The sequence below is a fragment of the Pezoporus wallicus genome, unplaced genomic scaffold (genome assembly GCF_028554395.1).
Source record: "Pezoporus wallicus isolate ANWC-B61680 ecotype Strahan unplaced genomic scaffold, APGP_CSIRO_Pwel_v1 contig_8797, whole genome shotgun sequence".
In the NCBI taxonomy this organism is placed as follows: Eukaryota; Metazoa; Chordata; class Aves; order Psittaciformes; family Psittacidae; genus Pezoporus; species Pezoporus wallicus.
The window spans coordinates 1-65,939 of NW_026641918.1; the positions used below are offsets into that span (position 1 = coordinate 1).

General features: G+C 44.2%; 1 protein-coding gene and 1 long non-coding RNA gene across 2 annotated transcripts; both read right to left on the reverse strand.

The window, feature by feature from the left end:
• Positions 1-3,063: 3,063 nt before the first annotated feature.
• LOC130608181 (uncharacterized) lies at positions 3,064-5,507 on the reverse strand. Its single transcript, XR_008974471.1, has 2 exons — positions 5,038-5,507; positions 3,064-3,550 (listed from the first exon to the last, which is right to left on the reverse strand). It is a non-coding gene; the product is annotated as an uncharacterized LOC130608181 (long non-coding RNA).
• Positions 5,508-5,620: 113 nt separating this feature from the next.
• CLMP (CXADR like membrane protein) lies at positions 5,621-40,112 on the reverse strand. Its single transcript, XM_057425945.1, has 7 exons — positions 39,703-40,112; positions 11,686-11,843; positions 10,785-10,986; positions 9,838-10,002; positions 9,380-9,502; positions 7,680-7,821; positions 5,621-6,316 (listed from the first exon to the last, which is right to left on the reverse strand). Exons 1-7 carry the CDS (start codon positions 39,728-39,730, stop codon positions 6,022-6,024), a joined length of 1,113 nt encoding a protein of 370 aa, XP_057281928.1. The 5' UTR covers positions 39,731-40,112; the 3' UTR covers positions 5,621-6,021.
• Positions 40,113-65,939: the final 25,827 nt, after the last annotated feature.

A 65,939-nucleotide genomic window follows, 5' to 3' on the forward strand; every position in this document is an offset into this window, starting at 1 on the left:
GCAAAAAATGGTGGCGGTATCGCCGTTCCCATCGTTATCCTCATCCCCATCCCTCTTCCTATTGCACCGAGCGGGTGGGCTCAGTGCCCCCGGACGCTCCGAGCTGCTGTCGGCAGCGTTGTTCCGGTGCAGCGCCGCGCAACCATGTCCGGTTGAGCGCAATTAGGGACAGGCAGCTCGAATCCAGGCGGAAAAGAGCCGGAGCAAAGCTGGAGGTGCAAAGGGCTTATCCGGGGGCACAGCACTGGGGATCGCCCTCTGCCCCCAGAGGGGTGACGGCGTTTCTCATTCCCATGCTAGCAACTGATTGCTTGTCGCTTCCCATAGGCTTCCTCCAGCCGCTGCTTCAGTAATCCCTGAATAATCCATAGCGGCAGCATGGATCTTCCTTGTTCTCTTTAAAAAGGCAAAAGGCACCGTTCTGTCGTTTCTCCCCCAGCCTTGTTCTCTAATAGGCACAGAAAACCACGTTTGTGGGTTTAGGGCAGCATCAGTTTCCCCACAAAGCAGAATCCATCCTCCAAGCCCTACTTTTTAATCCATCCTAAAGTCTCCTTATCCATAATCGGCGCTAAGGCACTGAACCAAGCTAAGGGACAAGGTGACACATGGTCAGTGCATGCTCTCTCACCATGTGTGACTCCCATCAGAATGGAAACGGAGGCTCTGCACGGTGGAAAACTCTCCCTTGTCCTGGGGGGATCAAGTGAGCAGGTGGACACTGCAGACATTGCGCTGGTCTCAGCACCTTAGGCTGAAAGCTGATCAGAGGTCATAAATCCCATAAGGTCAGGCTCCAAGAGGAGTGCTGTTGCTTGCATTAAGTGTTTACACAGTGTAAAACGCTGGGTGGAAAAGTCAAAGGGAGTCGCTGGGAGGAGGTCTATATAAAACCATGCCCTGGGCAGCCTATGGGAGAGTAGGCAGTGGGAAAAAGGGCAAAGGAACTTCTATAACCAGGGGTAAGAACTGCATAGAAAAGCAATTCCGATGCACTCAGGGCTGGCCTTAGACAAAAGCACTCGTGGTAACCGCTCCGAGTCCAATACTGGGGGTACACACACTAACGACTGCTTCAAGTCTAATATTAGAGGCAAGGGGGACACCACACCAACGAATCTCTCCTTTCAGCTTATCCCAAACAAGTGACTGTCCGTGCTCTGTGATACCTTGCTGTGTGCAAGCCTTCACTCAGATACAGATAGGCATCAATATCTCCTTCATAACAACACTGAGTGACCTCTAATAGTGAACATGATGCAGTTACCCAAGCTGGAAGCCTGTTACCAGACCAGTAATGTGCAGATTCTCACTGGGAAGTGCCACCAGGCTCCTGTTGGTGCTCTGACCCATGGGGAGTCACTCCTCTTCTTGCTCTGCCATGCACAGGAACCTGAATCAGGACCTTTGGATGGCAACAGAAAGTATCATTTGGAGTTGGAACGTGGGGGGACAAGGTTAAAGACAGCAGGAGAAGGAAAAGCTCTGTATCACAGAACACTAACTGTCGCTCTCTTTTGCCTTGATAGATAAGGGCAGTCAATAGGAGCCCTGAACCCATATCTGACCAGGTACAGCGTGCAGAGCACGCTCCACCCCGTCCAGAGTAAAGGCTCCCATGCTGCATGGGAGATGCTTCAGGGATGCAGTGCTAACTTGCACTTAATACATCAATACATCACACACCAGGTCCCACGGGAGCCACACTGTTAGCAAGGGATTGCTTTTTGGTTCTGTTATTTGAAGTCATGGGCAGGGTCTCAGCAGGATCTAAAAACAGCACTACCTGCATCTTGAAATGAAATAGTGAATTTACATGTGCAGCCATCCTTCACCCGGCAGACTGATAGCAAGTGAAGGCAGCCTGAAACAACTGTGAGTCAGTGCAGGGAGGAGGGCACTTTGGCAAGTGACTCATTACATTAGAAACTAAAGGCTGTTAACTGAGAGAAAAGTAGTTCATTTCATCAGAAGAATGAAAGTGCTGGACAGTGTCAAGTATTCTATGGGGAGGCTTTTCCATAGTGATCCTATGATGATTGTGTTTTGAAGCTGGTTTAATCTATCAGAGATGAAGCACTGCTTCTCCTTTAAGTGTTTAAAGCAGAATTGGGAAGAGTGGAGATTACCAAAGACATGCTTCCTATTCATTTGTTATTTATACCACACTTGAATCTGCACTTCCCGGTCGGAGTTTGAAAATCGCACATATCCAAGGAGATCCCTTCCCTTTCCCACCATGTTCTCCCCCTCCAGTGTCTCAGTACAGACTGATCCAAGTTTAAAATAACCCAAGATTGCCGATGCTGTACAGCAGCATGCAATTGCACAACTCCTCTCAAAACGTTCATTGCCTCAACAGGGTTTTGGGTGCCATCAAGAGCAAGTAAGAGTGTTTCCTCATGAATCAGGGATAGAGAGGAGGACACACCTATGAGACCACTGCGGTTTGTTCTACCTGCTGTGTAATTATGTTGTCATTCTTCCTCCCAGGTTTCAATAAAGAGGATTGCTGATGTTGGGAGACCTCTGTGTAAAACACCCCCGGGGGAAAGGAGGCTGAACCACGGTGAGAGAAACCAACCACAATCATATTTAGTTCCCCTGCACCTCCCTGACCGGAGATTCCTGTTGGCTTGTTCAAAATGGTTATCTTCAAAATGCTTGGAGAAGGTCTGAACTGCCTGAACACAGCTCTGAGCTGTTCAGGGCTCCATTGTGGTTCAGAGTAAGGCTGCAGTGTGTGGGAATGGGAGGGCAGTATCACCACTTGTATGTGTGCTGTGTCTGAGCTGGCACTATTTGTCCTATTAGCTTGAAGCATCCTCGTCCTCAGCCAAAATACCTCGTGTGAAATAGAACTCAAACCACCATTTATTTCAATACACCCAAGGTTTTACATATTTCTTACCATGTCATATAATTTAGAATGAAAAAATACCCAGGAAGAGACCAGCTTCCCACACTTTACCCTTAGAAACTGTATTTTTGACCCCATTCTTTTCATCCTTGGGTCCAGCTTGACAGCATGTACCACACACCACAGAAGATGGAGCATTAGTACAGGTTTAGTTGAGCTGTAGCACTTAAGCTGCAGCACCTTTATTTATAAAACAACCAACGGAACAAAAAGAAAATAAAAGAAATAATTGATTCAAAGGAATCAATAATAAATATTTGCTTTCCTCCGAGTTGTTCGGACACAGTACAAGTACACCAATCATAGCAGGTAGAAGAGATGTAAGCTTAGTCTAGCTGCTGAGAAACAAAAGCAAGCTACATAGCATCGTATGCATTTAATCACACTAGTAATAACTGGTATATGGCAATAAATGCTTTAAGTACACTATTTTACAAAATGGAGTTTGGCTTACAGTTCATTTGCTTCCCTTGTGCAGCTCCTGATCCTATCATCCGGAGCTCAGAAAGTGTCCCTTTGATAATAAAACACCTTTGAAATGCTCTTGTTCTTGTATTCCCGTTGAGTGATGAACATTTCCTCTTGGGCTTCATGCTAGCTCCTGAAGTGCAGAATTGACTCTGTGTTCACCTGTGAGATCAATGATGCGTGGTCTCGAAAGCACCGCAGTGATTTTCTAACCATGTTTTCTAACCAGGGGCACACACCTTTGTTCTGTAGCAGGAGAAGGCCACGGTACTTTCCCAACGTGGTTTGTATACAGGGCAGTCTGTCCGTGCCTGGATAGTGGGTACATGTATTGCCCGCTTCCCAGCAGGGCTAGGAACAGCTGGGAATGATCCCACACACCAGGGGTTGCTTCCAACTACCTTTTCACTGTGGTCCATACACATTCCATCTCATGCAATCCGACAGATAGCTCATGTAACAAAGAGTGACTTCCCTGCTCCAGGAGAGATGGTGACCAGGAGAGGGCTGCCACTGCTGATCTGTCCTGCAGCCTGTTCCCATAGGAAAGAGACTGCCAGGAGCAGGCTGGGCAAATCCTAGCCGGCAGCAAGTGGCCTTCAGGCTGCAGTCACTAATTGCAAGTGACTCAAAGCTAACCTACAGCATTTTGGTATTCAAACTGTAACCAGCTCAAGTGTTACCCTTATTTTGGGCTAATAAGCTTCTGGTTGCTCTGGCATGTTACTGAGGAAAGCACTCCTGGTTTTATATGCATAGAATAAGTATCCTCAGATGCAACTCAGGTAACATTAAGCACCATAAAGCAACTGTACAAGAAGCCACAAACTACTTCAGCAGTCCTGCTCGTTGTCTTTGGGATTTTCCCAGCTTTGGAGTACCTTATAAGCACTTGGGGTTCTTAAAACCTTCAAGGTCCAGGAAGAGAGCAACTGCAGAGATTGGTTCTGGTTGACTCTGGGGTAGAAGAACAAGTGGAATTCTTGTACATGTGATGGAAATGAGTGGCTGCTCTCAGGAAAAGAAGTTCTCAGATAGTATAGAGCAGGTTTGAAAACTGTTTCCCATACAGAAATAGCCAAAGCAGGGCCTGGCTTTGATCACATTGTCTAAAGAGCTCAAGCAAAGATAGAATTCTGGCTCTCTGTCTGGAAAGGAGGTTAATTATACTTCCTGGAGTGAAAGAATTACACATGTGTGGTTCTTCTGTGCTGAGCCATCTCTGGGAGACTCATTCCACGTACTAGAGAAAACCTTCCCCCCCCCCCCCCCCCCTTAAATTAAGATTAAACGACCCCAAACCTTTTCTTAATAGCAAATCATCAGCCCAGGAATACAAGAATCTAGAACCTACAAGCTCAGTGGCTGGTGTGTAGCAGTGGCCAGAGCCAAGTCCTTCAGAGGAAAATATATATGACAGAAGTATGCATCTGCCTCCAGGGGAAGCCTGTGCCTATCTCCCATCATTACCTATTGGCCTCCAACTGGACTTGTAAGACTTTGTATTCCTTGGTATGTAAATGGCGTTTGGTGTGTAAATGGGACAATGCACATAAATATGTTCTAATGGAAGCAGCATTGTGCTCGTTTACTTGTCCCTGGTGTGTTTTCCTCACGATGTGCTCTGTCACTCCATCCTTCAGTCTTACCTGGATGCCTGAAGGTCAGCTCAAGTATGTTGTTTGTTCAGTCCTGGGAAGAGCTCTCTGTAAGGCTTCTACAGCGTGGCTCAACCCCAAACTGGTGAATTCACAGCCTGGCAATAGCAAAGATAGCTTCCAAATGCTTCATCCAGGCTTTTCGGTAGATTAGTGGCCCTCACTTGGAGGTACCACCTTCATTCTGGATTCAGTGCCTGATTCTCATCACGCTAAGGCTCATTTGTCACAGGTACCACTCCAGTGGCAGTGGAGTTAACTGTGGCTTTGCAGTGCTGACCATACAAGCAGAGTCAGGCTCTTGGCCGTATCTCTCTGGGTGCATTGTACGTTTATTTGGCAATTATAGCACCTCTGTTGCTTTGACATAAAGGGTCCTTTCACTGTAGTGCAGAAGTTAGTTCAGACACATGCCTTAACGCTGCATCTCTTGATTGTTTTGAGTGATCCTTTTATTTCCACTCCAGAAGTGCTTCAGTAGAAGACTGAGTACAGAAGACGTGGAGTGCCTGTCAGTCTGCTTTGAGGTTGAGAGGGTGCCCCAAAATCTTCAGGTGAGAAAGTTCTCCACAAGAGACTTCCCCACAAAAACCTCTCTGGAATATTTTGCATCTTTATGTCTCTGTTGATCCCTTTTATAGAGCCCTGAGGTTTGGCTTCACTTCCTTTGTACAGTGCTTCGCTGTTGTAGTTTTTAAATGCTCGGTGGTGTATTTCCAACAGAGGTAACTTAAAAAGAAGGCTCCTTTTCCCCTCAAATGTATCTTTCTTCAGAAAATAATTCTGTATCAGAGCCTCAGTGGTGGAAGATGTAAGAAAGAGCGGAGTGTGAGGGCTCCCTGTGGTGTGAATGATCACAAGTGATTAAAGTTAAGCTGACCAGGAGGATAACTAGCTAACCTAACAATTCCTATGTGGCTGGTGGTATGTGAAGTGTTTCTGGACAGCAGGAGTCTCCAGACAGCTGGCGGGCGGTCACACTGTCTGGAACGCTCGGCTTTGGGCTGGCACCATGACCAGCGTGGCTCCCATCTTCATCAGGTTGGTGTAGTCGACTTTCTTGGGCTCAGTTTCTTTCCCTTCCGCCTCCCTCTGGCTGTACTGGGGAGGAGTTAGATGGGGAGTAGCTTCCGTCGACAAAGTCCGTTGGCTGCGGGAGGCACTGTTGGCTGTCGACCTGGTTGAGGAGGAGCCTGAGCGTGAGCTCCTGGAACCAGAGGAGGAGGAGCTGGGCTTGACCAGATGGGCCTTGGGTGCCTCTGCATCTTCTCTGCAATCAAACAGACAACAGGGCTCAGATACCAGGAGAACACTGAAGACATTGTACCAGACTGAACTGCTGCTGCAATAAGTTGCTTATTGAAGCTGCCCATCACCAGGACATGCTTGTCCAGCAGTTTAAGCACGGTACAGGGGGTTCCAAGTTCTGTGCTATGCAACTTTTTGGACTAAATTCCTTATTGCTCTGTGGAACTATTGATCATATGGATTTAGAATAGATGCTGCACACACCTGGCTCTTTGTGTGCAGCTTTGAGGACTGTGGAACGAATGCCAGGTGTCAGTGCAAACAGTTCAGATGGAGCTGTCCGCTCCGTAATCCTTACTCATAATGACAAATGACTGAGGTGGGAATGAGACCGGTTCTTCTAGTTAAACAAAAAGAAACGTGGGTAGTAAGAGAAGTGCAAGAGCTGGGCCCAGAGAGACAGAGAAGGTAACAGCCGTGCACAGAAAGGGGACATAAAAGGGTGAAGCTCAGAGATTTGAAAGCAAAGAGAACAGGAAGAAGGGAAGGGAAGAAACCAGCAGACACTACTTCCTTGCTAGCAGTCTGACACCTGGCTGAGTAATCAGCTACTCAGTGATTACAGATGCCTAACGGTACGTAGATGTTGTATGACAGCGTGCACTTTTACAGATAGAAGGATGGAACAAGGCAAAGGGGTTCTTCCAGGGCACGAACAGCTAAAACTCATTCCTGGAAGTGTCTTTATCCGGGGCTTGCTTTCCTGAGGAGTTCAGGCTCAATTGGCTGGTGACCAGTCTCTGCTCAGGGGAGGTGAGCAGCAGACCTCACACACATGCACCAGATGAATTCAAAGAACATGCGTCAGCATTCTTGGTGCACCCACTCTGGGTGAGGCTTCTCAGCTCTGCACACAGGGGAGCTAAATCCAGAAGCACAGTTGTTCAGAAGACTCAAGGAGGACCTCCCCGCTCATAGCATTCCCTACAGGAATTGCCATTGAAAAGGCAAAAGCAAGCAAACAAACCAACCACCTCTCAAAACCACATTCCAGTTGGTTGAATTTAAGTACTGGAGAGGATTATGCAAATGCATTCAGACTGATGAAATGGCAAGTGTGAGACAGAATATTTTGTTGAGTTTTATGCTAATGTGTCCTGGGAAGAAGGGAAAAAAAGAGATTTCCATCTACCTAATTTTCTGGAATTTCTTCCCAAAGTTTCTCACAGTCAAGAAATGTGTCACTAATGTTTTAGGGAGGCTTTAAAAGCTTTTTAGACCAACCTTTTAATGCACTTAACACCCAGGTTACTTAAAACTGTAGTGGAAAGATGTGTGAAACCGAAAGAAGAGAGGGTGGGAGATGGGGGATTAAATCAAATTACCTGATTTCATTTGGTGCCTCCTCTTCCTCATATCTCTTCTTTTCTTTCCTCCTTATCGTCAGCCTCACGGCCAGGAGGAGGAGGGAAAGACCCACCACCACACCACAAACTGCTCCTGCGATCATGCCGATGTTTTGTGCATCTGCGGTCCAGAAACAAGTGTGTTAGCTGGTAAACTCTCACTAGGGTCATACGGTCAGGTTCTAGTCCATAACGCAGCTGGGTATAAATCAGAGCAGAACGTATTAGTCTATTTATTTAGGTGTGTCTCCACACTGAGGTTGAACCAGTTCATCTTCAGGCATTGTTTCTAAAGCAGAGCTAACACTGGTAAAGGTATTCACCTCTGGAAGGGTGGGATCACAAGTGCTTTGCCTTTAGCTATGAGTGAGAATGGAAGGAAAGAAAAAGAGAGTTCTCCAAGGAATAATTCCCTCATGAGAGCACAGAACCACAAGCAGCACAACTCTTATGTGAAACAAGGCACCGAGCAGTTCCCAAGAGAAAGAGTGTTTGAACTGCAAATGTTTCCCCATGGAGATTTTGCTTTTCCTCCAACTCACCCTGAAGTTATTACAATCCACTGGAAGAATGAATTATTGAGTCGGGGGAAAAAGTGAACTGAGGGTGTAGAGAGGAAGGAGGAAAGGAGAACCACACTGTGCAAGGTGTTTTTCATTCATCATAACAGAGTTAAGGAGGGAATGCTTCCTAGCGTATATGGGCCCTTAGCTGATGCTTTATGACAACTTCTTTTGATAAGAGCAGTTAGGTTGGGTTGGTTTAAAGTTGTTTCCTTAAGGCTTGTCCCTATGGAGGGTTTAGCAAACCAAAGCAAGGTTTTAAGCCAATTCAGTTCAATTGGCATAAAAGCTGCCTGGATGCTTTTACTTCAGATGCCTGAGGCAGATGGGCTTTCTCTTTGCTACATGACCATATTCCAATTATTTCAGGCCTGGCTGGGCAGCAAGATTCCAAAGCTATGGAATCTCCAAGAGCCTTCTCTATTAGCAGGCTTTTGTTACAGCAGTTCCAGCTCTTGCTGATCTCCCCTGAGGGCTGCACATGAAAACCTGCTGAACTATTGTTTGGATGTGTCCTCAGTGTGGTGCTAAACTCCACCCTTTCCTTACCTAGACATGGGCACATCCTCGATGGGGTTAACCAGGTAAAACAGTGATTTTAATCTCTGTTGTTCAGGACAGAGTTTATTAAATCTGGATTGAAACCAGATTATGTCCAAAGTTGCTTTTTATTCTGCATGTTACTTCACGTCAGCCTTTCGACACTTTACTGTCCCAAGTGCAACAGATACGTCGTTTGGAATTGGAACAATGGACTACTCACACAGAGGCTGGATACTGGAGAGTAATCTCATGCAATCACTCCAGCCAGAAGTACCTTAAAATCTAGGGGCTCTGGAACCTCTCACTCACTGGTTTTCCCTTCATATTTCCTTAGTCATTCAGAAACCCTAAATTTCTAACAGACCAAACTATGTGAGCCCAAATGATGTATTTACCACTTTAGGTTATACAGAGGACTGTCTGCAAACTAAAAATGCAATGAATGAGAACAGCTTCATGTGGTTGAACTATGAAAGGGCAAAGGTGTGGCAAGTTCACCAGGCAAGATGGGACAGATGTGAAGCAGCACTGCTCATACAGTGATGCAAATACTAGTTATGTGCCAACACTTACGCTGCACTGTCACCTGAACAACACAGGTTTCTTGTCCAGCCTCATTGGTGGCAATGCATTGGTATAACCCTGTGCTCATCTGTGTAAGATTCTTCAGTAGGACTTGCCCAGGATTAGAAATGTCTGAAACAGGAAAAACAACACTGGGATTAATAAAGAAAACGACTAGGAAAGCTTAACAGAAGCACAGATTGAGCTTCCAGTTCAAATCAGTTTAAGAACAATCAGTGATGCCTCACAAATGATCATTTGTCAGCCTTCAGCAGAACACTAAAACTCCTACATGCACTTCCTTGTCCAGCTGCAGTAGCGAGATCCCTGCCATATCATTGCTCTCACTGCCACCAAGGGATCCCCATTTAAAAAGCAGGCATGTGACTGTACGTGAGCACGTACATGTGGGTGGTTAGGTGGCTTTGAATGTACCGAGAGCCCTAAGAGGAAGTGATCTGACTTACTGACTCTCGATGTAGGTGGCAGATGCTCAGCTCTGTCTTCCTCATTTATGCGCTGCCATCGGTAGGAGATGGGTGCAGTGCCAGAGGCAGAGCGGCACTGCAAGGACAGTTCCTTGCCTTCCAACAGCTCCCCTTCTAGCCAGCACTTGGGCTTGGAAGGCTTTTCTAGAAGGGACAGAAGACAAGGCATGCAAACGCGTCACGCTGTTTCCTTAGTGGAAAGCCTTTCTTTGGCAAAGTACGTCACTTAAGCAGCTTCTCTGGAATGCATTAAGGAATTACATCGCTGCTGTTTGTTAGGGGACTTCAGCTGCAACTGTGTGCAACTTCATAGTCTAAGAAGTAAAGCTGGCTGGCTCAGATATAGAAGTGACATACATATTCCATGTATTCCTTATAATACTCTGGGGTAGTTTGCCTCATGGATACTTGCCTCAGTGGAGCTGTATCATTGTGCTCCTATTCTAGGTACTATTTAGAGAATATCCTTTCCCTCCCCCTACTTCTCCATTTCTTCCTTCTCCCCACAGCGTTTGGCAGGCCACAGCACTTCTTCCACAGGAAACGCTAACCCCAGCAGCTTATTTGTCACCTCCACTGGCTTGGATCAGTTTGGGGTCCTGGGACATGAACCCAGAGTCTTCAGCAGGAGATCTGTATCACCAGCTAAGCTAGAATATCAGCTTGATCATAGATGGTCAGCAGATGAGGTCATGGAGATAATTCGGTAAGAACAGTTCATATGATTTTGAAGGCAATTACACTTGCCTCAAAACAGTTCTTTAGGCTCTTCCCGTGCCAAAAAATGCAAAGGCAGACATGGAGCTGGACCGTGGAACCTGATCATGACACATCTTTGTGTATTTATACCCTGCTGAAAAAAATCTCTGCCCAGGAAATGAGGCTAGCAATTTTTCTTCCTTGGCAGAGCAATGAAATATGCTTACCTACAACCTTCAGGGTGATGCGAGCCCATTCGTACTGCCCAGCATTCTTAACCTTACAAATGTACTTCCCCGCATCGCTGGACTGCAGGGATATGATTTGCAAGGATGCATCTCCAGCGAGGAAGTTGGATGTGAAGGAAACGCGCCCTTTCTGTTCCTCATTCAGGTCATCATAAACGCGGCCCCCAGAGTAAGTGATCACCTGAGGAACAGAGACAGTCACTGCTGTGTCTGTGTGTCACATATACAACCAGTTGTAATCTTACATTCACACAGACGACAAATCAGTGCGTGTCCATGAGCTGCAGACTAAGGTTCTGCATGGTGAAGAACCATTGCTAAGGGTCATGTAGGAAGCCTGTGACAGGCTGGAAAAGCAAAGCTGCATTTCAAGTCTGAGACTGATGTATAAACTGCATTTATGCTAGAGATTTATGTTGGAGCATTTATACTGGTGTCAAAATAGATATCAGCACGTGTCACAACTATGAAAACAGGCTTTAGTCTTGGCTGGTTTTGGCTAGCTAATTTTAGTTACTGCAGACCTGATTTTTGTAGGTATTAAACTCTTATGTTTTTTTTCCTGGAAGCAGGGTTTCAAAAAACTGAGCCTTAAATTCCAAGGTCATATATGAAAACCTGAAGGGCGATCCTGAAGTTTATCCAACGATAAGTGATTATAAAGCAGTGTTAAAACAAACTTGATTGTGACACGATGCAGCGTATGTGAATATCAAACAACTTTTACACGCTATAAATCTCTCTCAAACCTGCTGTGTTTTCTAATGCTACTTCATCAGAGCAACCTGCAAAGATCATCACAGAAATCACTTTAAATCGATGGCTGCTATTGATGTCAATGCAGAAAGAAGATGGTTTTCCCAGCGGATGCTGAACCTACCGCTTTCTGTACTGTTTCGGAGATGTGCAGCAGCCACTCAATATCCAGGCTGCCTTGCTCCAGGAGCCCCAGGCGGTGGTGACAGGGCAAAGTCACGTTCTCTTCAGCCACTCTCTTGAATTCAGTCTGAGCCTTGGACAGCCAAACAGAGCAGGAAGCTGAAAGACAGTGGTCAGAGGCCGGGATTAACCATGCAGCTCTGCACTGACAAGCGTTGCTAGCGTAGGTTTAGCTGGATCCTTCCTCATTTGCTTCGTAGAAAACCCAACAGCCTAGCTTCCTGGACAGATTGCAGCTGATTAAAGGGGACATCTATAGATACACAGGCAGGCAGTTTCACACTAATATTTAAGCATGAAGAACAGATGGCTTCACACTCCAGAGCTGTCAATGCAAAAGTCGCACCCACCTCCTCCATGCACTCAAAATTTCACATAACTTCCTTGGTTTTGCCTTCACCTTTTATTACCTTAATTCATAAGCAGTATTTCCACCCAGAAGACCTTCAGAGCCCATGGTTTTATTCCCATGGTCAATCTGATAAGGCTCGGAGCCCCTTTCGCTTCCCTAGGATGCTGCTCATTGCATGCATTTCAGCACTGGAAATAAGAGCCCAGGCTGGGAACAAGAGTGGTGAGATTAAGAAAAGCACGATACAAGTAGGCCAGTGAAGTGTCTTTGAATAGCATCACCAAAAAAAAAAACCAAAAAACAAAAAACCAACCCGGAACTTGTCAAAAACGGTTTGTCAGGGTTTAAAATTGCGAGGAAAAAAGGGAGAAATTGCCAATCTGAAACACTAGAGGGAAGCAAAGCCTTTGAAATGTTCGCCGCGAACACCCAAAAAGCACGTTTCCTCCCTAAATGCTGAACCAGAAGATAGGGCGCACGCTGGTTAACCAGCGCTGCTTTAGTCATTGTGAAACTCGGTTTCTTTCTGTACTGCATCCCTGCTAAAACTGACCAAAATCAGGGACTGACCCTTCGCTTTGCCCATCTCCAATTTGAGAACACACTTACACTCAGTTAAAACTGACCCAAAGGACGAGAGGTATGGGAAATTAAAGGCATTTAGGACAGGGATCCCCCAGGTCTGCTATAACACCAAATACATTTTCCAACCGGGTTTCCAGAGGGATTTCTGGGGCACAAACGCCACGTGTCTGCTGTGTATGAATCTTCAGAGCGCAGCTGGGTTGTTCTTAAGTTTCGCTGTGCAAAAAGGAAGCCTAAAACCACTTCCCCCTCCATGGGATGAAGTGAGATGAACTATCTTGCTCTTGGACTATGAACCTGATGAACACTGGGAGAGCTGGCAGCACTAGGGAGTCACATGTGTGACTGAACACACAATGCTGTGATTACATAGCAAGATTACCAGCAGGAGCATAAGCAGCTCTGCTTACATAGGCTGATTTGCTCCTACACTTGTATTTAAACAGTGAAGGTCCATGGGGGGATAAACAATTACATTTAACACAACAGTTCCTCAGCTTTTTCTGCTTCTTCAGGACTAGCTTTGTTATAGAAGGTACACTCTGCTCCTGCTCCCAATCAGATCTGAGTTAACATGACCACCCTTCAGCTCCTAAGCTTCTAATATGTAATCAATACTTGTAAGCACTTCTATGGAAGTTATCACTGCTATGTGCACACACGCATATAAAACACTTAGGTGGAGTTCTGCAAAGGATTTAGTTGTCCTCTACTCCAACTGCGCAAGTTGGTGAGAGTGAAAGCTTTGCAGCCACATTAGCTGCTTTCTTTAAAGGGAAAACTAATGCAGTTTAGGCCTGGATTCACTAGTCTCAAAGCTCCATCTGCCAAATACAATTATACATTCTGCCTAGGATGAGCGCCTGCTTTCTTCTACAGCCCACTTTGCTGCAGGCTGCCTTCATTAACATGCTGACACTCGCTACATGGCTGATCAATAAGTTTAATTTAAGCACCTCAGACGTGAGCATTCCCAGCCCATTTGCAGCGCTTTCGAAGCCCTGTGCCCGCAGAGCACTGAGGTTTTGTGGTGTTCTACATTTTAAAGTGTAATTTTACATTAAAAGCTTTGATCATGATTAGGAATCACCTTGTGGGAGTATAACAAGCATCATTTTCTTTCCTGCCTGGCTTGGATAGACTGGGTTTATGGACAGACTGTTTTTAGGAGAGCTCTCGCCTTGGTCTGGTTCTTGTTACCCCCAGCAAATAAGCTCTGGGTTTGAGAAAGAGCCCTCTGCCTATAAAATAACCTTCTCAATGGAAGTAAGATGAGGGAGACATCTAAGGATTGGTTTTCCAAAGGTAGATACAATCAGAGATAATTAGGAGCTGGCTCCCCTTTGAACCAGTAACCAGATTGTCACACGCATTGCATAGTTTCCCAAGACATGTCTGACTATAAAAACCCATACATGCCCGTTTTGTCCTTATTAGACCTTTAATAAAGGCCACATAATCAGAAAGAAGTCAAAGTTCTGCAGGGTTCTAAACAGGACCTTCTGTCTACTTTAGCTTTAGGGATGTGCTGGAATTTACAATATATGCCTCAGAAAAGAGAAAGAATCAGAAAGCACATCCAAGTCCCCCCTAGGTTAATTTAAATGCTTTATTATTCACTGAAGAATAAAAGCCCTTTGAAGTTCTCTTGTGTTTGTGTAGATGAGAAATAAGATTTTTCTCAGAGTGTTTTTACCGTTTATTACCCCCTTCAGTTTCAGTTTCATTCATATGAGTACTAAAGGAGTTCGGCTGCTTATGGACAGCCGCTGACAGCAGCAACCACCTCCATGTGTGGGCCGGGTCCGGCAAAGCTTGCTCCTGGGTGCACAACCGGCTCCATCTCTTTCCACACGAGGGCAGATCCTACCCAGACGAATGCCTGCGGACCGGCTCCAGCAGACAATAGATGGTTTTCCCACAAGTGGGATCCAAGAGCCTCGCTCACTAATGCCACATGCATGCAGGCTCCACAGTTCTTTACCCCAAAACGCCTCTTTCCCTTCCACATCCTGTGCACAGCAGTTGATGCTGCAAAGAGCAGCACTTGAACTGCTTCGCTCAGCTTTACTCGGGCCATCCTCAGCCTGCAGCTCCTGGCTTCGGGAGCCTGCTTTGTTTTCCCAGCGGAGCAGGCACACTAAGCTTATTGCAACTGCAGCATTTTGAAAGCACTGGCCCTGGGTCTGAGAGGAATAAACGTGCACAGCAGCAGGCTCGCTGACACACCACAGCCAACCCCGCTCTGTACTTGGGGCGAAGAGACCATTGTAACATGTTCAAGTGTTCGCTCTATTGTTCAGAGGACAATAACTCACCCAACACCCTGCAGAGAAGGGACAGAGATTATTGTTTTCCATCCCTCACTGGTGTTTTAAGTATCCAAGAAACAGCAAAACAAGCATTTCAAACAATACCAACAGCTAGTACACCAAAACAGACAGTACCCGAACAGCATGAGCACAGATATACTAGAGGAAGGGCACGGATTGAGCCAGGGCACACAAAGGGATTTTTTGCCCCTCTCAAGAACAGGCCATACAGATTTTAGACGATAGAATGTGGAATACTCTGCCTCTTTCTCATGCAAAGGTGTCACTCAAGGTACTTCCTAGAACCATTTCAACATTAACAGCCTCCTGATTTCAGATGTGTATAGCAAGAGTCAGCCTTTTGAAATGGATGTAGAAGGAAGGAGCCCTGCCTGTGCAATGCAGCAAGTGCTGAGCAGATTGGGACTGTGGATCTGGCCTTACCACATATTATCATCCATTCAAAGTAGTATGAATGAATGTCTGAATCCTTAACGTGATCACCCATGCTTTCGCATCCAGATTGGGAAGCTCAGTTTATTGTCATGCCCATCCAATAAGTATATGTATACGCACAAATGTACATATATACCAGCATGAAATATACATAGGCATACAAGCAGAATCAAAGTGAAAATAAATGCTTTGCTGACATCTTTATTTGTAGGCAAATTCATGTGCTAAAAGCTAAAGAGCTGCCAGATTTAAATCTTTCCTTAGGTTCAGAACAAGGTTTGAATTAGGGAGCAATGCTAAATATAGATTATACTGTTTAAAAAGTTATAAGTGGTGCTCTATCACTTAACTGCTGGAATTAGGAACAGCCTAGAAAAGATTCAGAAAATCAAAGATACAAGATACTATACTAACTTCATTTAAAGATGTGACTATCCAAAATGGGTCTTGAGACACTTCAGTTTCAAGAACATCTGTGAAGTGAAATCTTTAGCTACACTTTTTGTAGCTTATTTTGGCTTTTTAATCAAAGATGACAATTGCAACAGGCTATTCCGAGCACTGATGGCCAATGAAGAGGCATTACACAAATGCAACCTGTAATTTTCCTGCAGCTTGAGACATCCTGTACTAGCACCAAAGGGAAACAACTCGGGAAAGAAATCAGCTGCCGAGGAAAACCTTCTTCCATACAACAGCAAAAGCAGGAATTTCAGTGATATCCACCCACATACAGTTCATGGCACTGTCTGGATGATTTCCATGTCACCTGGGATAGGTGCCCTATCTGCTTTTGTTCATTAATATCAAAGTGTTCCCTGGGTGCAGGTGTGATGGGAACAGTGAATGGCCGCTGTTGTCAAGACACATCATATCTTGTCTGAAAGGAGAACAGTCCCCTACAGACAAGTTCTCAAGTGTAACCATCATTGTGGTCTCATTTTGAGTCCTTCTTGGAATACTTTTAACACATTACTTTCACATCAGTGCGATTCCACTATGTGAAAATGGGGTCCTTCTGAGAAGGGCTTAAACAGTTTAAATGAGCCCGAAGAGAGTAAATACTCAGAGAATTATTCAGGCTTGGAGTGTTCCTTTAACTGCACATTTGACTTGCTTCATCTTGTGCTAAAAAGCATTCATTCCCCTCAAGTATTTGAAAACAGCATGTCTATATTAGATAGAGACAAGAATAATCTGTTGGAGAGTTAAGAACCAAGCAGCCCAGGACACTCTGTGGTGTCGCAACTTAGAACCACTCCTTCCTCCCAGGAATTTGAGACATTTCACATCTGTTGGGGTTTGATTGCGCTCCAGCCTTGAGGGAAGTTTACTGAGCTTCCTTATGGAAGACCAAAAGCCTGCCCCAAGCACACTGTCCAGTGGTTATTACAGTGATACTAAGCAAAATATAAGCATTTTTAATGAGGAAATATGCAATTCAACATGCTGAAATAGGAGGTTGACATACTTTTGTGGACAGAGAATTACACTGAGTGAAACTTCGGGATGCTTCAATGACTCGGAAGCTCAAGTCAGCTAAAGACACTAAAGGCACTAGTTCTACAGTTAAATATTTAAAGCTCAGTAGGCCTCAAAATTAAGCTATTAAGAAACCAAACATTCCCTCCATCATTACTGTTCAGTAATGATGACAGACACATGCACATTAAGGCTTTTATCTCCCCTTTCACTCTGTTCCCCAGTCTCCAATGCGGATAAACAAAGACAGCGGCTAGCTATGTTGGTTTATTCCAGAACTGTAAGGAGAACCCAAGAGGTCGCCACCCCCAGACCACACTAGCCTGAAGAGCCCCAGCTAGCCCTTATGCTGACAGCATTTTAAGCCAAAACAAACATGAAATGGTGTCTCCTTACAGACAGCTCTTCTGCGTTCTTTGCACAAGGGAGGAGGAATGGGGGTGGCTCGAGTCTCCTAAGGATAATTAACTCAGCCAGGCCTGCCCTCTGGGACATCTGCTTTCTGTGTTCCTTGGCTGGCAGAGACAGAAAGGCCAAATGTCACCTTCTCCCGAGAGCTTGAGTGCTCCAAGTGACCAAGACCTGGCCCCCAGCGCACGCTGCCTGCAGCCCGCTCCCCTCCGCCTCCCTTTGATTTGAGGAATGTGGTTGTGAAGCAAAAGCATCTCAAATAAGAAACATGTGAGCTAGCAGTCAGCTCCCACAGGAACAGGCTGGCTGTGCTCAAATCAAGAGGGCAGCCTATCCCCATCCGTGCGCACATAGCGTTGCAGAGGTTCTCTAATGGGAACCACATGTGCGTGGGGCTGAGGTTTGAGGAGGCTGGTGAAACAGAAAGCAAAGGGGAAGAGTCCTGCATGCTTCTGGGTTTCCAAGTGGTGACGTGAGGCGTTTGGAATTGCAGCTGTAGATGAGTTAGGAAGGCCCAAGGAGAGCAGAAAACTCATTTCACAAAGCAAAGCATCCGAGTTTTAGATTTGCAGCAAGCAAGCAAGAGTGCAGGAGAGGGCTAGAATTTGGCTGGTGATACACAGGCTTCTACCAACAAAAACATCAACAGCTGCAGAAGCATGGGCACCAATCCTTCCCCAGGCAGGCCAGGATGAAGCAGGGAAGCGATCTCTGGGATAGCTGTTACCAGCACAGCAGCAGTGCACACGAGTGTTTAAATGCACAATGTCTTCACACTGCACATAGGCACACATGCCATCCAGTGCAGATCCGTGTCTCACAAGCAGCCCCAGCAGCAATGATGTAGTATTCCCTGGGCAAAACTCAGTGTTTCTCTATTAGAGATAGATGAAAGACTGATCCTGCAGTACCCAGCAGCCACATGCAACCTAAGGGTCTTACCTCTACATTCCTAGAATCAAGCAGCCAAATTCTGCCACTGAAAACACCATTAGGAACTTTGCCTATGTACTGTTGCTCTCCTTTTTCTCAGTGCGTTTTCAAATCAGGTGCAAGTAGGAGATTCTGGGTTTACATCCCTGGAGACCAGCGAACGGAAGACAAGGCATCAGAACTGCATCTTCCTATTTAATGGTTCACAGAGTGTGTGTACAGAGGGATGTGTGAAATTCCTTAGCCTTTAATCCAGGCATTTGTATCAGTAAAATGGTCCAGGTGCCTTCTGTTTACAGCAACAGCTCAACCAAGCCTCTCAGTAATGAGCTGGTGATTTCAAGCTGTGTGGATTAGATCTGCACAGAGACCTTGTCAGTACATATCAGATTCCTTGGGGGCTGAAGCACCTATGGCTGTCAGATGCTCCCTTTCTCTGCAAGCATCCCTGTGCTGCTTTGTGTACCTTACACAGCTTTGAACCGAGAAAAGCAAGAGAACAAGACATTCCACCCCTAAACGTCAGCAATTTCACTCCTTTGCCTGGTTTCAGGTGAGGATTGAAAGCATGAGAAGATGGTTTCAGTAAGAATTTCCAGGGCATCCTCTGTCTGAGGAGCATGCTTCGGCCTCAGCCTTCCAGTGAGCCTATTGTTGCTGTCAGTTCACGGACACAGAAATGAAAGCACGCAGAAATGAAGTTATGTGCCCAAGGCAGACACCAAGCAGAATCCAGAACACAAACCAGAAGAGACAGCAACAAAACTGTTATCAAAACAGTGTTTTCCATTAGATCTTTCCTCACCAATTTCAAAATCCAAGGAGCAGATTGCATCAGCTGTGAAAATTGGGGAGACAAGAGATTTAAGCTGATTAAAATGCTTAATAAAGCCATTCTTGTACTGAGGACTCCCTGATTTTTCCCCCTTAGCATCAAAGTATAAGAGGTTAACCAGAAAGCACTGCACTGATTGTGCTTTTCTGCTACTCTTTGTTATAGAAAGTCAGTTTGGTTTAAGCTTGCTGAAAGAGGTACCAGGAAGCTCAGAAGATACAGGTAAACTTCATGCCTTTCTCCATCTTCCTTTAATTTTCAGCCCAGTTTGATATAGTTTTAAGGTACAGACTTCAGTCCCTGTTCAGCACATCCATGTTACCTCGATGAGATGCTCAATTGTGTACTCGTAATTGCACATAACACGGTATGACATCTCACTTATCCACTACAAGCACTACTAATATGGTACAAAATGAATGTCTAATGTATTAGCACTCTGTCACTTCTCATGTTCACTCAATCTCAAAGCCTCAGCTAGAGCCTTCCCTAGGGCAGGAAAAGAACAGCAGCAGCAGCTCCTCCCCGTCACCCCTTTAAGTCTTGTGAAAGACTTTGCGAAGACATTCAAGTCTGCAGCGCTTCTGGGATGAGTACAAGGTGCATCCCTTGGTGTGAGCACAAGACCAGGAACAACAGCAGCTTAACTCTGGAGGAGCTGTGGTTACAGATGCTGCCTGCAGCCTGTTTCTCACCAATGCTATAGTAGTTACAATCAATTACTTCATGTTTACTGAACCCAGAGGTTAGAGAATTGAAGAAACCTTTGCACTGCCTTCAGTATGAGCCAGAAGGAATAAAAAGGAGGAGGGCCAGGTTCCTATCACTAGGATTCAAATCCCTCCCTGCATCTTTCCTCGAGTTTTGGCACAACAGCGTACCAGCTGCAAGAAAACGGAGAAAAGATCCATCATCTTCTGTTTGCTTCCCTACTGTTACTAGGAGTTGTGGCATCTGGACATGGACACTAAGGTCTCGGATGAGTAGAGGCGGAGCTCTGTAAATCCCACTTTCTGAATCAGAGCTACAAACGGAGCAAGTGGGGATTACTGAGGAATGCAAACCCCACTGTAAATGCTGCAAGAGACACCCAGCTGCATTTTAGGAAGCTGGCATCACACTGACAATCCACCAAATCTCTAGACATCGCATTTTAGTTCACATTGTACTCAAGAAGGTCTGATCTTGCATTTGGTGCTCGAAACGATCCTGAGCTTCTCAGTAACATTTGCAAGCCAAAGACTAGACTCTCACTATACGCCTGAGAACTTGTATTGACTGTGAGACAAGCAGGCTTTGGAAAGCACTCTCCCTGCAGAGGCACAGCTTCCCAAAGTGGAGCACAACAGCTATTCCAACTGACAGCAACACTGCCCAGCTGCTTCGAGCGAGTCTGACGTTAAGGAAGGGACTGCAAAGTCAGACACAGGAAATAAGGAAGTGGTGTTTAACACAATATAAGGCATTACAGATTCCTGCATTTATGTTTCTTCAGCACAGCTGAACCTAAGGCATTCTCATGCACTGATAGTAGCCAGAGATGGTAAAGTCCGAGGAGGATTCTGCTACCCGCAGGATTGCAGTGTGTGAGCAATTCCAACTTCTGGATCCATTCCACTCGACAACAGCCTCCAATCCTAAAAAGGCCAAGGCTATACAATAAAGTTAACCAACTTAGCTTAAATCGAGTGTAGCAACCCAAGAAACAACATAGGAAAATGAGGAATTACTCAAATATTTGCTTCTGTCAATGTTCTAAAACATTTAAAACCCCACAGAAAAAAAATGTTTATTAGTTTTCCAACTGTCTACTTATAAAACTGGTTTGTTTCTTTTTCTATCTTAGTGTAGATATATCCAAACCCTAGTTTTAAAGGCTCAAAGCATCAATTAAGTTACCATCTAGGGTGCTTGGAAGAGGCATAAGGACTAAAATGGAAAGCAGACCCATTTCACTTCCCTCAGAAATAGAAGCACACTCAAAACACTGGCTTTGCAAACATACAGGTGGAAAGACTAAAACAAAGCTTCAGTATTACTTGAGCTAAATCAAACCTGCAGGTTGCTGGGGGGACAACATGGAGGGATAATACAGCAGAGTGAAACAGCTCAGAACTGATCAGGGGTCAACCACTCCATTTCTAATGGTCACAAACTGTCTCTGCAATAGGAATGAGCTCAGCAGGGAGGCAGCTCCTTCCCTGTTTACCACAGGGCTGCAATGCTCCTTACATATATTTTGCATGTTTGCAAATATCAAGGGCTCTGCAAAAGCAACAAAGTCTGCAAAAGCCTAGGGCCATTGCCAGGAGAAACCCTGAATGGGAACACGCAAGCATCATGCCTGCCAAAGATGCCTGTGACCTTTGCTCAAAAGAGCAATCTAGTTCTCCTCTGGCACTCGTCCCTTTCCTAAAGTAAGGATGCCCGGAGTAAGACGAGAGAGGCCAAGCCCTTTGTAAAAACAGGCACTGGGTACCAGCATTCCGACAGCAAGGAGCCCTGTCTGAGAGCTACAGTCCATCACCGAGCTCTGGTGAGCAAGCACAGTGTTTCCAAGATGCTGAACTGGAAGAGGGGTTTGGAGCAGGGTGAAGATGGGATTCAGGCAACAGTTGAACCAATCTGCTAATGAGATGTGAAAAGGTCAGGCATCTTCTCAAGAAACATACCATAAAGGTCAGGTGAAGTATACAGAAGTAAGCCTAGGAGGAATGGGGAGCCCACATGACCAGCTCCAGGACTCAGGACTTCCACCCTCATTTTCAGTTTATCCCAGAGGTCCAACCAACTTATTCTGATCTTGTGAAAAGCTGTATCTTGGACTTTATTGGGATCACAATGTGTGTGCATCGTCTTTCAGAGCCACTCCTGAAACTGCTGTTGAGGACAGCAAGCAACATCTGTAGCACCAACCGTTAATTCTCGATACCTCAGTTATCAGAACTGCTTCAGCCTTCCTTGCTACAAAGGCACATTGCTAGTTCACACTCGCCTTTTTGTCCTGCAGAACCTCATGCATTTTTAATGCAAAGGGGAAAGGATATAAGGAACAGGATACAAGGACTCCAGAACTAGTGCAGGGATACAGGCATTGCGTGGAAACAAGCATCGCAGTGGGTCTGTACAGTCTGACAAGTGATGGAGGACAGATTTCTACTGAATTATTTGGGAGACCTGGGCAGTGAGGAGTTGTCGGGGAATTCATCTGAAATTCCCAATAGGAAAGCTCAAGGAGAAAAGGACCTCAAGCCCTGATGCAGAGCTAAGGTTTCCTGGACAAGCTGCAGCTTCTCCGCACCTCGTTTCTGTCCTTTCCAATCTATGTAAGAAAGCCTGCATGCCTCGGGGATGCATATGTAAAACTTACATAGGGAACAAGAAGACTGTAGAGAAGCCAGATTTCTCAGAGGTACACAACGAGTGGATGAGACAAAGGACAAGTCCTAAAAAGGGGAAAATAATGGGATAGTAGGGAAAAAACACACTATGAGAACAGTCATCCACTGGAACAGAGGCTCATAGACTGTTGAATCAGCGTCCTTAGAGCTATTCAGAACTGGACTGGCTAAAATCCTGAGCAGCCTGATGCAAGCTGACGCTGCTTTTGAGCCACAAACCTCCAGAAATGCCTTCTGCTTTGTGCTGTTCCGTGACAAGCTTGAAGTCTTAGAGCAGGAAGGACCCATGGGACTCAAGTCCCACTCCCTAAAGCCTTCCTGCTTCACTGCAGCATTAGGCCGTGCAGAAAGAAGCATACAATGCTCCTCTCGCACTGCCTTGGGAACAGAGATGCTCCTAAACACCAGCTTGGTTTCAGCCACCATAACACAAACTGTGTACACAGCTGCTGGATCAGGGTGGTGGGGTCTTCAGTGATTAAGCCCATTGTAACGTCTGGCAGCCATCTGGCAGCCACATTTACATTAAAGCCCAGCATGTGTGGTCTGGGGGGATAACCAAGCACAGCATTTATTTGATGGATTCAACCTCTTTTCTTGCTGACAGTATCTGTGAGCAGGTCACAGCTGTCTCCAGTACCAGCTTTTATTTCTCTTCATATAATGGAGGAAAACATCACCCGATACTGTTTTTTGATTGCCTGAACTTACAAGGAAGGATCTGTTTAACGTTGGGGTTTTCCCCCCTATTTACTCAGACAACACTGACATTTATTTCTAAGTGCCAGACAATAACTAAGTCATTACCTGACCACATAAAGTGGCACAAAAAGGGGCAAAGGCAATATTTGCACTGTCCATTAGCCAGCAAGGCTCAGATATGGGGAACTGAAGCCAAACCCTGGAGGCTCAACCCCCCTAGCTGGCTTCCTTAGTCCCCATACCCTATTCATGATCCTGGAGATGCATATAAACCCAGGTTTGCAGGGAGGTGCCATCCCTTCAAAAGCCACAAAGCATGCTTTCCTGCAAGTTGAAATCCACTTCTATTCCTGTAATTCAGTGTTCCAATGGGTTAATTTTGTCTTCAAAAATTCCCCATGTTCTTAAGCCAGAAACACCACAAAAAGCTGCCAAATATTTGGCTCTTCCCTACAGTACTCGTGGGTTTGGCTTCTCTAGGAAAACCCATTTGCTTTAATAGGAGCTGACACAGCTTCTTACCCATGCTTTAAGAAGGCATTTTCAGTCAGACGGAAGGCTACATAAACCCCACTGTATACACAGGGCATCTCTGGTCTTCCTTTGCCTCCCCAGGCTGCTCTTCACCCTCATACCCTTCACTGAGGGCATGCACAGCTACATGTCTTCAGCACCTCTGCAAACCTGCCACCAAAGCATCTCAACTGTAACTTGTTAGTACTTTATCTTGCATATCCAAACACTGCGGATGCTCAAGCTTATCTGTGGCTCCCCAGGGACTCGGATATAGCCAAAGAAAAATAGAAGAGTGCAAAGAAAAGGAAATAGTATATTCAATCAAGTCTGTCTCTTATGGACTTCATCCAGTGACAGTCTATTAACTAGTTTCATATTGCATTAGCAAAAACATCCTTAACATCACCTTCCTGTCCTTGGTGCCCAACAGTGTGACTTGTGCGCATTGTACAGTGAAAAGGACAAGATTCATCGACCCTCCTATACCAAGATCTCAGTGTTCTCCTCACAGGCACATAGTGAAGCACCCAAGTATCATTGTTTCCAGTTTGCTAAGGAAAAAGCCGATGCTGAAAGCCCATGGATAACTAGGGACACAACAAGACTGACTGGAGTCACAAGGAATGAGCAGAGCTGGGGATAAGATCTACAGTTCACAGGGTCAATCCAAATCAAACTACACACTGGGAACATCTCTTGACAAGCTGTTTGCAGATGGCAGTTCTTAGTGCCCCCCTAACCATCACGCCAAGCTTTAACTCCAGCTAAAGTACCTTACAACGTGGGTTTTTTTGCTTTTAAAAGTGAAGTTACATTGGATCTCATGCAAGTTATCGCTCGGTACTAAGAGGCCATGCAAAAAAAAGGCTGTATGCTCACTGTGCTGGCTTTCAAAGGCTGACACCCTATACAGACCACAGTGGGAAAGGAAAAACAAGATCAGCTCACATTAGCTTATTACTTCTAGTTTCCAAATAGGACAGAAAGCGGAGCCAGCACAGAGCTCGAGCTGCAAGGAGGTAACTGGCTTCTCGCCCAATACATGGGTTCATTTTTGAGGCCCCTCCAGCTTCACATGGCTAAAAAAGGAAGTTGGAAAATGCTATCCTGGAACCAAGATTTCATCCTTTCAACCAAGCTGCATCTCACTTGCTGCCTGGAAGGAACGTTTCTAGGTAGGTTTTGGGCACCAAAAGGAAGAGAAGGCTGCTGTGATTTCACCTGATTCTTCCCAGAGTAAGCATGCACATGGAGACCAGTCGTCCATTCCTGATGCTCATCTCATTCCTGGCTGCTGCTAAAGGACTTGGCTGTAAACTACAGGTATCAGGTTATAGCACATCCCCTCCAGGTCTTTGAGAAACTCCAGGTCCTGAAGGAAAACACTGTCAGTTTCTTCTTCGTTGAGTGCTGGTGCCACAGCAGCAGAAGTGGGAACTGACCAGGTCTGAACCACGCAGTTGTGACAAGAACAGAAATATTTGCCCATTATCGCAACAAATGGCAACAAAACCACAAATATCCCTATTTACACTACAAGAACCAGGTTTCCTTGCAAGACTTCTGCCTGAATTCCTATAGTAGAGGGAATAAATGCTCCACAACTCCATCAGCTCTGCTGCAAACACCCAGTGGCCTCTTTCATCTCCAGCCTTTAGATTAGGAAGCCAGTGTCACCAGTACCGCGTTGATTTAGCGACTGATTAGTTCACCGGGTGGAGGCTGAAACAGCCATCACACCCAAAGCTATGAAGCAGTGGATTCCAAGAAAACCCCTTCTTCCTGAAGCACATTCCCTCCCCGCACGTGGTTTCGGGACCAGCGGGTGCAGAAGGCAGTTACATAATGCTGCAGGAACCGAAGGGGGAGAATGAATGTCAGAACTTGCTAAAACGTGCACCCGGGAGCCTTGCGGCTTCCGTCTCCAGCATCCATCAAACATGATTAATTTTAATGTCACCACTTCTTAATGTCAATTACTTTTAATGTCACAGCCTCTCGTTCAGCAGCACGGCCGCGTTTTGGAGCCGATAAGAGATTCCCCCCAAAGAACTTTTAGGAGCAAGTAAATAAACCATCAAGACTAAACGCCACAAACACAAGCAGTAGCCTGGTGCCTCCCTGCTATTGTGAGGCTCTTGATGTGGTGAATCTGACTGTTTCAAACACTAAGGCAGTGGAGAAATAGAGCGTCTGAAGCATTTATGGTTAGACACAGATTACTACTTAGTAAAAATCTGCTTCTACTCCTATTGTTCTGACTACAGTTTAGCTGATTGAAGGTGTTCGACATGTGGCTTGATATTCTTTACATTAGGTTAAGCACTGAGACAAGAATAGGTCTTGTTTAGATGCTGCATACAGAATAACAAATACACTGGTGATATATGGGTGTCTAAAAGAAGAGACAACAGGCAAGTTGAGACTGATGAGAGAACTCATAGGACCTGAGACCTAGAATCTTTAGGCTATCAAGTGGCTCAAGCAAAACTGAGCATACAAAGGTTTCTAGAAAAGCAGCAAGGATGTTGACTCCTCACCATTTCAAACCCATTCAGATGGTGCAAATTTAGATTCAAATTCCTTTGGTTTTATATGCTCTTTGGCAGAGACTGGGAAGCAGCAGAGATGGGAAAAGAACCAGCACAGAACATACAAGGAACAAACATCCTCTTATCTACATCATCATTTGTTGTCTGTTAGTCTGGAAAGCAATTAAAGCACCTTCCTCTTGATGCAAGGTTCAAATGGAAGCCGTATATACATAAAGTCAGTTGTTTTTGAAGACTTGATGCAGGCTGAAAACAACTTGTGGGTATAAGCAGGAAAAATAGATAGGAACTTGTGTTAGCTGGAGAGACTGACAAAGCCTCAAACCCCACGGGGTCTCTCAAACCAACAAAAGCAGCTTTGTACTTATCTTTAGAATGAATTAGAAGGCTGAGGACAAGGCAGCTTCTATCCCAGTACGAAACTCAGATGGAAAAGAAAATATTTAAACAGACAAAGAAAACGAATGGGAGAGGAAGTCAGACACCTCCATGATCTAAAAAGGAGTCTAAGAACTGACTTGGTCCACTCTTTGATACACACTTGTCCACCCACGTTTGCACTCACCACTTCACTTAATGGTAATGCGCTCCACAGCTCTGTGGAACTACTGCAGAAAGCATATTTTAAGCCCATAACAAGACAATGGAACATCCAAAGCATAATTCCAGAGAAACCAAATTAAGCCTCAATCCAAAATACAATCGTAAGAATGAAATGCAACATTTACCAATAGATTTTCAAAGCCAGAATGTATGAGTTTTGATCATCCAAGTGTGCAGTACAGAGACCGTAGATCACCATGATGTTTGTACAGTTTAACAGCCTGCAGTTCTATTAGCATCTCCTCCCACTGATAGACTAGTTCAGTGGTACATTAAGCTTCCCAATAATTCCTTGCATCTTAGCTTCTATCCTGCATTTGTCAAGGTTCAACTTCCAGCTATCAGCTCTTAAACCCCCCTGCATTCTAGATTACAGGGCCCTCTGAGAACAGTTATCTAAAAGACAACAGGGGCTGTCCTGATCTTGGGCTTCATCCAGGAAGGGGGAGGTTTAGCATCAACCAGCCCTAGCTGTCAGTTGATGTTAGAATCCAGGGCTCATTTAGAGCTGAGTGGGATTTACAGAACTTGACTAGTTCTATTCTCTCCTTCTTTTAGGGAATCAATCACAGCACCCTGCCTCTTGATCTGGGCAAAGTGTCTGTCATGTCATCCTTGTGTCTGTTTGCTTGGACGTATTGCTGCTCATCAAAACATTTACTATAAAAGGTAAGCAGGTAAAACATGAGAGGTGCCAAGAGATGCCAGACAGCACATTCTGACAGAGCTTTGTGTATATCTGACAGCAAGCATAGCCCAGCATCATCTCTCAGTCTTAAACAGTTCACATTCCTTCCCTCAGCTGCATTGTTTCAACAAGCTAAAAAGCAGCCTTGGGCCAAGGGTTTACTGCAAAGACCTTTACCCTGGCCCAGACTAAGCCAGCTCTCCAGGCACAAGCTTCTGCAAGCACCACAGTTACTTACATGCCTTCTGTCCTGAAGCAGCCAAGGGAAAAGGGTGGCTGCAAGGCTGCAGGGAGAGCTGAAAGTCCAGCTCTTCATGAACACACCTGGGGCTACCTGAAACCACACAAAGCCAAAGCTGAAAGGCCTCAGCAGGGTCCCCACAGCCTATTTTTGTTTGAACTCCTCCATCAATCCGAGAAGTGATTCAGCTCATCCTCACAGTAAGAAATGGGGCATCCGGCTACTAGAAAAGAGATCCCAAGTGCTCAGTTTCTATTCAGGAAGATATTAGATATTTATAAGGCTTAAGCACAAGTCACACTAGATTTATTTCTTCAAGTATATACATGCATAATTTTCCTTATCTACCTTATATTCAGCAGTAACTTTCCCATGCAAGTACGGGATTTCATGCACTGTCACTTGTGGGTTTTCTTCCACCTCCATCTGCTACTAGACCATTTTGAAGTGAAACACTGTAGATTAACTGTTAGCCTCATCCAGTATTTCCTAACTCCTTATTTCCATGTTTGCTCTCAGGCAGGAGTCTGACTCACTGGCTAAATCTATGTAAGAAAAGTGAAATACTTATTGGGGTTATTGTAGGGTTTCCTAGGCATCTGTCAGATGCTGTTGTGACAGCTCACAACTGAATAAAGGGTATGAGTAACTGTGGCAAACCCATGGGCCACAGGAGGAAGTATGGCTAAGTGAATACATTAGCCATTTACTGACTATAAATATCAGGAATAATCCATTTTTTACTCTGCTCCTGTATTCCTTCCCTCAAACCAGCTCCTATTAATAACTAGAAACAAGATAACAGGCTAAGTGGGTATCCTAACCCTTATTGCACCTCTTACTCCGTAACACATGCTTATTAGATGCTGGCATTCTGTCCTGGACACAGTTCTAATGTGCAAATCTTGCACTGACAATTGATATGCCTATTTGCTCTTCGTGTTGCTGTATCTGGAGTGACAGGATATATACACCCCTACTTCAAGCTTCCACCTCTTGTGATCCCTCAGCCCAGCAAATGGCAAAGTTGCAACAGCTTCATAATGCTGAAAATAGTTTGTTTGCCTTGTAAAGAAAAGAAATCAAACGGCTCCGTGCTGTAGATAACAGCAGTTCAACAGCCCCAGACCACACAAGTCTCAGCATCTGGCCCTCATTAGTATCTACAAACAAGCCCAAAGGGTCTATCTGCCAGGCAATGGGTCTTAGTTAGCATATATGCAGAATAAGCCAAGTAAAAAGTGCCCACTTGATCCTCAATGATTATTGGTACCAGCATGATGGGAGCAGTCTTAACAGGGTATCCTGAGTGAGATTTACAGTGAGGCCAATTCCCTTGATCAGCCAAGCTGCTTCTGGCATCATTCAGGATAGAAACTGCTGTTTAGGGGGGGGACATTGCCATGGGTTTGCTCAGAAATGTTTTATTCAGGCTGTTTATCCTCAAAAGAGCATTTCCCTTTTAGATTAAATTATCTGGATTCTGTTTAGTCTAAACACAGGAGACAGGACTCGAGCATTTCCTCTTTTAGGAAGTATGGCTGAGTGTATTTCCTACAAAATTTATAAAGAACTGAAGTAAGGACTTATGTGGCTCTTGAAGAGTCCCAACTCTTCCCCCCTAAATGCTGAAAGAGCCAGCTCTGTCAGAACACAGTTACATCCCAGTGGCATGAAATACAAATGCAAGCAGACAGCAGCTATAAGCTCTTTGGAAAGGGCAGGCTGATAAAAATCAAGCTATTTACCAATACTCCTCATTGTTTTGTCTGAGGACCATAAACCGTGTTATGTGATGAGACCTTTGCCTTTTTGTGGATGGGGACACCAAGGCTCCAAAAGGACTTGTAAACCCACCTATTGGAATTACACTGGAGATGAGACAAGTTAATGAACAACAGACCTGAACCTTACCAGTGAAAGGTTCTCATTCTGATAGAGTCACCCCTGGAGCTGGAAGCAAAAGCACAGATTCTGGTCTTCCCATCTCTTCTTACAAACTATTCTGACCCTCTTGCTAGAATGATACTACCAAGTTTCATATGCCATTTTCCATGCATTAGCCACACTGTACTTTGTACAGGAAGCATTTACCTCCACCTGAAGCACAAGGGAAGCGTCTTACTCTGTCTTCCTAGAGACCCAAAGGCCAGATAATGAACAAAGCTCCTCTGCCCGTAACCTGTCTCAACACTGATAGCACAGCTCAGGACTGAGGCAAGTCTTAACAGTCCAATACCTTTAATCTCACAGCTGCCTTGAACGTTTTCCCTGGCATCTGCCCTGAGTGTTCCTATATTATGGATTAGAGGGGATGTAGAGAATACATGAATAGTAACTGCTATGTAAAACATATGTAGAATAACATTAATCTGCTATATAAAGTCTTCCCTGTCTGCACGGTATGAGCATAACCGGTGATGGGTGTTTATAAAGCATGCATAACCATTACCTGCTCAATTACTGTTGTTAGTATGCATGGTTGGCAGTAAGCACTGCCCATTGTGTGGCTCCACCAGCTCCCTGTGCTCGGGGAATTCTTCATGGCTGGAATTCTGCATCATTATCAGGCCCTAATTTTATCCATATTGGCTCAGGATATTTTTTTCCTTTCTTTTACATTGTCAGTCTGCTTGCCACATCCTTGCTGAAGGGGATTCCTCACTTTAAGTCCTTCTCTTGGTAGGGCGGGATGGCCTCTTTTAGTTGAGGATTATAGGCTCTGACAGTGCTGACACAGAAAAATAAAACCCCAGAATGATTTAAAGCAATGAGCAGGGCTGTTCCCTCAAGAGCAGGAATATAGAGCTACTACTGCCTTTTCCTCCTGTAACTCAGACCCAGTGTAAATCTGGCTCCTTATGGACCTTACACAGTGAGAGAAAAAATCAGAGCCTTTGACAGCCTCCAGCCCATCAGATACTCTTCACACAGCCTTACCTTCGTGAACTAAACCATTTGTGGCCCAGCATCACAACTGTGCTAACTGAGGCTGGGACACCGAGGCAGGAAGGGATGAAGAGGTTTGCATACACTCAGTCAAAGCTAAGAATGTCACAAATCTAAACCCAGGGCTGTGAGGCAGATCCAGACTGAAAGGGTGCTAAAAGACATCATTTTAGAGGGGAGCACTGAGTGTGCTCAGTTCCTATCTGCTCCACGCAGATGCTTTAGAAAACCAGAATTCATTTGCTTTTTTAATGGCTTTTCCCTCCATTCTGCTTATACAAGCTTGCAATAAAAAATTAAGAAGCATTTTAATCAGCAGCAAGGATAGAAAAGCAGTGCCTATTACTCTGCATGAATTTATAGTCTGGAGTTACCTGGTGCCTGGCTTGTTTAGACAGCAAGCAGGAAGATAGCTGGGTTTAAGACATTCTGGATTGCTGTACCAGCTTTCAAGTCTGCAGTGTTAAAGGCAATGGTGAAACAGGCAAAGGAGTACTCCCTGTCTCAGGGCACAGGGAACCCAGGAAATATCATCCTAAATAGTTCCATCCAGAACAATAACACCCAGTTTGTTCCATTCACATTCTCATTGGGGCTTTCATCCTCACTCCTGGTGCTTTCACAGAAAAGGATACAGGGCAGGGGAAGATGCTTGATGACAACCAGAGAAAAAGAAACACTGCAGCCCCCACTGCATCCAGTCCTTTGACTGATGGGTATGTATTCGTTGCTGTCCCACAATGCAAGCAACATGCCCATGGTATTACTGACTAGGAGAAAGATGGAAGCTCAAGTAGTTATTAGAAGGAAAAGTATTGAGCAATGCAGGATCATTAGCTCCAGAGCACAGCAGCTCAGTTTTGATCTTTCCTTGTACCAGGTCATATTGGGCCTGGATTAACAGCTCTCTTCTGTTTGCTCCAGGGGTAGCTTTGGGCTAAATGGAAGGAGCTCTGACAAAACCAGGTAAACTGGGATCCATTTGCCACGTCGAGTGGCACTGATGGGAAGACTCTTCACCCATTAAACTAGTGCCTGATACGTCTTAGTCTGTCACTTTGGACTTTTGCAGCTGCATTCCTACAGTGATTTCAATGCACTTTACAGCTATGAGGGAAAGGTTGCTGTGTTTGAGTGCTCTTACACTTATTCTGCAGAAGAGCAGTTGAGGCACAGGGCATTTTCAATTGCACCCCAGAACTTGACATCTGACAGCACTTAGTTGGTGTGACCAAGCTCATGTGTCTGTATGCTTGCGTTTTTACAAGTACTGGCCCTTTGTGACACTTGAAATGGAGACACTCAAAACTAACAGCCACTTAAAATGGAGCCTGAATTACTACACCACTGAGTCACTAGCCAAACCAAGGATGGAATCTAGACATCCTGAATGCTCACAATTGCATCAAATTCCCACTTGGAAAAGCGACTTGAAAGAATCACAGCATTTGTCATTGCAAAAGCTGGACTTTATCTGGTTAAAATTCCCTTTGTCTCCAAGCAACAGCTTGAAACAATGGAAATGAAGAGGGGTTTTGCCCACAGCACAGACCACATCAGAACAAGACAAAGCTTGGAACCATCCATCCAGACAGGAAGGACTCAGAAAACAGTTCCTTATGTGAAAGGACGAGATTCCTAGAGGATTAGCACCAAGCTCCCTGCAAGTGCCACCTCAGTCACACTAATGGAAGCCTACAATGGAATTGAGCTACTCCAGGCATCAAAATGTCACAGTGAGATCAGAGCTGATGAACAGGAATGCTTTGAAGGTCTTGGAACAAGAATAATGCCAAATTGCTCATCTGGAAATGAATTTCTGAACTTTGCTGACCAGATGTCCATGGTCTGCTTTATGCTCTAGAGGCAAATAATGCCCGGTGTTTGCATATTACAGCAGCACTTCACACCAGTCTTTCCTTACAGGAAAGCAGATGAAGCTGGCACAGGCAGCTCTCCGTGGCATCCTACCCTAGGCAGACCAGAATAAACACAGAAGTGAGGGCCACCACCACCACTTGAGGAGCAACAACAGGGGATTTATGGCAGTACGAAGTAAACACCAGTACTTCATTCCACCAGGCCACTGATACATCTCATCCCCACTTTAAAAGCAGTCACCACATGAAGCTGCATGCAATTCCCATTGTAACTTGTCTGGCTCCTAACATCAGACCAGGTCTGTTACTCATCATCTATTAGTACAATGTAAAACAGTCTCCCTAGTGTTTGTAGAGCCCTGATCTTAGCTGGTGCCTTTAACTATAAAGGAAATAAAGCAATCAGTTGCTAATAATAACCCCTACGCTCAGCAGGTCCAACTTCACTCACTGCCTAGTGTGGTATGACGAAGGAAATTAAATCCCTAACCGTGATTGAAAGCTGTGACACCATTTTTAGACTTACTTTTACACTTGAGCAGTTCAAAGTAATGCTACCAGAGACATCTGAAAATGAGGTAGTGCTCCAGCCTCCATTGGCTGGAAGGACACAATAGCTATAAGGCTCACTAGACTGCACCAAGTCCTTCACTTTACATACCTAGAAGTCAGTCGAGTTCCCTCAGCAGACTCAGTTCCCATTGTGAGCACACTAAGCTGTTTGCTCTCCATGAGCAGCACTTCTGCATGCTCATGTCTTACAAGAGCCACAGAGCATTTAGCAGACGTTCACTGGAGCTGCGTGTTGTGCACTGAAATGAGTGCTAGTGCCAGTTAACGCCTGGGGAAAATGAAGCAATTTCCTTAATATTACTCAACAAGGCAGGATCCACAGCAGGATTCCCAGACACCGGCCTCTAGTTTCACTTCACATTTGCTCTGGAATTACCCTACCACAACAGAGCTCCCAATCTGGCTCTGTACCTTTTCCTGCAGAGGTCTGATAAATGGCCCTTTGTTCAGGGGGAAAAAAAACCCCAAGCCCTGATGCTAGAGAACGTGGCTCCTTTTTCCTCTTGTCCCTGGAATTGTGATTGGAAATAATTGGAAGTGTCACTGGAAGTAATCAGAAGTGACAGTCCCTGGGCTACAAGGCTTTTGCTTCAAGTCTAACGATCCCCCCGCAAAACAAAACCTATATTTAAACAATGAAGTCATAAAGTGATTTGCCTTCTAGGTTGAAAACCCTGCAATTTGATTTCTTTCAAGCAAAAGAAGTGGCTGACTCCGAGTTCAATATTCAAAGCTTGATGTGTTACATGGAAGACTTCCCCCTGCACACACGAAACCACCCTGCCATTGCCTAGCACTCTGTGTCAGTCTTCCCATACGGAAAAAGGTTCATATCTATTAAACATCTCTACGGCCTTTAAAATTTCATCAAGCCTTTGAGAAACAAAGGAATAGCCTAAGCAGTAGCTATGAGACTCAGCCAGCATGCATCTCATATTCCAAATACTGGAAAACCACCTAATTCCATTATTTCTACTGAGACACAAAGAAGGAAAGGGAATGAAAGCCACTTTTCCCTAATGCTGGACGGAGTTACCCCAAGCTTTACGTAAGTGTGACACCACAATGCATGCTTTAACAGCAGCAGCACAATGATATGGTAGACCAAATGCAGCCTAGTTATGGTCATCAGTTGCCTCTAACTGTGCACGCTCCATTTCAAAAGGCTGTTTCCAGGAGAGCAGCCTTTCTTCTGCCAGTGCATGTTATAAACACCACAAATTTCACTGCCCTTTCCCTACCAAAGGCAATTAAACTGCAGGCACTAAGCTGAACTTCAACCTTTCTACCTTAGAGGCTGGGAGCAAGTCACATACGCTAAGGCTTCATACTCATTTTCCAGGCACAAAAAAGGATGTCAGCTACATAAGAGACAGGCTGAAAAGATACTGGAATGCATATTGATTCTTGTAGGACATCATCAGTCTGGGTCTGGCCCATTAAGAGAAATGCTGATTTACAACATTTGCCTTTTGAAACTGCCAAATGCTTTCCTAGAGAAGATGCAGAGGAGGGCAGCAGTTGTTTCATGACCTTCTGTCACATTCACCACCACTAATACATCTTAATTGCTCAGTCCCCTTAGCAACTTGTTGTAAAGCTACCTAAGGAGTCACATGGAGAAACCTAAGTGCCACTGAGAAAAGCCTAGCAATGATGCTTTGCTGAAGCAAGGTAGTACCCGTCCTCTTCACATAGTCCCATAGCTTTTTCTAGTCACTGTTGTATACACCTTCTCTGTATTCTACCCAGGGAAAAGAGTGTTTTAGGCAAGGCTTGAACCCCTTGGGTTCTGACAAAGGTGAGCTGTTACTTCACTCAGCAGCGCTAAAGCAGACTGAAGGGAAAATAGAGTCTAAGAGATAAAGATAGAAATTCACCCTCACTTGTTGACTTTCCATCACTTCACACATTTTTCCATTGTTGTGCTTCCTGCATCCTCCACTATCCTGTCATCTGAGTATCTATTCACAGACCTCAGTGACCTGACTTCACCCTTGGCTTTTGGTTGGGCTGCTTCTGTAAAGCAACCGCTTCTAAAAACAGATGGAGAAACAGCTCTGGGGAAAGAGGAGGGGAAGAAAAGACCCATTCATCTTTTGGACAGGGCACCACCAAGTTCCCGCTCTACCCAAAGTAGCCACGTTAGTGCATGCAAGACGTGCACAGTACTGTGTGCACACGAGCAGAGCCTTCTTTGCATTTCAGATACACAACCAACGACTGCATTGGTTTTAATAGTGCATAGAAAGCACGTTTACACACAAGGCTTTGTCTGAATGACTGTTTACATTGCTTTCCAGGTGGTTCCTGAAGGCTCAAATCCCAGGCTGCAAACCTGCTAAGTTCCCTATAAAACCCTGTATTTGCCTTGAGGAAAACAGGGGCATTTGTTGTGATCCTCAGGATGAAGATCAGGATATCTCCAGGCCAGTTGTGCAATGACATTTCTGGGAAGCTTGTGCTGCTCTTACACAAAACATCGTTCTGAAGTGGGCCAGAGTACCCCACAGGAACAGACCACTAATTTACATGCTGGAGACAAGGTCCAGGGTGGCCACAAAGGCAAAACACCAGTTGTTTTCCATGGGAAATGCATAAGGGTTGCCTTGCCCTCCAGCTTTATTTCCCATAAAATGAATTCATCATTGGAATTGCAGCTCTTTGGCATCCTGCTTTTTCTCACTCTGGAACATTACCTTTCTTCTCCTTTTCGTGCTCATGGTAAAATGGAAAAAACAAGGGATAAAAATAACTCCCCAAATAAACGTGAGTTTTTTTTAATGCTAAAAATGAAACTATTGCATTTAAAACAAAGCAGCGGTAGAGGAAAACAGGCAACTTCTCACCGAGCCTCCTGGCAGCAGGTATTTGATGGAAACCATCCCTGCTTTAGAACAATTTTAGTATCTCACAAGGAGTGTTACCCCTGAAACCCTGCCATATAGCAATTCAATTATGTCTAGCTCCTTTTAATTCCCTCCTGGAGTGCCAAATGCATACACTGCTTTGCTCCCTTGCCTTCACTATTCCTTGAGTAGTGTTCTATTCAAGAGCTCTTTGCCCTGCCCTAGAACTAAACTGAAAGAGGCTCCATCTTGCATACAGCTTATTGTGTTGTCTGCTTCTGGAGTTTCCATGAGTTGCCAATTGTCCTTTGGAGAAGAGTCTTTTAAGCTAAATACACTCAGTTACCCGAATTCCTTTGGAATCCAAAGGCACAAAAAGGTGAATTCCTCCCAAAAATCACACATAAAACCCCTTTCCACAGCTACAGACCTTTTTGTACTCCGCTCCTGAGCTAAGGCTTTGTAAGTTCTGTGAACACATAGAGCAAAAACCCTTTCCCCAAGCTTTTTAAGTATACCATGAAGCAAACAAGCAAAAGCAACAGAGAAGGAAGCATGAGAAAGGTAGGAAATAGAAGGTGTATTACACGCTGTTAGTTACTGCTAAGAAATCTGGGAAAATCAGCGGGAATAGGAAATCCATCAGTTTAGTTTTTCGGTTGCTTAGAACAGCCTCCTTGCTTTTTACTAATTCCAGGCAGATGCATTCCATTGAAGTGTAAAGCTTCCCAGTAAGCTCACGGAGAGAAGTGCTTTTTTAAAGCAAAACACTGCAGCGGTTGGCTTTGGAGTGTAGCATTGCAAGGGTTTAAGGAGACAGATCTCAAGGAGATGAGAGAAGGCACACTGCAGGTTGCCTGTGCTCTTCGAGCAGGAGAGAAGGCCGGAGTCAGTGTACTAGAGCATAGCCGCAGGCTGACCTACCACTGCTGAATGCTGTGGAGCCGCTTCCATATCATCATGGATCTTCAAGCTAGAAGGCTGGTGGATACCTAGGCAAATGCATGCTGTCAGACCCAATTGCTCATGCCAACAGGCTTGCACCATAACCTTTTCCCCGGTGCAATGAGACAATTGGAGTCTTGGTGTTCAATGCAGCAACTGCATACCCCTGGGACAGGGCTGTAAGAGAGTCATTGACCTCTGAGCTTAAAGGGCAGAGCACAAGTACAGAGCTACTTGTGCTGTTACAGCTGCACCCACTCCAGCAGCATCACCCCAGTCTCACACATGGATTACACCTTTGTCAGACAGTAAGTCAGTCTCAATGAGCATTGTGCTAAGCAACTAATGTAAAGGTTCACTGCTAATAGGACACCAGAAAGCTGGATGGCTGATTTAGCCTCTCGCATCATTGCTGTGAATCTTGAAGGCACTGGTTTCTGAAAGGCAGAACAGATGCACTAGCCAGTAAGTGAAGAAAAATCATGTAGTAGTGTCAAAGCCAGCATTACACAGGTGAACACACTTGATGACAAGAAAAAAAGAAAAATCAGTTTTCTACCTTAATGGAAGGCTCATTCAAAGCATTCAAAATTAACTTGGAGAGGGGGAAAAAGGCAGCAAAGGAGAATTCCAGCACCTGAAAACTTTAATTCAGTAAAATCTTTAAATGAAAGCATTCGCTAGTTTGTTGGGGCTTTTTTACTGCCTGAGAAATGCAACATTGAGTTTTTACACCGAAGAATCAGCTATTTCTCTTGGAAACACGCCTTTTGTTTCTTAAGAGTGCAGTGTGTTACACAAGGAGTTTGAAACCGTTTTGACCAGCTGCAGACAGAGATGAGAATCAGATGGCAAACACTTACATGTAGGCACACACATTCACAAGCATCACCTTCCACTCCTCACCCCTTCCCGCTTCATTTACCTAGCCTTTAGCAGGGAAGTAAGCATGGTCATGCTTTTGCCCACCCTTCGCAAGGTCTTTTATCTTGTCTTGGTTTAAAACTAATTGGCTCCTGTTTCCTGTCTCCTCACAGAGCTGCTCACTTGCCCCAGAGCAGTAAATACTAAAAGGCAAGGACTGTATATATTAGAAATGCCATTAGTATGTTTAATAATGAAAACCCAAACCAGGCAACTTTCCTTTCAAGTTTGCTTGTCTTTGCGAAAACCCCTGTTTTCCACACTAGGCTTTCACGTTATCAGCAAGAAAAACAAGCCATCGTTGGCACTTCTATACCTTTTCACTGCAGAAAAGCAATTAGACTTTCCCTAGCTAGCAAACAAGACTCCCCAGCCTCCTTGTTTTCAATAGGGAATCACAGCACTTCCATACTTTTCCCTGGATGCTTCCAATATTGGTGAATGAAGCTGGACACAGAGCAGAACAAGTTGCCTAGGTGCCAAAGGTATGATAATGCCCATTGTGTTTTATAGATGAAAGGAGTCCTAGTCATGCCATAGAGGCACATAGAGGAGATGTCCAGAGGGAGAAACCGCTGCCTGCACTCCCCTGCAGGATCCTGCAGCACATCCAAGCCCCCTGCCACATTCCTATGGATAAAACCTTTGCTAACAGCATTCCTAGAGCAAAACCCCTTTCTCCAGTTTATTCAGCAGCTCTAAGTGCTGCCTGTCATTCAGATACCTAGAAATCGGGTTAGTCCATGTTCCACACCTCTGAGACTTAAGGGAGAAGTCATGAAACTCTGTGTCCAGCCACCCCATCAGTCCACCATCCTGTGGGGCTCAACTCTTCCCAGGGAATCAAAGACCAACCCACTTTTTCACACCTGTACCAGTGTTCCTGGGGCACAGGAAGAGCCAGGAATCACAGCCTTTACCCAGCCACAACAGATTTCAAAGCTGTCAGCATGATGTGGTGAGCAGAATGCAGACAGGAGCTCACTCATCACATTACAGTGCCTCTGGAGGTGCAGAAACTCAGGCTGCTTCTGAGTCAGTCTTGTAGGCAAACCCCCTCAAAGACCTCAGGGCTGCAAACTCTTCTCTCCATAGGCTATAGCTTTAACAAACAGCTCTCTTCAACCCTTTACTCTCCTTTAATGTCTCCTTGGCCGTTCTCCGCTCCTCTCCTGTTAAACAGTCAGCTTCTACCTCTTTTCTTCCCCTTCTTTCAGCAGCCCTCATTGTTCCCATTTCTTGCTTTCCCCCTTTATCTCCCTACTCCCATCCTTCCCCCCCCAACTCCTCCCTCTTGCACTTCAACACATCTGTTTCTAATCTTAGGCATCAATTGGAAACAATAACCCCTTTTTCTTTCAGAATCTGCATGTTAAATGCCCAAGCAAATGAAAACATGGAGTTAAACACATTTGACACTATGCACGAAACAAAGACATTTTGTTCACCTTGTTTTGCCAGAGAGGTTCAAGCCCCTCGCGAGTTCACTGCTTAAAGGCACTGCACTCTTTAGACAAGAAACACATTCCAGACTAAGTCTGCTTAACCACCACAAATGAAATATTAAGAGATCCCTGGCAATCGACTTGCTAATAAAGCAACAAGGAAAAACCTCGGAACCCAAGCACCACTGAAATCGGAGTTCCCCATCAAAGTTTTCTCTTTACAAACCCCTTCCTCTAACACATGAGAAATGTATTTGGGGCGCAAAGAGAGGGTGCATGGAAGTTCGATTAAAGACTCTAAGCAAAAGCAAAACACCAACTTACCTAAAAAGAGAATGGGAAGTGCAGACATTCCGTCTCCAAGCTAGAGGGACTTTTCTTCCCTTTTTCTTCCTTTCTCCCAGGAACAGCAAGCAGACCTGCACAGGATTCAAAGGAACGCCTCTGGAATGCACCGAGCGTAACTGCATCCAAGTGCCAGAAAAATAACCAACTTCACTCTTTCTTCCCTTGTGCTATTCATCTCCTTGTCCATATTGAACCCAGATTCAGGGAGAGCTTTTAGATCTCTGCAGCCGGTAATTCAGGCCTTTGAGTTTCTGGGGAAGAGGAGACAGAGGCAGCGCAGGAAGGAGTTCACATCTAACGGCAGCATAGAACAATTTTGCTTGTCTGAAAAGGAGAGAAGCAGGGGAAAACACTGTGCTCAATGTTCACCACATGGCTGCCTCCCAGAAGAGCCCCTCCCTACCATCAGCTGGGATTAATAGTGAAGACCAGACATGGGTGAGGTAGAGCTTCTCTTGATTTCTAGCAGTAGTGTGTGTATATATATATACATATTTACCTTTAAAGGAGAAACAAGAGGATTTCTCTAGTGTCAAAACAGTTAAGTTTGGAGGCAGTAAAAATCCAGCATGGAAAAAAGTCAGATTAGTCACTCAAGGGCTAGAGACAGACTCATGGAAAAAGGCACACATGCTCTTTAGAGTGATAAACACACATGTATATATTAACTTTATTCCCTTTTGTAGCTAGTAGATCGCAGAATTAAAGCTTTCAGCCTTGCTGGAATACTTCTATTTGCTTCATGGTTTTCTTTAAGTTTTTAGGAGAGAAAAAACTCCTAAAAATTGATTTACCTCTGCATTCCATGATGAGAGAAAAAGCCAAATGAAGCAGCAATGTGTTGTCTACATTTAATGACTGTTATGGGATGCAATTTATAACTCGCCTCCAAAAGCCCTTTTAAAGCAGCCCAGTACAGCTTTACAGCTCATCTTGAGCTTCACCCTAGTGCAGTTAGCAAGTTTTAGAAGCTAAGATGCTCCGTTCTGTTTCTGCTGTGACAGCAGTGAAGACAAACCTGTTTCTATAAGGAGATTCAAATGTGATAGCAAGTAAAGTTCACAGATGATGACTTTGACCAGCCAGAACTCCCTTATTCCTTATTGAAACACATATAAATCTTGCAAGGCCATGGAAACTGTGCTATTTTACGTGTGTGCATTTACACAACCATTCTGATCTATTACATTTTACGCATACACAGTTCATGCTTACACCTTTATATCCATGTGCCCTAGGATACATGTGCTTTTCAGATAAGCAAAGAACTTCCAGCTAGGCTGCTTGGATGTTAACAGAAGAGTAACCCTGGCTACCTGAAACACAGCAGATGGCAAATGAAATTTACCCATATTGTGGAACCTGGGACAAAGCAAAGCTTTAGAAGACAAAACAAAACCCTTTCCCTTAAGAACACTTATGAAGGTATTTCTAAGACCTTAAAGAAAGAGCAGGCCACGTGCAAGTCTACCAGGCTGTGGTCTGAGGTCTCAGACTTCAGTTTTAAGCTGTCTCTTAACACCATCTATACACAGTTTTTATATAGCGCCCTTGTGAGATCAGGGGTAGCATGCTGCACTCCCCTGATCATTTGCCCCTTCCAGCCTCCAATGGAAGTAAAAGCAGCATTAGGCTCCTGCTCTGTGTAAAAGAGAAAATGCTTTAAACAGCATATTCAAGTAATATAGGCTTATGATACAAAAGCAAACACTGCCAAATGAACACAGTGCTTCCCATAGAGCATCTATATCTGTCCCATCCACCCATATCCTTCAGAACTGTTCCCCGCACACTTGACCAAAGAGGCTGCTGGTTTCCAATAGTTGAGTGGATCTGAGAAAACACCATTGATTTTCAGTGCAGGGCATAAATCAAAGGAGAAAAGTGCATTTAATCCCTTCCCCCGCTGTCCAGAAACCAAGCGGCACTGAGCTTGTCTCTCTGCATTACAAGTCTGACAGAAGATGTCCCAAGCTATGCTGTAAATAGCCAGCATGCTGCTTTGCTTTAATAGAATCAATGCATCAGAAACCAAGACACAGAGAATTGCTGTCACCCTGAACTCACTGCCCTGCCTCCACTGAGATCCACAGAGGAGGAGGGGGATGCGGAGAATGAAGGAGGAGGTCACGCATGCAAAATCTCCCCTTCATCATCTCGGATAAGCCATTCCACAGCCTGCTCTCACATTACATTCAGCCCCTCAAGAGCAAGTTGTGCTTTGGGGTTCAGCGGGGATTCTCCCTCTGGTGTTCATACCTATTATGGCAAGCACATCTCACTTGTTTGCATAACTGTTCCAGCGAGGAGCTGGGAAGGCTGGTGTGTAAGTACATATAAGGACAACCATGCCACTCGCACCAGCGCATCCTCTCAAGACCTTTGCTGACCGGGTTTGGGGGAATAGGCCCTATCTGCAGCACACTGGTTTTCCAGGGTTTTTTTTGCGGTCCTCCCTGCTGCTGCCTCGGTTTCAGCCCCTTTCACATCTGCATGAGTCAACCCTCCTAGGAAAAGAGGCTCTCTTAAACCTGCATGTCCCAAGAGCCTGCAGTAACTTTTCCTATACCTCAATTATGAGAAGCATATGGGGGAGCTTTTCTCTAAGCTCTATTTTTTTTGTGTCAGGTTATTTGTTTCACCTTGCCCTTCCTCCTCCAGGAAAACCACTCCTTGCTGCCTCCCAATATCTACTCAACACTAAATGATGTTGCATATGCCCAGCAACAACAGCTCCAACAACCCCATCACCCAAAATGCATCCAGAAGCTGTATCCTCTTTGAGAGCTGTTAGGACAGCAGTTACACAGACTGCAGCTACTTGGGTACCTTCTTGGGTTGATTCTTTAAATAGTCTGTTCTCTGAAACTTCCATCATGAGCTTATCTCACGCAGCTTGAATTATTTAAGCATCTTATTGATACAGTCAGCAGAAGAACAGGGGTCATTCAACCAAGAAAGCCAGGTGAGCACTTTGAGTCTCTTGAGCAAAACCATGTGTGTTCAGCTTTTGGCTTTGCAATGAGAAAAGCTCAGACAAAGGAAGGGCAAACCACACAAAGAAGCCAGTCTCTGAGAAAGACAACTCAAAGCAGACACCAAGGAATAGCAGGGTAGAAAATAAAGCCCTTCACACTGATTTCTCTTCACAATAAGACACTAGTAGAAAAGCTGCTTCACACTACATCAGGACTCAGACACTGAGTTATAAACAAGATGTTGTTTAAGAAGCTCTCAGCTCTCAAATAACTTCAATAATTGATCATAAAAGCACTATTAGTCATTTAGTATTAGTGAAAAGTCTCACTTCAACAAGCCAATGCATTCACAGTGTCAGCATCTGGGAATAAACACAAACCACCAAAGAGCTCCTTAAGGCTGTAGCTAACTCAAAGTGCATCAGTCCATACAGCTTGTTACTCCAACACCAATTTTTGTTGGCTTTGCAGGAAAACGCCCTGACTGCTTTTTAAGCAACCTTATTTTCTATACAAACACATAATCATGCATTTATATTTCAAGAAACAGAAAGTAAATTGCTCTTTACACACAGAAACAACATTTTTAATCTTTACTGTGTTGTTGCCACAATAGCCAAGAACTTAACGCAACATGAAACACTTAGCACTATAAATTTTATACTAAAAGGCAAGCCAGGTCAGAACAGACAAGGTTTCATTTTCATTAACATCAAAAGCTTTAAATATTTCTGGAATACAAGACTTCTGTTTCCAAACAAATCCCCTAATGGAGCTTTCCTAAGTAAGAAAGCATCCCCTCAACCAAAACATCGCAGCAAATAAAGCTAAACATAGAAGCATCACAAGCAAACACTAACTTTTCTTTACCTTCAGACCTCAGGGACTGTTCTAACAGTGCAAGGACAGAAAGGAGCCCACCAAAAAAGGCTGGGTTTTATTGTTCCATTAGCGAATGGAACCCTAAGGTTTGATTTCCCAGCTGTGTGATTGGAAATAATGCTCATCTGTGATTCACAGGTGTGAAGCATATGAATCTTCACATAAGGAGGGTGGGTCAGGATGCAGGTGTGGATCGTATGAGATTAAGCAGAGAGGGTTAGAGCGCATGTTTGGAAGCAGGAGGGGGGTGCATGGGGGTTTCTTCGATGGAGGGTTATGCTGGTCAAAAATGAATGTAAGTTTCAAGGTTTTTATTTCATCTTTTGGTTTGGTATTTTAATGTATATGTAATAGGTAGTGCTGGTAAAACATTGCAGGACAAGCTGGATAAGCCAACTATAGAAGAAGTATGTGTGCAAAAGTAGTGGTTAACAAAATGGAGGAGAAAAGTTGCCTGCTGCTTTTGCTGTAAGGTATGTAAGAACTGGGGGGGGGTTAGTGCTGTTGTCTAAGTTTGGTTGGGAGTAAGTGCATTTTCTACACGTTGGGGAATGGTTTCAGCATGTTAAGTTAATTTTGTTATCAGTGTAATATGGGATAACAGAAAATGCTGGAGAAGGTGTGAATGATATTGTTTAAGAGTTATTCTGCTTAAGTCTCAGTTGGGGTAACTGTGGTGTTTTTCTTGTGAGTGTTTGTGGTTTCTAGGCATTAATACTTTAGTCCTTAGAGTGCTTTTTGTGTTGGTGTAGCTTTCTGTTGGAGAAGCTTTTGCCCTCTTGAAGCTCTTAAAGAGGGAAGACAAATGCACTGTGCTTGCTAGATTTAACTCCTTAAATTGCTTTTCTGTTTCTATAATGTAGTTAATAATAACTTATATGCACTAGAATATCAAGCCATAATGTACTCCTCAACTGCTTTCAGGTAAATTCTGTCCAAGTACTTTTGCCCTTTTAAGCTTTTCTTCTAATAAACAACTAGAGTGAGGCTGATGCCTTGTCCACTTCCATCACAGGACGCAGTTAGTATGACGCAGTGTGGCTAGCTGCCTGTAGGCAAGTAAGTCCTTTGGCTTGGCTAGTAGAAAGCAGCACATCTTGGTCAGCAAACTAGGGTTCCCTTTCAGTATTAGAAGAGATTATTTAGAAGTGATGACCTAGAAAAGAAGTATCTTAAAGAAAAAAAGAAAACGAAGAAATGCTTCATGAGTTTTTTTATCGAACCAGCGAATGCAAAGAAACAGCTGCTTGTATCTTGGATATTTCCTTCTCATCTATTAACGTTGTCATTAGGCACCATGGCATGCGTAAAACTGATCTGTTGACTGCTCCCCAGTTCAACTTGGAAGCAGACAAATGTATTTGTTGTGCAGCAGCTGTTTATAGAGCCATAAGACATGATTTTGTAAACTTCACCCCACTGCTTGGTGGGTGTACCAACTCCATGTGCTGTCACAATGACCTAGCCTAAGAGGAGGGGGAAGGCTGGGGTTAAAATGATTAGGTGGAGACTTGTGGCCTTATTCTTAAGCATTGTTTGTCTAGGTTAAAAAATACTGTGTAATGCAAATGACATGGGGGGAGTGTGGTTTTTGAATGGCAGCCAGCCTGTGGCAAGCAGGGGCCAGGCAGAAACCATCTGTCCCTGGAGTTTTGTTTTAATCTTCACCAAAGCAGAGTTCACTTGGAATATGTGAAATAACTAAAGAGCCTACGTATTAAAGGCTAGCTAGTATAAAGTATGAACTGGAATGGCATGATGGACTGCTATGGAGATGATTATGTGGCACTTGAGCACCTGTAGTTGTGGATTCTGTTCTGTTTCTTTTACCTACCCTGAGATAGGACGAGTTGTATTTGCCTTTATGTAGAATGTTCTCTCGGGGCTTCTTTTAGAGGACTTGGTTTTGTTGTATCTGAGGCTACATTACAGGTACTTTCTCTGTATGTCACTAAATTCTATATGCAATCCTGTGGACAAGATTGCTTTACTTGATGACAGCTTTATTGCACCAGTTGCTAACGTAGTTGAACTTTTGCAAGTCACTGCTGTAGACACTATTGCATCAAGCTGCTTAACACTATATGTAGCTGTTAAATTTAACTACTGGAAACTGTGATTTGGCATACAGTTGCACTAATAGAGCAGGGCAAGCCTCTGTGTGGGTAACCTTAGGCCTTTCTCTTAAGGTTTCATGGAATCCCTGAGCCTTTTGGGTGCCTGACCCAGGAAAACTGATTGTTCTGATTTGTAAGGGAAGTAATGTGCTGATGGACTGAAGATGGTAGGCCTGCAGCCTGTTCAAAAATGACTCTCAGTGATAAAATACTGGCTTTTCACTATGGACTCCTAAGGGGTTTGCCTTTGTCCTGTACGTCCATATGCTTCAAGAAACTGTTGAAGCTTGTGGACTTCCCTGAGCACACTTACATGTGCAAACATGCTGTTGTACACTCATGTGTATCTGAACTACGTAATCTCTTGGCTTTTCTGTTGCAGTTTGCTCGAGGCAAATGTCCTGTGAGGTTATGTTTAAGTAATGCCATCTAAGATAATCATTTAATGTATGTTACTAATTTAATGTGAGCTGTAAGGAGTGAAGGTTCCAAGACCTGTTCTTTCAGCTCCTATTAAAATGCCAGCGTGGTCACTGAGGCTGTGACACTGACTCGGTATGGCTAAAAGACACTCGGGAAGGTTTATTGCTCGGTTGCTAAACCTTTTCTGACAGTCCCACTTGCGCCAATCAAAGCCATTTAAACCAAAAGACCCAAAGGACTCTCTTGAGAAGTGATAGGAAATCTTGAGCAAGGGGCACAGACCATAGGAACGTGTGTGTGCAATGTTCTTTAAAGTTCCTTTTACAGCTCTGCTTTTGTTATCAAGTTGTGACTAGGTAAAGTCCACGCTCTTCTTCAGAAGAGCTCTAGCAGTGAAATAAAGGCAGTAAATGATGCAGGCTATTGTGGAACATCCCTTGACTCTTTCCTTATGGTCCCATGTTCTTGTCTCTTGACCACTGCCTTAGGTTGCTGAAGCAAAGCCCTTGTCTCCTGGTATTTAACAAGAACATGTATTCTGCTTTATCTATTTCTCTTTTAATCTCCTCCGAGGTATTACAGCCTAGTTCATGTTGGAATTTTCTGTTTCTGGAGGAGTCTTATTCTCTCTTTGCTTCTTAATGAATGTGGGTCTGATAAATTTCCCTTCAGAGTTACTGTTCTATTCTTCGCTTTCTTCCACCTACTCTGACTATTCTTGGGAGATGGCATGGGTTTAAGTATTTGGATAAGGCTTACCACACATGTACTGTGCTGTGAATTAATCATGGTATTAAATGAGTAATCTTTCTCAAAGGTATTTCTGGCTATCTGAAATTGGATTTCTATTGATGGCAAAGAGAGCAGCCAGACAAGGTGGGCTCGCTCAGGCTTCTGATAGCCAAATTACAATAGCCTAGAATCTCTAAGGAAAGCAATTATGATGGTCTCAGGAGTAAGGAGAGAAGCAGAAGAATCTCCTTCCTGTCTGCATAGAAATATTCATGAAGACGTTGAGATTGCGAGGCTGGAGTGAGAGGGCTCTATCAATTAATAAAGAGCGTCAGTATCTTGTGACATTAGTGAGTAAAGAATGACATCTCCTTTTGCTTTTATTTCCGTCTATTTTAGAGCATTCAGGTTATATTCAGCTCAAAATGACACCTGATCTCTGAGAGGGAATTGGGGCAGGGAATCCAAGTGTTTCAGTGTGACTCGCTTCTAATCTGAATGCGTTTAAACCTGAAGCTGACCAATGTACATACAAATATTGAATATACCTGATAGCTTTCCTGTTTGCAGCACAGAAATGTTTGTAAGGGCTGATATATAGCACAGGAGGAGGCTGTTCGCTTAGTATAGATCTAGCCCAGGCTGGGAAGATCTAAAATGCATAATCCTGTGGGTTTTGGAACAAAACTATTCCATCTGAGATTCTCTGCTTGAAGACTAATGAGGGCATTTGAGGGCTGCTAAACATCTGGGGAGATGGAGGGTCCCACATTGCTAACTTCTGGCATCTTTTCCAGCCCTGAAATGAGCTGCTGTTACTGTGAACGAATTGCAGTCTGCTCCATTACTGCAGAGGGAGAATCTCATCAGGGCATCATTAGAGCTGTAGCCTCGCAAATACAATCTGAGAGGCAGGAACCCTGTCTGTGCTGAGTGCATGCACCTCCCCTACAGAAGGTTGCCCCTGACAAAGTGATGCTCAGGCTGTTGTGGTGCATCAGTAGGGAAAAAGGAGGGGCTTGGCAGACAAGCTCCTGTTCTGAATGACTTTACCTGGAGGTAATCTTTTCCACCAGGCTGAGTCTGACATTAAAAATGGAAGAGGCCAGGGACATTTTCCACCCAAAGCTCAATGGAAAGTGGCAGGTGTCAGACTTTTGCATATTTCTTTCTCTTAACTCCTAGGCTTTTGCTGATGGGGACTGGAAGGCTCCAACCTGGAAAAGTTCCAATTGAAATTCTTGCAACTAACTTAAAATAAAGGATATTTTTAAAAGGGAGAAGGGAGGGGGAAGGACGGAGAGGTTAAAGGTAGGAATGGGGATTCTTCACCTTGGAGAAGCAGTGTGAGGGAGCAATCTCATTTGTACACCGCTAGTCAGCAGAAGATGTTCACTTGCGTGCTGATTTAGTCATTCAGAATGCTGTGTCTGTGCCAGAAACATGGAGCTCAAACAGGGTTTTCCCTTTGTCATTCAAGTGCAAATGGAGAGATGGGCTCACCAGGCAGGTCCTTTGGCTCACCCCTCCTGGTTTACCAGCTGCACCTTCTTTTGTGTATTAGATTGTGTATCCTGTGTGTAAGCTAGTTCTCAGTATCATGAGATTTAGTAGTCTACCGCCAGATGAGGAACAGATGCTGCGAGAAAGTGGATCCCAGATTTAGGTGACTCATTTCCTGCTCCTAACTGAAACATGACGAATCTGTCTTGTGCAACACTTGTGTCTTTTGTCATGGCAATAAACTTCACGGAGCTAATCAACCCTGTGGAATACGACTTGGATAAGATGCAGTCTTAGGACTTGAGGCATGCGATGAAGATATTTTGCTTTAACCAGTTACTCTGTGTGATAGTTATTCATAAGCTTAGGCTACTATGATTGCAAGGTGATGCAGCTCAGATTGTGATGGTGTGTCCTAGTGAGGGTGATATTTCTGATGCAGCAGCACTTTCATCATTGTATCATATCCTATTCCACTACTGCAAGCTTACTTATGAGCCCTATCTTAGTCATAAGAATATTCTCCCTGCCTACTGGAAGATAAAAATCTAAATAATAGAACAACTTCACTTGATCAGAGCCACGAAGTCCAGAAATGGCAGTATTCTCCCTGTGATGCTGCTTGGTACTAAAAGCTTAGTGGATGAGTATAAGAAGCAGGCAAGCACAGTATGACCTTCTCTTTTGCATCATTCTGATGTTTTACAAGGAGTGATTTGGAGGTTCCTTGAGCCAGAGGCTGTGAGTGCCTCCCAATGTTTGATGATTGAGAAAATAAACTATTTTAACTCAGTGGAGCTGGGGAAATGGGAAGAAAAAAGCTACTGTTTTCCACTGGTCTATTCATGACTCAGTACTGTTTCATACAATATATGGCTCAGTGTTTCATCTAACATACCATGTCATTGCTTCTGCAAAGTTTCAGAAAGCATAAACAGTCTAAGGCTTTAATGTGAGTCACTCTGCTTAGTTATGCTTATAACTATGCATTTAGACAAGATGGCCTATCAACATCTTGTGTTACAGGATAAAGTATATCTGTGTGTTACTGCTACTGAATTCCTTAAAGCACCTCATGTGTTTTTGTACTTCTGCATTATTTCTAAGCTCAAATAGCTTTAGAGACTGTGTGTAATAGCACACAGATTACCACATCTCTGACTCCCTAGTAATAGGGAATTAGTCCTTTAATTCTAGTGTATGTAAAAAGTTGAGCTTTGCATGTTCTTTCAGTATGTAGCACTGAATTATTTATGACTGACCTTAAAAAGCAAGGAGAAAAAACCCTGTTAGTTAATGGAGATGCTTTCAAAATGTAAATATCTTTCATAAGTACATTGAGTGTCTGGGACCGAAGACAAAATAACATATCTGGGAGATGATAAAGGAAAAAGCTCTTTGGGACATAAACTGTAGGAACTTGTGCCCTATTGTCTCTGAGCAGGGGAATCCTGGGTGGTCTGTCATTGGGAGGAAGCGAGTTCTGGCATTGTAAAGCATGCAGACGTAGCTTTCCTCTTCTGCTGTATCCCGTTATTCATAGAGGGGAGAAAAACCACTTCACAGAGAAGTCCCTTTCCTGGCAAAAGGGGACACTTGATCACTGGTGTTACCTGAACAGGGGTGTTTCTGGGTTTGCTAACAAATGGAGCAGGCCATGTTCTAACCCTTGCCTGCCATTAGAAGGAGTTCAAATAGGAGTGACTTTGGCCTTTCAGACAAAAGGATGTTGGCATTCGTTTCGGGCACGAACTTTTCTATCCCACATAGTTGGCTGTTTTGGCTCCTTGCTTTTCCTGCACTACCAGCTTTTGTTTAGCAGGATTTTGATCAGTTCACTTGATCACTAACTGGAGTTGGTAATCCTCTGGTTTTGCCGAGTTTCTGAAAAGCAATGGGGGAAAATCTTGCTTTAGGTAAGACTTTCTCCTCTGCAGACAGTAATGCATATGGTAGAATCTTCTGTTTATGCAGGTCACTCTTCCCCTCTCTGTTGTGTTTTGTTCAGTCACTTCTAAGCGAAGTCATTGCTGATGCTGCAGTGTTGGCTGTGAGTTGGCCCTTACCTTGTCTCACATGAACTGCAGCTTCAATGAGTTCAAGTAGGATTGCTGAGTAGTTAGTGGCTGAAATTGGTGCTATTTCCCGCAGTGTGTATGGAATCAGCTCAGTGTCAAGGGCAGCAGTCTGTTTGGATTCTTCCTTTCATCCTCTTTGCAAGAAGCCCTTATTAATTCCCACATGTCCTGTTACTGTGATGTGAAAATCTGTTTCCTCCTTAGACTGTGGGGGACAGCAGTGGGAGGGAAACTGGTGTGGAGCAGCAAATATTCATCCTCTTTGAGAAACAAAGAGACTAACTACAAGACGTAGACTCTGCAGTACCAAGGGCAAGAGATTTGTCGCTTGTTCTGTTGACTGATACTCTGAAAGTGGGTCTTCATTCAAAGGTCTAGATTGGCAGCTCTGCAGCCCTCAATTTAGACAATCCTCGGAATAAATTTGGCAGCAGATCTGACATGACCTCGCTACAGTGGCATGATTGGATGTCTCAAGGGAAGAAAGGGAGTTGAAGCATTTATGTAATAGAGAATGAAGACAGGAGATTTAACTTCTGCTGATCAAGAGTTATGTCAGTGTTGCAATGTGAACTTAAGGCTGGATGTGCACCTCAGCAACTGGATTCCACGATGCTTGCCAAGTGTTTTGGGCCTGCATGCTCTGACATGGCTACATGGACCTTTTGGGAAGTGTCCCTTGATGTCTGAATGCAGAAGTTCCCTGCTTTAGTGACTATAACTAGAAACCTGTTAAAAGGAAAAGTGTGCTCCAGGCAGATATGCAAGTTGTTTTTTATAGTGTCTAACCCCAAAATGAAAGGAATGTTGCTTAGTGAATAATTCACAGATGTACTCTGTCAGGATTAGTGCCTCTAATGGGGCAGATGCCTCTCGACACTACTGGTTTCCTCTGTTGGAATCTTGGTTACTGGATGTTAATTTGATACACTATAGGGTCAGAGTGAGGAACAAATTGCAAGAACAGTGAAGATGCAGGGTTTTAACACCTCTGCCTTCATTTTCCAAAGGAGCTGGGTTGTCACAGAGGAAGGTAAAAGAGCTGAAATCGTATTTTCTTCCAAAACTCCATTGTTGATCATGAATTTGAGAGCTGCAGTGAAAGCCACCCTTTAATGTGACATAAATTCCATACTGACCAGAATCATCCGAGAACACTGTTCTGTTCCTGGTCTTAGAATTCCCAGTTTTTACATATTGATCTTCTAATTTAGGCCAGAGGGAAAGGCTGCCTCCCATTTGGTTCTACTGCCCTGTATTTGCTCAGCTTGGTACGAAGGCAGAATTAGAAGCTGCTGTTATCCAAGTGTATCTGTGTCTTGGCATTAGCTTACTATTGCTATGAGTGTACCTCTGGGTGCCTGATGAGATAGGACAGGTAATCCTTGGGAGAAGGGCAGGTGTCCCAGAGCTCCTACAATCAGCCTGACTCTACTACAGAAGCTGTGGGTAACGTGGAGCCATTTGTTTCATCTCTGGACACCTAGCTTGCCCGTGTGTGAAAGGAGAACTGTGATTTCGTGTTGCTTGTGCCATTAGCGTTTACAGAGCAGGCAGTTCATAATGGATGTATCGGCAGTCCCAAACTGGAAAACGATGGGAGGAGGAACAAGAACAAAGAGCTGAAGGTGTTAATGGCCTGCCCTGCCTTCAGCAGGGAGGACATGAGGTGGGGGAAGATTTAAGTGTGTTTGAAGCATAGAAACTTGACTTGGGTAGGATAAATTTGGGGCCTGTTATTTGTCATTTCTCTGGCAGGAAGGCACACGGACCTTCTTTCAGAGGGCCTCTGCCATTCATGCATGTGCACACACACAACACTGTGTGTGGTATTTGTCTAAGTTCTTTTCCTTCAGTTGGTAAGATGCTTCTCATTGCTGGTAGCTTGGGAATGCAACCTGCTCCTACTTTGTGTTTTGCACAGTGAAGTAGAAAATGTCGCCTTGTTTCAGATTCTCCTCTGTCACATTGATTACCAGGATCCTAGAGAAGGGCAGAATGATCTTTAGCAGCAGAAACCCATGATTCTTGCAGCTTTCATGCTCTGCAGGAAACACTAGAAATTGTTCAGCCTGGCTACCAATATCCAATGGAGTTGGAAATAAGACATTTCCTTATTCTTATTTTGATTAGGGATCCCTGCTTTTCTGCTGGTTTGTGCCTTTAGTGTAATACTGATAGTGAAATCAATGTCAGTTTTACCCTGTGCTCAGGCAAGGGGGTTAAGACAAGGACTGATTTTAACAGCTTTATATCACCTGAAGGTTTTGAAGATGTGGATTGATTCAAAGGTAGCACCATTATGGCTAGACTGTTCTGGAGTTAACACAGGGCAACATGGCATGTGTCTACCTGTAGATCTTCTGCTATAACCAGATGTGCACCTTCATTCTATAGCCTCCATTGAGAATGAAATCTTCTCACTTTGATGCTTATCTAGTGGTTTATAGTGGCTACAAGTTTTGCTTTGTGTATATTTTGTGAGTATTAACATTGTCTTATTAGAATGCATTAAACTGCTACCATGAGAAAGGATAAAAGCTATTAGGTTTTTTGCTAAGGAGAAGTATACATATATCATTGAGCTAAGTGGAAATACAACACTTCTCAGCAATTGCTGGCCACAGCCCTTTAACAGGAAATTGGGGCATATTTATCATCTGAAGGTAGAATAGGAAAAAAAATCTCAGTGTTGTAACTTAGAATGGAACAAGGGACACGGATGGAAGGCAGTGGTCTATTCTAGTAGTTAAATATTGAGGCATGTGTCAAACCCAATGAAGCAGAGTGCTTCTGGTGGTGTTATTGTTATGAAAATTAGGACTGGAAGAGATGCACAATAGGCTGAAAGCATTGGCTGTGTGTGGTGAATTGCTGGAATTCTTGACATTCCAGTAACTGTGGTACCTTTCCACTGGGGTTACATCCAAGGTGAGGAATGTTCTGGGGGATGTCTGGGGATGACTGATGATTGCCCCTCTCACCTCCCAGCTTGGCCAGGCAACAGGAGTACCTGGTGCCACCAGTGCCGCTCCCACCTTAGCCATGCAAGAGTTCTTGGTACGATCAGGGGATGCTTAACTGCCCAACTCATTACACGAAGCCTAATAGGAATTACTGAGATCATAGAATGGCCTGGGAAGGAGAAATGCATCACCACAGCCTGACAGACCCAGGTTTATTAAAACTAGAATCCAGGCTGAACATCATACTAAAGTAAGCCTCCATGTCTCATCCTGCCCCTCCAGAGGGGGTGGTTCAATGTTGTGCGACTTACTGTATATTGAAGAGGCTCACTCAGAGCTGTGCAAGTTGATAGTAGATGTTCTACAAACGCAAACCAGATACCTTCTGTCTTTGTTTCTTCATCAGTGTTGATAAAGGGAAAACCTGGCATTTAAAAGCCACTGTGTTTCATGAAAATGAAGTTTCCAACTTGAGTAAAAAGCTTGGAGTTTTGTATTTCACCATTGGTTAATGGATTATGAAAGAATGAATTTCTAAGTTCTTATTCTTTTACTAACGATGCCACCCAGTGGGCTTGACGGGTAGGAGGGCAGCAACTTGGTTGCTCTCCGGTTGCTTCCAACTTCTTGCTGCTGTAGTAAGAGAAAGATACCTGGTTGATCTTAATTCGTAGTAGTAAAAGCAGCAAGCAGTAAATTGGAACATCGGGACACCTCTATTGAATACATCAAAGAATATAGTGCAAATTTTCTGTGCTGTCCTCAAATCCTAAAACACCCCATAATAAGTCCATTTGTGAAAGGATTGGATACAAGTTTCTTCCTCAACATGAAAATATCTGTTGTGTTTTCAGATGCAAGGGTGGTAGAGAGAACACTTGGACTCTTTGGCCTGCAGCATCAACAAGAATAGTTGTTAGTACATGCTGTGATACCTTGTGACAGTGATGGACAGAGGAAAACAGTGCTGTTAATAGCAGAGTACAGGGCAGTTACATGGATTTGTTCCACGTAAACAAGTGGAGTGGGCTCTGTGTTTCCAACCGCTTAGCTGACACTTCAGCAGCCAAGTAACTTGTCATCTAAACACAGCCCCTTAGCACTGGATCATCTTCAGTACTGTGGCAATAGCATAGTCAATACTGCAGCTTCCCACTTCTGTATCTTTGGTTTGTTAGAAATCCATCTATGCCTCGCTAAGGAAGAACAAACATCTTTCACGCTGGATATGTGATATATTTCTACAGTTTGCAAGCTGGATCTATGTGGTACTCCTGCAGAATGTCAGTAGTAACCTGTGTGTTTCTCTACTAATGTTCTTGCTGTAAAAGATAACCAAAAGAGCTTGTGGCTTGAAAAACTTGTCTATGTACCACTGTTTTGATATTTTCTGTAGAATTCTGTGGGTTTTCCATTGCTTCGCTGTGGAAGAACCTGGGAAAACAGATGTTAAACCATTGCATCTTTAGCTAAACACTCATAGAATCTCACAAAGAATCCTCCTAAATGTAGAGGGATGGAGGTAAAAATAGAAATGCCTGCTTATTAGTTCGTGCTGCCATTGAAATACAAGATTTCTCTGTCACAAGGAACAAGTGTGTGTGAAATGAGCTCATGGGTTGCCTGCAAACCAGAAACATCCCTTCTGCTTCCATTTCATAACAAGCATTCCTGGGGGAGACTGCCAACAGTTTTTACGTGTTAGCTGTGATTATCTCGATACGCAGAATAAGCAGTGCCTGACAAGGATTTGGACCCATCAGAAACCATACTTATCACAGAAACTACAGATGCTAAGGGGATGTGAAAGTACAGGACATGTAGTTTGTCTGACCCAGGTGTTTGCCTCTGGGATTTGCAGCCGTATGAACATACCGAATGTATGCATCAATGGTGTAACTTTGGGAAACACCATAGCTGCCTCCTAGCTCTTCATCCCTGTATTGGGGGTGTATTGTACCCTAGCTCTTCATCCCTGTATTGGGGGTGTATTGTACCCTAGCTCTTCATCCCTGTATTGGGGGTGTATTGTACCCTAGCTCTTCATCCCTGTATTGGGGATGTATTGTACCCTAGCTCTTCATCCCTGTATTGGGGGTGTATTGTACCCTAGCTCTTCATCCCTGTATTGGGGGTGTATTGTACCCTAGCTCTTCATCCCTGTATTGGGGATGTATTGTACCCTAGCTCTTCATCCCTGTATTGGGGATGTATTGCAACCTAGCTCTTCATCCCTGTGTTGGGGATGTATTGCAACCTAGCTCTTCATCCCTGTATTGGGGATGTATTGCAACCTAGCTCTTCATCCCTGTGTTGGGGATGTATTGCAACCTAGCTCTTCATCCCTGTATTGGGGATGTATTGCAACCTAGCTCTTCATCCCTGTGTTGTATCCCTGAGGCGTGCCTTGTGTCCCAGTAGATGGAGCCCTTGCTGAGCCTTTCCATCTTCCCTTGCCGCTGCGCCTGCTACACACACCCTGGTAAGCAAGAAGTCCGGAAAGGGTTCTGAGGCCAGGGTTAGTGGGGTAAGGGGGAAAGAGCGATAGTTGAAGCTTATTTCTTTGTAAGAGCTGATCCAGAAGATAAAGAAATTGGTTCTTGGGACAAGCAGAGATAAAAGAAGCTGCCCTGGTGAACCCATTGCACTTAGCTTGAAAAAGCTGAGGCAGTTCTGACCAAAGCCTAGTTCTTCCTCTCTAGGAATTTAGGGAAGAGGATCCAGTAAGTTGCATCATGATCTAACAACTGTTTATTAAGTCTCCTCATGTCATACCACATTAAAGCTTAAAATATGTTTCTCCTCAGGCCTCTAAAGAAACTTAGTTCCTTTCCCTGGTGCTTTTATCTTTCCTTCCTTGCACTCCAATTGCAAACATGCTCTTTTGCTGCTTTCCACAGTAAATTTTTTCTAGGTCATGATTTTTATCTGGCAGGGGAAGTTAAGCAAGGTTGGCCTAGGTTAACATTTGAATAAAGAGCTTGAAATCAACCCCGTAAATCCTGAGGAGAGGTTACTTATGCTGGATTTCTTCCACATTACTTTGGTGGACAATGTCCTGCACGAGATGAATTTGTGGTGTGAAAGAGTGAGGTCCTGATGGCATATGCTTATTGGTATTATAGCATGTGGTACTTGCATCTGAAGTTCTTTTTGGCTTCATTTCAAAGCAGGTAGCATCTTGTCATCTTGGTTGTTCCATCAAAGGGAAATATTGCCTGATCGCTCTTACAGTACTACAGTGTTTCAGTGACCTGCACTGGTGGCTGCTTTGCACTACTGCTTAGAAGACTTGTTAGGAGTGGTATATACGTACAGCGTGCTCCTCATTGCATTATAAATGCTCCAGGGAGCAAACATCGTTTTGCTGCCAAATGTCAGGCTTTGCACCCTAAAGCAAATAACTGGGTTCTGCACACTGGCAAACCAGGATGGGGTCTGCAGCTCTTCTGCTCACAGAATGGCTGTTTCCTACAGACCCATGTCTTGGTGGACACTAACAGGAGCAGAGGAAACCAGATTGTACAGAAAACAGATGGCTGCTTCAGCTGCTTGCAGATGTCACAGCAAATACCTGTGGATGCTTTCATGTGTTTCTGGATCCTAACAAAATCCCCTAAAGGCAAAATAAGGAGCCAGAACTTGTGCAATTAGCAAGATTTCATGCAGTCCTACGCTGCTTGGGTAAAAGGCCTTTGTATAAGGCTGGCTGGGAAGGCTGCTATTTACCATAAGAGGAAAGCAAATTCAAGCTGGAAGGTGCTCATTAGGCAATGCTAATTGCTGGTTGATGCGTTGCGTTGCTTGTGGGGAAAGGACATTTGACTGGGGAAAGGAATTTCATGCAAGTAAATGTATGCAAATATGTCTTCTGAATTGCTGACCGTAGGTAGGATTCAAGAGGTACAGTTTTTGTGCTCTAGACTACATATTAAGGTGTAAAAGGGCTTATAAGGACTGTGGATTTTCCCGTATGACAGAAGCACAGTTGAGAACTTGGAGCCAATGTCTAACATGAGGTATGGAGTAGAGGGTACACCGATGGCAGAGGGTGTCTGGGAAGTGTGACACTTAAGCATTGGCAGGGGGGTTGTATGACATAGGATTGTTCGAGATTGCTTCTCTACTTTCCTCGCCATTGTAACTGCCAGAATTTCAGCTTCACATAAGTGGTAGACAGCCAAAGGGTTTGTATCAGTGGAAGAGATGAACAGAAGCCCTGCCTGATGGTCCGTTTGACCTCAAGAAAGCCCTTTCAAGGATAAATGCTTGAGAATGGTGTCTGCTTGACTGTTGTCACTCAGAACACATTGAAAGGCCTCACTTCTAACTCTCCTGAGGTACTGTGCTAATCCCCAGCTCAACAGTAGGGTACATGAAATGTATTTCTAGCATTGCTTAACATGCAGGAGACTTGAGCATGGACAGGGAGTCTGTTTTGCTGTATAAACACTGAACAAAATACAGTTCCTGCCCTACCGAGTATACTCTGAATGCAAATAAAGTCAGTTGCAGAAAGCTTAAAATAACTTGAGCTATTGCTAGCGTGCTGCAAAGGGGCAAGGCCCTACCACATCCTGTTCACTGGAGCTTTGTGGTTGACATCTGAGCAGCTTCTCCAGGCTGGAAGATGCAGAAGGCTAAAGAAAGGAATGCTGGAGTTCCTCTTTCTGAGGACAAGGGTTTATTTCTTTCCCCAAAGGGGAAGTTTCTGCTCCTTTACGATGATGCTTCCCAGGAGAGCTTCCTGTGGGAAGGGTGGTCAGCCCACTTGAAAACCTTGGTGTGCTGGAATAACTCCTTAGTGAAGAGACTGCGCTTGCAGTGATGGCCTCTTCTTCCATACAGATAAAGGAGTGGTGCGAAAGATGGAGCTTTGTCAAGTAAAGCCAAAACTTGTACAGGGCTTTGACATCCTCAGCTGAGCTCTGGTATTCATTTATGAAGTTAATCTCTATATTATGAGTTAAGAAATTAAGCAAATACTTCAGGCAGTCGTGCCCACTCAGTGGTGTGAGCTTGTATTTATAGTATCACGCTCTTGTGTTGAAGTGCTGTACTGCTTCTGTTCCTTAATGTTCCCTTTGCTGTTTTGCTAGCTTCTGGTAATCTGACTTCCCAGTTGCAGTGGTGTCCTGCTGGCATCCCTAGAGAGCAGATGATTTAAAGTGATCAGTGTTGTCAGTGGCACTCAGTGTGCCTTTCAAGTGGTTAGTGACTCAAGCTGTACTTTGAACATGTTTATTGAACATGGAAGGCAGAGGATATCTGTGATGGAAATAAGGAATTCAAAGGCTTGCTGTGAAATTAGGTGGTTTGTAAAGTTAGCAGGAAAAGAGACACAAATTTCTGCAGCCCAGGGCATACGAGGAACCACTCTTCAGGCTGGAAAACAAGGGACTTGAACACAACTGAGATGAATTCAAGCTCTCTTTAGGTGTGGAGTGAGGTATGAGTGAAGAAGCGTCCTTTATGCATAAGCTTTTATTGACCACGGTGGAAAATGCAGTGAGCAAGGCTTGACGCAGCCAGGTGGTCTGAAAACAAAGGAGGGATTTGCAGTTGAAGTGATGGTAAACTTGGATTTATACTGACTTTGCAACCCTCAAATACTTTGTAGAAGCATCTTGAAACGTAAGCACCGTGGCAGCCACCTCTGGGTGGCAGCTTCTGAATGCAGTGTGGCAGTTCAGGGTGGGAAATGCTGTGTGTCTCTGGGGCATAACACAAACTACCTCCTGTTTGCTATGTCTGTGTCCTGGTGGAGGTCTCCAGCTCAGTTACAGCTTTTGGGTGAAGATCTTGGTATGCTAAGGACGGGTCTTCACCTTTTGAATGCAGTGCCTCTCTTGCCTTCCAGTTCTGTACAGTGCAGCGCTGTGGCTTGTGTAGCAAAGCTGCTTCCTTTTCCAGGCTACATAAATGAACTCTGATCAGGCATGGATTTACTAAAGGGGGCTCCAAGGGCTGAAACTTATGACAGAAAGCTAGCAAGGGATAATGCATATTCTCACTTCACGTGATGTGATAGCGGTTCTTCCCCCCTTCAAACTGGGGAATGTATCTGCCACTGCTTTATATAAGTGGGAAACAGCTTCTGGGAGTGCACTTGGATGTGATTGTGTAATAAAGCCCAGCAGGGAAAGACTGCAGCAGGAACACAAGTCTGGATAAGTCCATGATTCTATGATGTTACTGTGCATCAGTGACAGCCACAAAGACAGAATTTTTGTCATTTTCTTAAAGCAGGAATAGTTCCCTACCCTTCTTGCAAAGGGAAAGAAAAAGAAATAGTGGCATATTATCTCCATTTAAGTCCCTGCCTGGGCATAGCTCTAGTAGTGCTTAGATGAATTACAAGAAGTTAAAAGCTCATAATGTGATCAAGCAGTTAGAAAGGTATTAGGAATTCAGCTAAAGCTATGTTTCTGACTCTGTGCCACCTGGGGAGCTTTGTCACTAACATCTAACTTATATCTAGCTTACAGTAACCTTTCCTTAAATAGAACTCCTCTTGGGATCCTTTCAGCGGCAATAACAGCTCAGACTTAAATAAGGAACAGGCCTATAGGAATACTTGTGTTTAATAATCTTGCAAGGCTACCAGTCTTCTCTGAGGGCTTTGGAAAGACATTTGTGGAACTGGAGGGGAAATGGTATAAAACAACCTTCTTTCTTGACTTATATATTGGGTAGGGCTAGGTTGGTGCTCACTTGAAGTTAGTTTAGTATTTCAGGATGCAGTGTGGCAGCAAAGACTGGTAAATATTCATGTGGTGCAACGGGGAATTCAGATGAAAGAAACCTAGCTATTGAAAAGTACCATCAGCATCTGAGCAAAGGCATTAGCAATGGTAATCAATGCACCTGCTGGAGAGCTTCCACAGAGCACTCCTCATGTGAGCAGTCAGAGGGTTTCCTATGGAAACCTCCTGTGTAGAGTTAAACAAACTGCCTTGGTTTGCACAGGTGTAACAATCAGTGTGGAGTGTGGTCCTGCTGAAGCTCCAGGTACCTGATAGTTCAGTCAATAGCATTTTGCAGTCCCACTGTCAGTCTGGGGATTTCTGCTGTAGCTATGTGCCAGAAAGACTAGGAAAGTTTGAGCTTTGATGGCTCAGTGCTCTCCCCATCTGCTCAATGCAGGTTTTTCTCCTGGTATCATGTTGGAAGCTTTTTCATTAGCTTGTATTGAAAAGGAACAGTTTTACTGTTCAGCAGGAATTATGCCCTTGATATACTGATGATTTTTCACTCGCTTTGTTGTTCTCTTCGCTGCTGTAAAGATCTTCTTGAAGAATGTTTTGGGTTGGTTTTTTTTGTGTGGAAATGCTCCAAAGAAGGGGAAATTGAGGAGCTAAATTTGGACAATGCATCTGTCTGTGTGGAGTGTTTATGGAACAAACATTGTGAATATGCTAAATGACTCTAATAAAACAGGCCCAAGCCCCGTCCTCTTCCCCAAGGGCCTGCCCCCATGATTGAGAGCTGTATTAATCTTGCATTTATTATTAAACACCCTGTCCTTGAAAGAAGCCCCGAGGCCACAGCGTTCCTCATGAACCTTTAGATCTCTGGTATTTGTTTACTGCTGCCTCTCTGTCTCTAATGTAATCTATCAGCTTCATGCTTGTCTTGGCCTTGATGGCAATGACCACTTGGATGAGAGGAAAAGGAGTACAGTGAAGATGTCCCGACTCCATTCTGTGCCTGGCTTCTGCCCTTTAAAGCAGAAGTTGCTAATTGTGCCTGTTACTCTGGGAAATGACTTGGATTCCAGCCCAAGGGGGCACAACTCCTAATGCTGCCCTAAGGTTAGCAGCTGGTATATGTATGCTCTCCACAATGCACAATGAGCTGGAAGAGGAACAGGCTTTGAGCACCAAGTTCAGGTATAAACTTGCATAAGGCTTCTATTTATGGACAATTTGGTACATCTTTGCCTTTTTACAGTTGAAATAGTAGTTCTAAACCTGCTGATGTAGTGATATGTATTTGAGAGCGGTGTTATTAGAGAATGGGCCTTTGTCATCTGCTTGGATAGCTCCAGGTAGCTTAACTGTCTGGTTCTGGGAGACAGGGTCTTCCCCTGAGATGTAGTTGAAAGCTCTTCGTTGCTGTAGGTGTTGCACAGCTCTGGCTATGTCATGCAGTGCTAAGCCTAACATAGCCTAGCATCTCAAGAAATGGGAGAGAGAAAAGGTTCCTTGGCAATGTATGATGCAATGCGTCAATTCACTTAAAGATCTTAAAGATCTGTAACTTAAAGTTACATCCTAGATGTAACTAGGAAAATCCTTTTGAGGCATGTTAATGGTGATGAAAGGTGTTTACCTTTAACTCCAGGGAGCTAAGACTACTCATAGGCATACCAAAGTTTATGGAATTGCCATATCTAAATGAAACTTTTAAATGCCATTTCAGGCTTTTCACTGATCACAAATGGTAGCAGAGGCTGAAAGTGGGTAAGTTAGGCATCAGTTTCAGAAAGGAACATGCCAGACATCCTGTTAAGGGCTTGATTGCCTTAATATCTTTGTTCTCCTTATCAAAGTGTCATTGCAACAGGAGCTGATGTTGGAGAAGTTTTGCTGATGTGTAGTTCTGGTAGAATGCTGCCAAATAGAAGATACATACTCATTTTACAGCATGAAAGGCTTAAATAATGGTTTATTTCCTGAGAAGGAAGCCCAAAGCTATCACATTCTTTGCTGCCAGGTCTGTTTGCCCACCCCTGTTGTTAGGGCTGTAGTGCTTTTGAGACTCTACCTTCTTTGCATCCAATTACTTAGCTGCGCTCTTTTGTTGTTTTAAGTGGGTAGTCTGAAGTAAACACCAGTTAAGAGTAGGATGCAATGGTTCACTGAAGAAACTCGGCACCTACAGCTGAGCATTGCTGCCAAGAGTATTCAGCTGAAGAAAAGATGCATCTGTTACAAGTATCTTTCCAATCTGGCCTGACCTCCATAACTTGAGGAATGTCTAGGTCTACTCTAAATAGCCTCTAGACCAAAACCTCTTCACGGAAATGGTTCAGAGTAACTGAATATTTGTGTTTTCAAGTTCTTGGTGTTCTACATATGCTTTCATTTCTCTGCTTCAGCACTCACAGGTACTAAGATAGCTTTTGTTTTCTGATTTGATTGATGCCTTCATTTGAAGCTAGATTTGGTTATACGGAAGGAAATCAGGCCAAGGAGCAGGTCCTGCTGCTTTGATAGAAGCCCTGTACCCCAGAAAAAGAAGCCATTTCCTGAACAAACTCCTTTTAAGTTTTGTATAGTATTTATTAGCTGGAAAACTGAAATTCTTGTGATTGGTGGCCAACGTTTTTTTCTGGTAAGGGTGTTTTAAGAGTTTATACTTATTGTGGACTAGCAAATGGTGAGGTTTTGCTTAAACACTTCCTTAGAGTGGTGTCTGAGTGCACTGTTGTTTCCCAATAGAGAAGGCAAATCTGTCTTTGGTTGTGTCATTTCCCATTAGGCTCTCCTGAACACTGGATTACACATTCTATCAATCTCCAGTGGGGAGCAATCCTGCAGAATGCCCAAGGGGCCTGGATAGATGGCTAGTGACCTCTTAAATCATATGAAATCACTCAGATCCCATGCTCCAGCTGCCTTATACAACACCAGAAGCTACTCAATTTCTTCTTGAATTTCCTGTCTTTAAGTAGGCTGCTTTCCTTTCTCCCTGCTCCAGTTCACTGGTAACTGGTTTGCATTCAAATTTACGGGTGGTGGGAGGGGGATAAATTCCACAGCTCTGTTTTCTGTTGGAATGGAAGGGCCAGATTTCACTTTCCTTCAGGTCTCCCCTAAGGACTTTCAGATGAAGAATGAGGTCTTTTTTGGCTCTTCTTTCTAACTGGCAGCTGAAAAAGTAAAAGCTAGACACAGCAGTTCCTCGCTGGATGGAGCCAATTGGAGTTGTGAGTGATTTAGGAGCTGGACTTGCAGTGCTGAGCTTCCAGCTGCTTTCTCTGCTTGGTTTGAGACAGAAAGGAACATGTGGCCCTAAACTAATGATGTCTGAGAAGGGAAGCAATAGGATCACTGAAAGAGTTCTCTCGTGTGGATAGGGGTTTGGTCCTAAATTCTAACCCTATCTCTGCCAGTCCCTTCTTTCTTTGTACACAATGATGTATTCCTGCCTTGAAGAGATACTGCTGCAGCCTTTTAGAAGTAGGAAAGACTATTTAAGTGTGAAGTCTAGCTCTGTGCTTTATTTCTCTAGGGTAGAGAGAGGTGCTGTCTGTACCTGCTCAGAGGAAAAAGCAGTACTGTATTTGTATAGTAATAAAGCATCATTTGACTGATGATTTCGTGTCAGAAACTGAAGGCTGGGTAAAAATGAAACGCTGGCTTTACCCTCGAGTTGAATCTTAGCAGAAACCTTCATATTTAGGGGAATAAATAGGAGCCTGTTGTGTAACAGGACTTAATCCCATGTCTAGGTAGGCAATTGGAAATGTTTTCTTTCTTGTTTGCAAAACTGCTTTTCTTGTGCAGCTTATCAATGTCCACATAAGTCTTGGAGGTCAAATTCCATTCTTGAAAGCACTGGGTTGGCTTTGTGCTGACTCCCTGCTTGCAGAAGGCAGATTAGAGCCTGTGGGAGGTGAAATGGTAGAGTTGGTTGCAGGGGTACAAGTATTTCTTCTTTTCCCAAGGGAACAGATTTAGATGTCCAATGGCATAATTACTGTAAGTAGAGGAAACATGGGGTTTGGCGCTATTCCTGCATGTTTTCACTTTTAAAAGTCACTATCTTATGGAAATCCCTGTGGCTTTGTCATCCTAAGGGTATTTTAAGCTGTGCATTTACAGCTCTGTCTCCAGCGATGCTTTTCTGAGCCATCAGGTGATGCATGAAGGAGTAGGCTTCAGGGAAGGGTCAGTCTTGCTTTTTATAGATGAGCACTCAAAATGAGACATGAAGGTAATCTTACCATACAAACTCATTTCAGTAAGGGCTGTTTCAATACTGGCTGTACCCCTGGTAAACTTTGGCTTCTGAACACAGAATTCATTCTTCAAGGATGGGTAGACTAACTCAAGGCAGTGATTACAATGTGCAGTTCACAGTATGCCTCCGTGGTCTCTTGCATTGACCGGTGCTGTTAGCCTGCAGAACATGAACAGTGTTTTCCTTGCATATACCCAGTTAGCTGGAGAGCAGTGCCTCTGGTTCTGATTGTATGTAGTAAGGAGGTGAGGTAAAACAGTTTCCTCAGTAAAAGGATGGGGCTGTATTTTGAGAACTACTAGTACCTTCTGCTGTGATGGGCTTAAACGCTGGCTGTGCTCCCAAGAGGAGAAGGCAAAATCACAGGGAAAAGTTATTTGAGCAAATTTTCTTGCTTAACGTGGAGAGAATGAGAAAAAGCAGCACAGCCACATTTGTAGCAACATAGATATACAGTGCAGCAGTTCACAGGCAGCAACTCGAGCAGTAATCACAGTGTTGGCGTGTCTTAGCATGGGTAGTGCTGCTATTCTGTGTTGGATCAGAACAATGTGTAAGTTGTACCCTCTGTCAAGGGGCACTTTCACACTGGGTGTAAGGGGAAGGCTGTCCTTTCCGCTTGAAAGGATTGGGAGATGTCAGCTTTTACTTGGTTTATGCCTGCTCCTGCATACATGAGTCGAGCACTCTGTGCTGAGCAGGCTAATGCACCCTGCTGCTCTGTCTCTGCTTAGATTGCATCTGCTACCCAGCATAATCTGGATGTCTGTGCTGCATGTAGACAAGCCTTTAGTCCTTGCCTACAGCCTCCTGCAGTACTCCTTTATGCTAGTTAAGGTTGCTCTCTACAAGACTCCTTGCACTACAAGTCAGTTTGTCCCCTGAGTCTTGTCAACAACAGGATGGGATCTAGTGTTGCTGTCAGAACTGGAGCTCTTGAGTACTGTACTGAACGGTGGATAAAAGCAGGCTTAGCTATCCAAGTCTCAGACTACACAATGGATTTTGCCTTGATTGCAGTTAAGGAAAACTTGGTGTCCAAGTCCCTAAGGAATGTTTTTAAGGAGGGCAAAGTCTGGTCTGTGGTCACCAAATTAAGACAATGTGCAAAAAAAAAGCTAAATAACAATCGGGGAAAGAGGATCACAGCTTGTTTTGGCAGAGAGGGTTGGTATGCTCCACTCAAAAGCGGCTTAATGCTAGAACAAGCCTGATTACCCATTAACCTGCTCTAGCGCTATAGCTGTATCTTTTGTATGTCATTCTGTGATTAGCCTCTCATTCTAGGAGCAAATAAATACTTAAACCCCCAAAGAACTGTGGTCTTCCTGCAGGTGGTGGGGACAGATGCACGAAACCTCTCACCCTCTCTAAAACCCTCTGTAAATGGAGGGAGTATTCAGACCACTGCACTGTGAGAGTCTTTCCACCTTCATTCCGGTGTGTTTGGAAACTGTGGGATTTGGTTAGTCTAGGCACACTCTTTCCATAGCAGACCCTGGTTCTGCTGATTATGGATTTTGTTTGTACCTTTCACATCTGCAGCTCTATTTTGGGGGGGGG

What these genes read in the sequence shown, in the direction of transcription:
- CLMP (XM_057425945.1), bottom strand. Translation starts at nt 39,730, where the DNA reads ATGTCTGCACTTCCCATTCTCTTTTTAG. An exon ending in ACTTCCCATTCTCTTTTTAG is followed by an intron (nt 11,844 to 39,702) that starts GTAAGTTGGTGT and finishes ACTGTCTTTCAG; the next exon opens with CTTCCTGCTCTGTTTGGCTG. An exon ending in CATCACCCTGAAGGTTGTAG is followed by an intron (nt 10,003 to 10,784) that starts GTAAGCATATTT and finishes TGTCCCTTCTAG; the next exon opens with AAAAGCCTTCCAAGCCCAAG.